The sequence below is a fragment of the Mus caroli genome, unplaced genomic scaffold (assembly GCF_978045245.1).
Source record: "Mus caroli unplaced genomic scaffold, Mus_caroli_1 scaffold_2, whole genome shotgun sequence".
In the NCBI taxonomy this organism is placed as follows: Eukaryota; Metazoa; Chordata; class Mammalia; order Rodentia; family Muridae; genus Mus; species Mus caroli.
Window position 1 is genome coordinate 69,277,199 of NW_028227257.1, and position 60,948 is coordinate 69,338,146.

General features: G+C 35.7%; 4 protein-coding genes and 1 pseudogene across 4 annotated transcripts; 1 reads left to right on the plus strand and 4 right to left on the minus strand.

Annotated features, from left to right (window-relative positions):
• Window positions 1-11,571: 11,571 nt before the first annotated feature.
• Window positions 11,572-12,489, plus strand: LOC147005851 (olfactory receptor 4K5-like). The gene has a single exon (XM_085829555.1). The coding sequence runs from the start codon at window positions 11,572-11,574 to the stop codon at window positions 12,487-12,489; it is 918 nt and encodes a 305-aa protein (XP_085685681.1).
• Window positions 12,490-18,436: 5,947 nt separating this feature from the next.
• On the minus strand, window positions 18,437-19,354 carry LOC110289805 (olfactory receptor 4K3-like). Its single transcript, XM_021156189.2, has one exon. It carries the CDS (start codon window positions 19,352-19,354, stop codon window positions 18,437-18,439), a length of 918 nt encoding a protein of 305 aa, XP_021011848.2.
• Window positions 19,355-31,309: 11,955 nt separating this feature from the next.
• Window positions 31,310-32,227, minus strand: LOC147005852 (olfactory receptor 4K3-like). The gene has a single exon (XM_085829561.1). The coding sequence runs from the start codon at window positions 32,225-32,227 to the stop codon at window positions 31,310-31,312; it is 918 nt and encodes a 305-aa protein (XP_085685687.1).
• Window positions 32,228-43,377: 11,150 nt separating this feature from the next.
• Window positions 43,378-44,319, minus strand: LOC147005853 (olfactory receptor 4F21-like). Its single transcript, XM_085829563.1, has one exon. It carries the CDS (start codon window positions 44,317-44,319, stop codon window positions 43,378-43,380), a length of 942 nt encoding a protein of 313 aa, XP_085685689.1.
• A 13,479-nt stretch (window positions 44,320-57,798) lies between these two features.
• LOC147005854 (olfactory receptor 4F15-like) lies at window positions 57,799-58,737 on the minus strand (annotated as a pseudogene).
• Between the last annotated feature and the right edge of the window lie 2,211 nt (window positions 58,738-60,948).

The window sequence follows — 60,948 nt, forward strand, 5'->3', positions numbered from 1 at the left end:
GAAGAAACAACTGGAGTAGCCATTCTAATATCTGTTAAGATTGACTTCCAACCCAAAGTCATCAAAAAAGACAGGGAGGGGCACTTCATACTCATCAAAGGTAAAATCCTCCAAGAGGAACTATCAATTCTGAATATCTATGCTCCAAATACAAAGGCAGCCACATTCATTAAAGAAACTTTAGTAAATCTCAAAGCACACATTACACCTCATACAATAATAGTGCGAGACTTCAACACACCACTTTCAGCAACGGACAGATCGTGGAAACAGAAACTAAACAGGGACACAGTGAAACTAACAGAAATTATGAATCAAATGGATCTGGCAGATATCTACAGAACATTCTATCCTAAAACAAAAGGATATACCTTCTTTTCAGCACCTCATGGTACCTTCTCCAAAATTGACCACATAATTGGTCACAAAACAGGCCTCAACAGATACAAAAATATTAAAATTGTCCCATGCATCCTATCAGATCACCATGGACTAAGGCTGATCTTCAATAACAAAATAAATAATAGAAAGCCAACCTTCACGTGGAAACTGAACAACACTCTTCTCAATGATACCTTGGTCAAGGAAGGAATAAAGAAAGAAATTAAGGACTTTTTAGAGTTCAATGAAAATGAAGCCACAACATACCCAAACTTATGGGACGCAATGAAAGCATTTCTAAGAGGAAAACTCATAGCTCTGAGTGCCTCCAAAAGGAAACTAGAGAGAGCACACATTAGCAGCTTGACAACATACCTAAAAGCACTAGAACAAAAGGAAGCAAATTCACCCAAGAGGAGTAGAGGGCAGGAAATAATCAAACTCAGGGGCGAAATCAACCAAGTGGAAACAAGAAGAACTATTCAAAGAATCAACCAATCAAGGAGCTGGTTCTTTGAGAAAATCAACAAGATAGATAAACACTTAGCCAGACTCACTAGAGGGCACAGGGAAAGCATCCTAATTAACAAAATCAGAAATGAAAAAGGAGACATAACAACAGATCCTGAAGACATCCAAAACACCATCAGATCCTTCTACCAAAGGCTATACTCAACAAAACTGGAGAACCTGGATGAAATGGAGAAGTTTCTAGACAGATACCAGGTACCAAAGTTGAATCAAGATCAGGTTAATGATCTAAACAGCCCTATATCCCCCAAAGAAATAGAAGCAGTCATTAATAGTTTCCCAACAAAAAAAAAAGCCCAGGACCAGATGGGTTTAGTGCAGAGTTCTATCAGACCTTCAAAGAAGATCTAATCCCAGTTCTTCACAAACTATTCCACAAAATAGAAACAGAAGGTACTCTACCCAAATCATTCTATGAAGCCACAATTACTCTGATACATAAACCACAAAAAGACCCAACAAACATAGAAAATTTCAGACCAATATCCCTTATGAATATTGATGCAAAAATCCTCAATAAAGTTCTTGCTAACCGAATCCAAGAACACATAAAAACAATCATCCATCCTGACCAAGTAGGTTTCATCCCAGGGATGCAGGGATGGTTCAATATACGGAAATCCATCAATGTAATCCAGTATATAAACAAACTCAAAGACAAAAACCACATGGTCATCTTGTTAGATGCGGAAAAAGCATTTGACAAGATCCAACACCCATTCATGATAAAAGTCTTGGAAAGATCAGGAATTCAAGGCCCATACCTAAACATGATAAAAGCAATCTACAGCAAACCAGTGGCCAACATCAAAGTAAATGGTGAGAAGCTTGAAGCAATCCCTCTAAAATCAGGGACTAGACAAGGCTGTCCACTTTCTCCATACCTATTCAATATTGTACTTGAAGTCCTAGCCAGAGCAATTCGACAACAAAAGGAGATCAAAGGGATACAAATTGGAAAAGATAAAGTCAAAATATCACTTTTTGCAGATGATATGATAGTATATATTAGTGACCCTAAAAATTCCACCAGAGAACTCCTAAGCCTGATAAACAGCTTCGGTGAAGTAGCTGGATATAAAATTAACTCAAACAAATCAATGGCCTTTCTCTACACAAAGAATAAACAGGCTGAGAAAGAAATTAGGGAAACAACACCCTTCTCAATAGTCACAAATAATATAAAATATCTTGGCGTGACACTAACTAAGGAAGTGAAAGATCTGTATAATAAAAACTTCAAGTCTCTGAAGAAAGAAATTATAGAAGATCTCAGAAGATGGAAAGATCTCCCATGCTCATGGATTGGCAGGATCAACATTGTAAAAATGGCTATCTTGCCAAAAGCAATCTACAGATTCAATGCAATTCCCATCAAAATTCCAAATCAATTCTTCAACGAATTAGAAAGTGCAATCTGCAAATTCATCTGGAATAACAAAAAAACTAGGATAGCAAAAACTCTTCTCAAGGATAAAATAACCTCTGGTGGAATCAGCATGCCGAACCAAAAGCTTTACTACAGAGCAATTGTGATAAAAACTGCATGGTACTGGTATAGTGACAGACAAATAGACCAATGGAATAGAATTGAAGACCCAGAAATGAACCCACACACCTACAGTCACTTGATCTTCGACAAGGGAGCTAAAAACATCCAGTGGAAGAAAGACAGCATTTTCAACAAATGGTGCTGGTACAACTGGTTGTTAACATGTAGAAGAATGCGAATTGATCTATTCCTATCTCCTTGTACTAAGGTCAAGTCTAAGTGGATCAAGGAACTTCACATAAAACCAGAGACACTGAAACTTATAGAGGAGAAAGTGGGGAAAAGCCTTGAAGATATGGGCACAGGGGAAAAATTCTTGAATAGAACAGTAATGGCTTGTGCTGTAAGATTGAGAATTGACAAGTGGGACCTCATGAAACTGCAAATCTTCTGCAAGGCTAAAGACACCATCAATAAGACAAAAAAAAACCACCAACAGATTGGGAAAGGATCTTCACCTATCCTAAATCAGATAAGGGACTAATATCCAATATATATAAAGAACTCAAGAAGGTGGACTCCAGAAAGTCAAATAACACCATTGAAAAATGGGGCTCAGAACTGAACAAAGAATTCTCACCTGAGGAATACTGAATGGCAGAGAAGCACCTGAAAAAATGTTCAACATCCTTAATCATCAGGGAAATGCAAATCAAAACAACCCTGAGATTTCACCTCACACCAGTCAGAATGGCTAAGATCAAAAATTCAGGTGACAGCAGATGCTGGCGAGGATGTGGAGAAAGAGGAACACTCCTCCATTCTTGGTGGCATTGCAAGCTGGTAAAACCACTCTGGAAATCATTCTGGTGGTTCCTCAGAAAATTGGACATAGTACTACTGGAGGATCCAGCAATACCTCTCCTGAGCATATATCCAGAAGATGTCCCAACCGGTAAAAAGGACACATGCTCCACTATGTTCATAGCAGCCAGAAGCTGGAAAGAACCCAGATGTCCCTCAACAGAGGAATGGATACAGAAATTATGGTACATTTACACAATGGAGTACTACTCAGCTATTAAAAAGAATGAATTTATGAAATTCCTAGCCAAATGGATGGACCTGGAGGGCATCATCTTGAGTGAAGTAACACAATCACAAAAGAACTCACACAATATGTATTCACTGATAAGTGGATATTAGCCCAAAACTTAGGATACCCAAGATATAAGATACAATTTACTAAAAGCATGAAACTCAAGAAGAATGAAGACCAAAGTGTGGACACTGTGCCCCTTCTTAGAATTCGGAACAAAACACCCAGGGAAGGAGTCACAGAGACAAAGTTCGTAGCTGTGATGAAAGGATGGACCATTTAGAGACTGCCATATCCAGGGATCCTTCCATAAGCAGCTTCTAAACGCTGACCCCATTGCATACACTAGCAAGATTTTGCTGAAAGGACCCAAATATAGCTGTCTCTTGTGAGATGATGCAGGGGCCTAGCAAACACAGGAGTAGATGTTCACAGTCAGCTATTGGTTGTATCACAGGGCTCCCAATGGAGAAGCTAGAGAAAGTACCCAAGGAGCTAAAGGGATCTGCAACCCTACTGTCGGAACAACATGATGTACTAACCAGAACCCCGGAGCTCTTGTCTCTAGCTGCATATGTATCGAAAGATGGCCAAGTCGGCCATCATTGGAAAGAGAGGCCCATTGGACTTGCAAACTTTATATGCCCCAATATAGGGGAATGCCAGGGCCAAAAGAATGGGAATGGGTGGGTAGGGAATTGGGGGGCGCTATGGGGGACTTTTGGTATAGCATTGGAAATGTAACTGAGGAAAATATGTAATAAAAATATTAAAAGTTAAAAAAAAACAGAGAAATAACTAACATAAAAAAAGAAACTTTAGTAAATCTCAAAGCACACATTGCACCTCATACAATAATAGTGCGAGACTTCAACACACCACTTTCACCAATGGACAGATCATGGAATCAGAAACTAAACAGGGACACACTGAAACTAACAGAAGTTATGAATCAAATGGATCTGGCAGATATCTACAGAACATTCTATCCTAAAACAAAAGGATATACCTTCTTCTCAGCACCTCATGGTACCTTCTCCTAAATTGACCACATAACTAGTATCAAAACAGGCCTCAACAGATACAAAAATATTAAAATTGTCCCATGAATCCTATCAGATCACCATGGACTAAGGCTGATCTTCAATAACAAAATAAATAATAGAAAGCCAACCTTCACGTGGAAACTGAACAACACTCTTCTTAATGATACCTTGGTCAAGGAAGGAATAAAGAAAGAAATTAAGGACTTTTTAGAGTTCAATGAAAATGAAGCTACAACATACCCAAACTCATGCGACACAATGAAAGCATTTCTAAGAGGGAAACGCATAGCTCTGAGTGCCTCCAAAAATACACTAGAGAGAGCACACACTAGCAGCTTGACAACACACCTAAAAGCACTAGAACAAAAGAAGCAAATTCACCCAGGAGGAGTAGACTGCAGGAAATAATCAAACTCAGGGGTGAAATCAACCAAGTGGAAACAAGAAGAACTATTCAAAGAATCAAACAATCAAGGAGATGATTCCTTTAGAATATCAACAAGATAGATAAACCCTTAGCCAGACTCACTAGAGGGCACAGGGAAAGCATTCTAATTAACAAAATCAGAAATGATAAAGGAGACATAACAACAGATCCTGAAGACATCCAAAACACCATCAGATCCTTCTACAAAAAGCTATACTCAACAAAGCTGGAGACCCTGGATGAAATGGAGAAGTTTCTAGACAGATACCAGGTACCAAAGTTGAATCAAGATCAGGTTAATGATCTAAACAGCCCTATATCCCCCAAAGAAATAGAAGCAGTCATTAATAGTTTCCCAACAAAAAAAAAGCCCAGGACCAGATGGGTTTAGTGCAGAGTTCTATCAGACCTTCAAAGAAGATCTAATCCCTTTTCTTCACAAACTATTCCACAAAATAGAAACAGAAGGTACTCTACCCAACTCATTCTATGAAGCCACAATTATTCTGATACCTAAACCACAAAAAGACCCAACAAAGATAGAAAATTTCAGACCAATATCCCTTATGAATATTGATGCAAAAATCCTCAATAAAGTTCTTGCTAACCGAATCCAAGAACACATCAAAACAATCATCCATCCTGACCACGTAGGTTTCATCTCAGGGATGCAGGGATGGTTCAAATACAGAAATCCATCAACGTAATCCAGTATATAAACAAATTCAAAGACAAAAACCACATGGTCATCTCGTTAGATGTGGAAAAAGCATTTGACAAGATCCAACACCCATTCATGATAAAAGGCTTGGAAAGATCAGGAATTCAAGGCCCATACCTAAAGATGATAAAAGCAATCTACAGCAAACCAGTAGCCAACATCAAAGTAAATGGTGAGAAGCTTGAAGCAATCCCTCTAAAATCAGGGACTAGACAAGGCTGTCCACTTTCTCCATACCTATTCAACATCATACTTGAAGTCCTAACCAGAGCAATTCGACAACAAAAGGAGATCAAAGGGATACAAATTGGAAAAGATAAAGTCAAAATATCACTTTTTGCAGATGATATGATAGTATATATTAGTGACCCTAAAAATTCCACCAGAGAACACCTAAACCTGATAAACAGCTTCGGTGAAGTAGCTGGATATAAAATTAACTCAACAAATCAATGGCTTTTCTCTACACAAAGAATAAACAGGCTGAGAAAGAAATCAGAGAAACAACACCCTTCTCAATAGTCACAAATATTATAAAATATCTTGGCGTGACAGAGAAATAGACCAATGGAATAGAATTGAAGACCCAGAAATGAACCCACACACCTACTGTCACTTGATATTCGACAAGGGAGCTAAAACCATCCAGTGGAAGAAAGACAGCATTTTCAGCAAATGGTGCTTTCACAACTGTTTGTTATAATGTAGAAGAATGCGAATCGATCCATTCCTATCTCCCTGTACTAAGGTCAAGTCTAAGTGGATCAAGGAACTTCACATAAAACCAGAGACACTGAAACGTATAGAGGAGAAAGTTGGGAAAAGCCTCAAAGATATGGGCACAGGGGAAAAATTCCTGAATAGAACAGCAGTGGCTTGTGCTGTAAGATCCCAAATTGACAAGTGGGATCTCATGAAACTGCAAAGTTTCTGCAAGGCAAAAGACACCATCAATAAGACAAAAAAAAAAAAAAAAAAAAAAAAAAAACACCAACAGATTGGGAAAGGATCTTTACCTATCCTAAATCAGATAAGGGACTAATATCCAATATATATAAAGAACTCAAGAAGGTGGACTCCAGAAAATCAAATAACCCCATGAAAAAATGGGGCTCAGAACTGAACAAAGAATTATCACCTGAGGAATACTGAATGGCAGAGAAGCACCTGAAAAAATATTCAACATCCTTAATCATCAGGGAAATGCAAATCAAAACAACCCTGAGATTCCACCTCACACCAGTCAGAATGGCTAATATCAAAAATTCTCGTGACAGCAGATGCTGGCGAGGATGTGGAGAAAGAGGAACACTCCTCCATTCTTGGTGGCATTGCAAGCTTGTACAACCACTCTGGAAATCAGTCTGGTGGTTCCTCTGAAAATTGGATATAGTACTACCGGAGGATCCAGCAATACCTCTCCTGGGCATATATCCAGAAGATGTCCCAACCTGTAAGAAGGACAGATGCTCCACTATGTTCATAGCAGCCTTATTTATAATAGCCAGAAGCTGGAAAGAACCCAGATGTCCCTCAACAGAGGAATGGATACAGAAATTATGGTACTTTTACACAATGGAGTACTACTCAGCTATTAAAAAGAATGAATTTATGAAATTCCTAGCCAAATGGATGGTCCTGGAGGGCATCATCTTGAGTGAGGTAACACAATCACAAAGGAACTCACACAATATGCATTCACTGATAAGTGGATATTATCCCAAAACTTAGGATACCCAAGATACAAGATACAATTTGCTAAACACATGAAACTCAAGAAGAATGAAGACCAAAGTCTGGACACTAGGTCCCTTCTTAGAATTGGGAACAAAACACCCATGGAAGGAGTTACAGAGACAAAGTTTGGAGTTCTGATGAAAGGATGGACCATCTAGAGACTGCCATATCCAGGGATCCATCCCATAATCAGCTTCCAAACGCTGACACCATTGCATACACTAGCAAGATTTTGCTGAAAGGACCCAGATATAGCTGTCTCTTGTGAGACTATGCCAGGGCCTAGCAAACACAGAAGTGGATGCTCACAGTCAGCTATTGGATGGATCACAGAGCTCCCAATGGAGAAGCTAGAGAAAGTACCCAAGGATTTAAAGGGATATGCAACCCTATAGGGGAACAACATGTTGAACTAACCTGTACCCCGTAGCTCTTGTCTCTAGCTGTATATGTATCGAAAGATTGCCTAGTCAGCCATCACTGAAAAGAGAGGCCCATTGGACTTGCAAACTTTATATGCCCCAATACAGGGGAATTCCAGGGCCAAAAGAATGGGAATGGGTGGGTAGGGAAGTGGGTGGGTATGGGGGACTTTTGGGATAGCATTGGCAATGTAATTGAGGAAAATACGTAATAAAAATACTAAAAATTTAAAAAAAATAAGTAATACTAAAAGATGACAATTAGAACCACCCCCATCAGCAGAAGGCTTTACACTAAGCAGGATTCTGATTTGAGGCTTTGTATGTTTCAGACCTAGCTAGCATGAGGTACCCTATCTCACTTCATTCCCATCGTACTTTCAATTACTGAGCACAGAGCCTAAAACTTATTCTGCTCTATTCTACCTCAACATGTTACCTGGATGTGATTTATTTATTTTTAATTATAAAAACTTTATGTAAAGAACTTGCAATTAAAAAAAACATTACACAGTGAAGAAAATTAAAATAAAAGATAATAAACGGAAAGTTTTAGAACTGCAATCATCAGTAGGGGAGTGGGTAAAGAAATAAAAAAAATTAGAGTTTATTATAAATTTTCAGGCTTTTGTGCTTAATTATTCTAGAGAGTTGCTGTACAGAATGAAAAGTCTACTTAATATAGTCGTATTATGGGATAAAAAGTTGAAAAGGTTTTTTAGATGCTTTTATTGCACATAGTGTAATAATATAAAAATAATAAAAATAGTGAAGTTCCAACTTCACTATTTGTATGTATATCAAAAGCTAATGGTGTTCACTGTTATTTTCTCCATAAAATGGATTAAAATACAAATAGTACAAACCATAAGACTCTTTGCATGAGTTATGGGCATGAAATGGGTTGAAAACAAAGTAACAGAGGACAATCAGCAGGAAACAAATGGTTCTTTTGCCATTTACAGGTGTTGAGATGCTTGTCTAAATGTATATGTGAACTGTAAAACTACAGGCAAGATTTTTCTCTTTAAAAATAAATACTTTTTTTGTTTATGGGTGTGCCCATTGGCATATTTTTAGGCATGTCTATATATGTATAGTAACACATGCCACAGCACAGGTGTGGAGGTCATATGACAACTTGAAGGAGATGGTCTCTCTTTCCATGAGGGTGACAGGAACTGGCTCAGGTAATCAGGTTTGGCAGCTAATGACTTTACCTGCTATAGAAACTCACTGGTACATGTGATTCATTGTATAACATGTATATTTTCAAAGCATGCAAAATACTAATACAAAAAATTATAACAATATTTATAAAGTGAACAGAATTGTTTTCTTTATTATTGAGTTCTTATATTAAAATCAGTAGACATTAGAGACTACAGATCCCCATGGATTATAAAAGCAAAAGTCTTTCCAACTGCTTAATCTTGTTTAATGTGAGAATGGGAATGTTTCCAAGGCAGCCATAACTGCTGTCAGTGTATATAAGCCACACTGAGGTGAAACACTTAACAAAATTGGTCACAGCAGGAACGACAATGAAATACCTTCCGATTCAAGGGAGAATTAGAGGAGACATCAATCAAAAGAAAGGAACTGTTTACAAGGTGATCCCTGTAGCATGAGTACATCATAAAATAATTGCTACATTTCATTTTCATTGCAACTACTCATTTAAGGTTTGTTCCTTTGCGTTAGTAGCACAATTATTGTTTTATCCCCTTGATGACTTTACAGTGGGTCTTGCATTTGTAATTGTGTTTGATGAAAAACTTGTACAAAAAAGTATCATTGTACAAGTTTTCCCTTTCAACAAATCCTTGAGACTACTGGACATTTAAAGCAATTTTACATGCTTACATCTAATGAGTTCTTATTGTACTCTTATAAGTTCTAAGTCTCTTAGCTTGGAAAAGTACTGTGTTCATGGGACAATAAACTTGATCCAATGTTTAATGATTATTGGATTCTTTATTATCTCAAAATACAGGCAATATTCTAGGAAAGTAGTTAATAGAGGTAAGAGAGAGGTGAAAGTAGATGTGCTTAGAATAGTCATAATTCACTAATAACTTACAAAAATCAATAAAAGCCATGATTTAAATGCCACAGATATTCAAGAGTTAAGTACACTGAATTTTGAACACAAAGAAATTACACAAACTCTGTATTTGTATTTCATCTTTAAATAGTAAAGTACCCATTTTTGCAAATATCATTAATTTGTTTTGACTTCTCAAAATCAAGCTTCTTGTCAGTTATCCACTACTCTGGAAGTAATGTTGGAGGCTTTAGAGACAAGTATGTGTTTGCACTCCATTATTGTTACTTTATTGAAGAGATTTGCACAAGAAAATCAATAACCAGTATTTTCAACAGAATGCCTTTAAAGTATTTAATAGAAATATTTCACAATATCTGCTAATAGTTTGATGTTTTAATCTTCCAATATCAAATCTAAAAGTAATAAAGAGAAAGAATAGGAATTTTGATGAGGAATAAGTAAAGGGAGAAGAAAGAAAGAAAGAAAGAAAGAAAGAAAGAAAGAAAGAAAGAAAGAAAGAAAGAAAGAAAGAAGGAAAGAAGAAAGAAAGAAAGAAAGAAAGAAAGAAAGAAAGAAAGAAAGAAAGAAAGAAAGAAAGAAAGAAAGAAAGAAAGAAAAGAAAAGAAGAAAGGAAGGAAGGAAGGAAGGAGGAGGACAAAAGGAAGAAAGGAAGGAAGGAAGGAGGGAAGAATGAAAGAAGGAAAGAAAGGAGGACAAAAGGAAGGAATAAAGAGAGGAAGAAAAGATTGAGAGGCAGAGTAAGAAGGTTTCTTGAAACCGTTGAACTGTTGTATGAAATCTAACCATTTGGAGTTAAAGCCTATAAGAATGGACAAAGAAACGCTTCTATTGATAAGACCAAAGTTCAAGAAACGATAATGCTGACAATGTACCTTCAGCACCCCTGTTCTCAATTTATTTTACCAACAGATTTTTCTCAACATGCTTATATATTGGTTTATTCTGTGTGCTGATACACAGCCAAAAATAGAACTGAGACTGGAATTTTGAGTTTTTGTTTGAAATGTATCAATAGTTGGTCAGTCTAAAATTACAATGGCCAAGAAGCTATAACTTTTTCTCAGATACTCATTGAAGAAAATTATCTTTGAATCTGTACACAAAATGTTGACTTAATACTTAAAATATAAGGATAATATTTTCTACTAATATTTTAAACAATATACATACTGTCTTTCAGATATACGAAGTTGTTGACCACCATACAACAATAATTGAAGCGTCTCTGCTAAGACACAATGTACAAACATAAGAAAGAAATAATTTAAATGTGGGCTGGATAAGTTGCTAAGATTTTAATTTGTATTATTTTTGTTTCCTTAACTCTTACCAAAACATTATTGTTTCTATTTCAGGAGACTTTGGTTCAACTCTCTCTCTGTCTCTCTCTGTGTCTCTTTGTGTGTCTCTCTCTTGCTCTGTCTCTGTTTCTCTCTGTCTTTTTTCCTCTCTCTCTGTCTCTTTGTCTATCTGTCTGTCTCTCTCTGTCTCTCTCTCTGTATCTCTGTCTCTCTGTCTCTGTCTCTCTGTCTCTGTCTCTCTCTGTCTCTCTCTGTCTCTGTCTCTGTCTCTGTCTCTGTCTCTCTCTCTCTCTTTCTCTTTCTCATCTGTCTCTTTCTGCAGGTCCTTAGTGTTGTTTATTTAATGGAAGACTCTAATCATACTGTGGCTTCTGAGTTTATTTTTCAGGGATTGTGTTCCTCAAGGCAACTTGAGATCTTCCTCTTACTACCATTTTCCATCCTCTACCTGATGGCTGTGGTAGGCAACCTCTTTGTTGTGATATTGATCATCATTGATCATCATCTCCATTCTCCCATGTACTTCCTGTTAGCTAACCTATCATTTATTGACTTTTGCCTTTCCTCGGTAACCACCCCCAAACTGATAACTGACCTCCTAAAAGATAACAAGACCATTTCTTTCGGGGGCTGCATGAGCCAGATCGTCTGTGTACATTTCTTTGCAGGAGGTGAGATGGTGCTTCTTGTAACAATGGCCTATGACCGGTATGTGGCCATCTGCAGGCCACTCCACTACAGCAGCATCATGGACAGACAGAAGTGCATCTGGCTCATTGTGATATCATGGATTGTTGGATTTGTGCATGCCATTAGTCAGATGCTCTTGATTTTGGATCTACCTTTCTGTGGACCTAGAGTGATAGACAGCTTTTTCTGTGATATTCCTTTGGTGATGAAATTAGCCTGCATGAATACTGATACTCTGGAAATCCTAATAAATGTTGACAGTGGCATTTTAGCAACAACTTGTTTCATCCTCTTGCTTATATCTTATACTTATATTCTATTAACTGTTCAACATCACTCTAAAGATGGCTCATCAAAGGCCCTATCTACGTGCACATCCCATATCATAGTGGTTCTGCTGTTCTTTGGGCCAATCATTTTCATCTATCTGTGGCCAGTTAGCATCACCTGGGTTGACAAGTTTCTTGCTGTATTTTACTCAGTCATCACACCTGTCCTTAATCCAGCCATCTACACACTGAGAAATAAAGATATTAAAAATGCCGTAAAGAAGCTCATAAGTCACAAGTGAATTCAGACATCTACACACTGAGAGATGAAGATATTAAAAATGCTAAAAAGAAGCTGATAAGTCACAAATGAATTCAGAATAATTTTTGAGTTCTCATATTATCAGAAATTTTCTTTTTTCATATCCCTTTAGCCATATATTGACTTCAAATTGAAACCCCTATTTTTTTTCTCAAAGCTATTGGTAGGTAGGTATTTGTATATAGTTATGAAAATAATTATTTGAAAGTATATTAAGAAGTCTAACTTTAAGAATTTTATCAGTTCAAAACAGTGATACTTTAGCATAATAAACCTTTTTGTGTTTGAAGATTAGATGATAAAATTGATATAAATATGATACTCAGCATATTTTACTGAATATTACCAGTGTCTCTAAACCTGTGCAATCACTAGGCTAATATTAATCAGTAGCTTATTAATCAATATATTACCATTAATAGAGTTTTATTTGTGTTACTTATTCAATCTTACCTTTAAAAATATATATAATATTATGTGTCAATCCAAATTCTAATTTGCTAGAGAAAATAATAAACCAACTTGCAAGTCTGTGTCCTATTAGAAATCAAAATGCTAAATAAATGAAATTGTTATTCTGGTTGTCTCATCTCTAAACAATATATATAAATTCTTAAGTATAGAATACAGAAAATTACATATTAGTAAACCTTAGTCAAAACACTAGGACTCTTAAGAGAGTCATTGTGTGCAATGTGAAGAAGCAGAAAGCTAGTGGAACTACTGAGTTAAGAGTTAACTTGATTCTTTCTGGCCACTGCCTGACAGCTTTGCCCATGTCGTTTATCATTCCTGCTTTACAGGAATATGCAAGTAGATGACCTCAGAGCTCTGAGATCTGGTCTAGTAAGCCAAAAGTTAAAGTTTAAATAATGAGAAATTTTCAATTATTATTATTTTGGCCACAGAGCTGGGAATAGGGGAAGCTTGAAACATTGGGGAACCATTGTAATTCTGGATTCTTTGTAGGATGTGGTTATTCTTTTGAATTTGATTTGGCAATGAATATACAATGTCTTTTTTTTTCTCTATCTGCTTTTGGAGTATCAATAAAAGACTGGGGCAAGAGAAAGGAGAGAGAGCATGTGAAGAGGGAGCAAATGAGGAGCAAGTAGAGAGCAAGTAAGGAGAGAGTGAGGTGTGCGTGAGGTGTGCATGAGATGAATGTAGAGTGAGTAGAACATGAGAATGTGCGGAGTGAGTGAAGAGAGAACCTGATATGTGTGTGTGGAGAGTGTGTGTAAGGTGTATGTGATGAATATTGAGTGAGTGAACGGGAAATACACAGATGTGTGTAGGAGTGTGGGATTTGAGAAAAGAAAAGAACAGAGGAGAGAAGCAGAGTATTCAAGAGAATGCAGAGTATGTGCAGCCTCAATATATGAGAGAAAGAGAGAGGTAGAGAGAGAGAGAGAGAGAGAGAGAGAGAGAGAGAGAGAGAGAGAGAGAGAGAGAGAGCAACTTTAAGCCTTGAAAAATTGTCAGTTTGTACCTGGAAAGTAGTCTGTATCTGTTTATTATGTGACTTCCAAATATCCCTGCTTCCAGTTGAGAACTCTGATCTATGTTGAGGCTGGACCCTGAAAATAAAGAAGCTTGCTGTCAAGCCTGAGGGTCTGTTGTAATTACCCAAAACCCATATAGTAGTAAGAAAAATGCAACTTCCACAACTTGGTTTTGTTGGTTGTGAAAATTGAGAGGTTTCTTTATGTCTCTGAAGGACTTTAGAATTTTAAACTGTGAAAGATTATGTAGTCTGAATTTGGACTAAGTGTCATTTGCAGTATAATACTGCCAGAGACTATCACACCCAGCTGCTGGAATGTGGTTTGAATAAAAATGTTCACCATACTCTCATAGATTTTAATATTTGGTTTGTAGTTAGTGGAACCATTAAGAAAGGATGGGTAGATATGGTATAGTTGGAGGAGGTATGTCATTAGGGGTAGATTTTGAGTGTTCAAAGGTCTATGTCATTTCCAGTTCATTCTCTCTCTCTCTCTCTCTCTCTCTCTCTCTCTCTCTCTCTCTCTCTCTCTCTCTCTCTCTCATTCTCCTAGATCTAAATCAGATTGGAGTAAAATTAACCTCCTATGGATCATAAATTTTACCTTGTGTTATGAAATACCCATTTCTATATGCAAGAAGATAAGCAGGCAGAACTCAAAGCAAACCATAAAAGAAGTCCAAAATGAGTTTCTTTTTTGCTTAATAAGTTGTTTTGGAAGACTGTGACAAACCACTTAAGTATACAATATAAATGTATAGTTAATAGTAAATCATAGTATTAGATTTATATTTGGCAAAGTGTTTATTAGCAATTCTCACATTTTCTTAATTTTTACGGTGGATTGCAATTAGGTGTTATCAATGATTTTAATAATTCAAAAATTCAATGATCATCAGATCTCCAAGTTAAGAAAATATCACAGTCATATAGTTGCTGTTCATCAAATGGAACAATTAATTTACTAGTTATTCCATCATGAATCTGCTCATCATTGATTCTTAGAAAAGCAATATTCACAGCAGATTTAATGTCTATAGAAGTCTAACAATAAAATATATTAAATATTTTATTAGATTAAATATAATATTTTAATAGATTAATGCTATTCCCACCCATATTAATATCTTGTATAACTTTATATAAGAATCATTTGAACCTGTGGGCCCTTAGTTTTCATGTTGAGTTGAGAGGACTGTGACAGGATGACTCTATGACAGATTTAATGAGATTAGACCTAGATCAGTTTCCTAACCTGGGCAAATCCAGCCAAGTCACTTACTAGAAAAAAAACCTCAGGCATCTGACAGCCAATCAGAAACTGCTCTGCCATCAAAAGCTATCCTGCCTCCTGGCCTGAGGCTAGGGCAATGAATTAACAATAGTTTCTAGCCCTTTAACCTCAGCAATGGTTCTGGAATATCCCCAGAGCCCTAGCATATCCCAAAGACCCCCAGACTCCTAGAGATGGAGCCAACCATTTAAGATAAATCTCACCTATCCCTCCATGGCATTCCCTAATGTGCTTTAAATTAGGCCTGTAAGCTCACCTTGGTTTCTACAACTTGGTAAATGGTAGACCCCTGCATGCTGAACCTCTGCAGAGTAAAACACACTTTGTGTTTCCATACGATTTGAGTCTGCACTGTTATTCTTTGGCAGATCATGGGCCCTTACAGAGTGATAAATTGAAAAAAGAGAAAAACTCCCTGTGTTCCTCATTCCTCAGAGATACTGAGAGTAGAAACTATAACTGCATAGGTAAAAAGACCATCATTCTCTAGTCTTCTAGCATTAGATCATAGCATGCTCACCGTGATCTGGATTTCCATTCTTCATAATGTAACTTTTCATCTTTATATTTATACTGTAGCTCACCTACTTAAATAATTTTCAATTAAGTTTACATGAAGCCTTTATAATATTTATTTATAATATTTCACTAATATTTCAAAGTAATAGGAATAGTATTTTGATACTTCTTGTTCATTTCCAAAAGAAAATAAGACCGTAAGTTTTAAAGCAATGTCTGTATCATGACTAACTCATTATAATTCGATTACTGTTTTCAATCTATAAAGCCCTAGGACTCTTTCTTATATACGAAGTATTTTTATGATGGATAAAGCATATTTAATATTTATGCCAGAATTTTATATTGTCTTGGATACAAAAGAAAATCCTTCATTATATACTACAAATTACTATGCCTTGACTTCAGTACATCTTATTTTAATGAGAAATACTATTTTTAAGTATGGCAAGTCATATTGGGAAGAATAAACTGGCCTAACAATTTAACAGGGGATGTTTCTGATTCTGTTGCCTGCCTTTGGATCTCTTTCTCAAAATTGGGCTGCCTTTTCTCACCTTAGTAGGAGAGTATGTGCTTAGTTCTGCTGTGACTTCATGAACCAAATTGGGTTGGTACCTATCGGGGGGCATCCCTTCTCTTAGGAAAAGGGGTTGGAGAAATAGGAGAGGAGATATGAGGATGGGGCTAGTAGGGGAAGACAGAGGGGAGATGTGATCTGGCTGTAAAGTGAGTAAATAACTTAATGAGAAAAATAAGAAGTCATATGAATAAGAGTACATTCTACATTGTAATTGAATGTTTAATAAGAAGTTCTCAAGGTGTTCTGTTATTTTTGTATTCCTGTATACAGGTAAAACCATGTAGTGTGCAGGTTTCACACCACTTATAAAATAATTGTGATTTGAGCCATGATGAAGGGGACAGAAAGAATACAAGAGCTTAAAAAATAGTAAGAAGAGCTGTGAAATGCTTTTTTTTTTTTTTTTTTTTGGCATCACACCAATTCATTCATGATTTCAAGGCTGACTACTATGGGGTCCACGCAGGTAAGTAGTAAGTCAGTAGTCAACTGAAGGTCAGTGAGTAGTCTACGTAGTCCTAAACCTCATTGCTGAACTGTGAGCTTCTGATGATGTCGGGACAATCCAGGTATTGTTTTGGTTGTGACTCATTAATAAGATCACCAATCCAAAGCGATAGTTACAAACCAATGAGCATATAGAATGCTTTTGTCACTCACCAGTGTTAATAAATAAAACAAAATAAAGGAAAAAAAAACCGTAAATGTAGAAAAAAATCACTGGCATGTGGGGAGAGTGTGATGTGAGTGGGTAGGGGGAAGGAGGTAAGAGATTATAATCAGATGTTATCAAGTTTTGCAGATAGTGTCAAAGAACATATTTAATAAAATGATATGGTGACTTGAAATGGTTAAGAGTAAAATCCATCAGCACAGTTGAGTAACATTTTTCTGAATAAGACACTAAAAACCTCTACCATCTGTAACATCTAGGTGCACGACCAGACATGAGCTATGCTTACCTGTAATCAATTGATTTCTAAAAAACATGCTGCAGACATTTGAATGTCTTATTAAATAATTTGTAACATCCTATTTAACTTATTGGAATTTACGTACAGATTGACTATAACCACTACCTTATAAATATTAGGAGAGATATCCAGTAAATTATAACTTACATTTCTCTTTTGGAATAAACTACATTTCAGAATATTACAAACATGTTTACATTTAATTTTATCCCACACATGATATACATTATCAAATAGTAGATAACATGAATAATGGTAGATAAACATTATATGATCTTGAAAATATCATACAATACATAATACATATGCATATTATATTATAGTTCAGGATCATATAATGTTTCCCTAAGTGGCCTTTATAGTTATGTTATTTCATCATATAAAGTAAGATTATGACCACACAAATGAATTGATGGTAGTATATTCAAATCCTATGAATGCCCTTTTTTTTCAGTAAAAAGTAAAGAGAAATTCTAAATTTATCTGAGTAGTAAAAACATAAAACCGTGTACAGATAAAACTACTAGCATTATGGTTATATTTGTTAACATTTTGATTTCTAAGTGGATGCAGGATTTGAAAGTTTTTCCATAATTTTCTGTAGCAAATTAGAATTAGGATTGGCACATAAAGATATATATGTTATAAAAATAATATTAAATAAGTATTTCAAGTAACATACTGTTGATAGTAATCTAGCAATTAATAATCTAGTGATTAATAATAACTGTGATTTTATCATTATGGCGATATTGGTAATGTTCAGTAATTCTTGGTACTATCACACTTACATCATTTTTATTATCTTCTAATTTCATATGCAAAAACGTTTATTATGTTGAAGTATCATTTTTTATAATTCGTGAAACTATAAGTGTTAGTCTTTTAAATGTACTTTCACAATAATATTTTTCATAACCATACATCAACAGTTAAGAATAGCTTGCAGAAATGAAATTATACGATTCAATTTCAAGTCAAGATGAGTCTAAAGGGGTACAGAAAAACAAAATTTCTGATTTCATGAAAAGTATAAAAATCATTCTGGATTCACATGTGATTTGTCAGTTTCTTTATAGCATTTTTAATATCTTTATTTCTCAGTGTATAGATGGCTGGATTCAGGAGAGGTGTGATGACTGTATAAAACACAGCAAGAAACTTGTCCACCCAAGTGATGTTTACTGGCCAAAGATAGATAAAAATGATGGGCCCAAAGAACAGCAGAACAACTATGATATGGGATGTGCATGTGGATAGTGCTTTTGATGAGCCATCTTTAGAGCGATGTTGAACAGTTAATAGAATATAAGTATAAGATATCAGCAAGAGAGTGAAACAAGAAGTTGCTAACATGCCACTGTCAGCATTTATTAAGATTTCCAGAGTATCAGTATTCATGCAGGCTAATTTCATCACCAAAGGAATATCACAGAAAAAGCTGTCTATCACTCTAGGTCCACAGAAAGGTAAGTCCAAAATCAAGAGCATCTGACTAATGGCATGCACAAATCCAACAATCCATGATATCACAACAAGCCAGATGCACTTCTGTCTGTCCATGATGCTGCTGTAGTGGAGTGGCCGGCAGATGGCCACATACCGGTCATAGGCCATTGTTACAAGAAGCACCATCTCACTTCCTCCAAAGAAATGCACACAGAGGATCTGACTCATGCAGCCCCCAAAGGAAATGGTTTTATTTTCTTTTAGGAGATCTATGGTCAGTTTGGGTGTATTTACTGACGAAAGGCAGAAGTCAACAAATGATAGATTAGCTAACAGAAAGTACATGGGAGAATGGAGATGATGATCAATGATGATCAATACCACTACAAAGAGGTTGCCTACCAAAGTCATCAGATAGAGGACAGAAAATGGTAGTAAGAGGAAGATCTCAAGTTGCCTTGAGGAACACAGTCCCTGAAAAATAAACTCAGAAACCACAGTTTGATTGGAGTCTTCCATTAAATAATAACACTAACGACTTTCAGAAAGAGACAGATGTGTGTGTGTGAGTGTGTGTGTGTGTGTGTGTGTGTGTGTATGAGAGAGAGAGAGAGAGAGAGAGAGAGAGAGAGAGAGAGAGAGGCTGAGCAGAGATGGAGAGAGACAGCGAGGCACACAGAGACAGAGAGGTGAACCAAGAAGTTCTGAAAGAGAAATAATAGCTTTTTTTTTTTTTTTTTTTTTTTTTTGCTAAGAGTCAAGGAAGCAGAAATAATGCAAATCGAATTCTTAGCAACTTATCCATCCGAAGTTTAAAGTATTTCTTTTTGTGTGTGTTTGTATATTATGTCTTAGCTCAGAAGCCTCCTTAATGTAGAATCATGGGTCAACATTCTCACACATCTGAAAGACAATAAGTATAGTTTCAAATTTAATATACTGTTTAAAATATTAGTGGCAAATATTATCCTTATATTTTTAAGTCATAAATCTTCATTGCTACATGAAATAAGAGATATCTAATTCCACAAACATCTGAGATATAGTTAGAGTCAAAAGTGACCATCATAATTCCAGAATGAAAATCTATTGACATATATCAAACATAAATTCAAAATTCCAGTTATAGATGTATTTTTGGCTACATATCAATACACAGAATAAACTGATTTCCTCTAATGTGTTGAGGATATTTGTTGGTCTAATAAATTGAGAACACAGGTGCTGAAGGTACATTTTCAGCATTTTCTTTTCTTGAACTTTGGACTTATACATAGAAGTGTATATTTGAATTACATTAATTTCTAGGCCTGGGGGATGTTACTTTTTGTCTTGTACAAACTGGCTTTCAACATTTAATGATTAGGTTTCATATTCTAGCTTGGACACAAATTTCATGAAAGCTTCTTAAGCTTTCAATCTTTTCTTTTTTTCTGTTTCTCCTTTCTTCCTTTATTTATTCTTCATCTTTATTCCTGTACTTTTTACTTATTATTTTTCGGATCAAAATTGGAAGATTAAAACATTAATCTATTAACAGGTATTGTATAGTTTCTCTTGGAAGTACTTTAAAAACATATTTTATTGAAAATAATTTTTATTGATTTTCTGTGCAAATCGCTTCAGTAAAGTAGTAATGATGGAATGCAAACACACACTTCTCTGTAAAGCCTCCAATATTACTTCCAGAGTATAGATAACTGACAGGGATCTTCATTTTGAGAAGTCAAAGCACATTAATGATATTTGCAAAAATGGGTACTTTACTCTTTAAAGATGAAATATATACAGAGTGCTTATTGTTTATGAAATTTCATTGTGTTCAAAATACAGTGTAGCTTAACTCTTGAATATCTGTGGCATTTTCATCATAGTTTGTATTGATTTTGTGAGTTACCAATGAATTATGATTATTCTAAATACATCTACTTTTATCTACCTGTAATCTTTATTAATTACTTTCCTAGTTTATTGCCTGTATTTTGAGATAATACAGAATTCAATAATACAAAGATAAGCAGATAACATTAGAATAAGTTTAGTGTCCTGTGAATAATACTTCTCTAATCTGAGAGACTCAGGACTTGTAAGAGTACAATAAGAAATCATAAGACGTGAGCATGTAAAATTGCTTCAAGTGTCCAGTAGTCTCAAGGATTTGTTATAAAGGAAAACTTGTACAATATCTTTGTGAAGCACAACTACCAATACGTAACCCACTGTAAGCCAATCAAGAAGGTAAAAATGAAATTATGATACTAAAATAAATGAACAGACCTTAAATGAGTAGTTGCAATGAAATACAACAGGCATTTTATGATGTACTCACATTAAAGGAACCAGCTTGTCAATAGTTTCTTCATCTTGACTCAAGTTTCCTCTAATTCTCCCCTGAACCTGAGGCTATTTCATTGTCATTCCTGCTGTGACCAGTTTTGACAAGAGTTTTTTACCTTAAAGTGGCTTATATACGCTGACAACAGTTATGTCTGCCTTGGAAAGTTTCCCATTCTCATATTAAACAGAACCAAGCAGTTGGAAAGGTGTTTGCTTTCATAGTCCTTGGGGGATCCTTAGCCTCCAACTTTTGAATTTTATTCAAGAACTCAATAATAAGGAAAATAAATTCCTTTCATACTTAAAATGTTTAGTAATGTTTGCATTAGTATTTTACATGATTTGAAAACATCCATGTTCTAAGATGAATCATATGGACTAGTGCTATCTGCTAGTTGCTATAGCAGATAAAGTCAGTAGCTGTCAAACCTGATGACCTGACCTACTTGTTATCACATGGTAGAAGGAGAGACATCTTGCTTCAAGTTCCTTCTGACCTTCATATATGTGCTATTTCAAGGGTGGGAGTAGAAATGCCTACATAAATGTGTACACACACACACACACACTGAAATATTTATTTATTTTTTGGGGGGAGGGAATACATCATTTTCATAATTTTTATGGTAGTATAAAAATGGTAAAAGACATTTATTTTTTAAAGAAAGAGAATCTTTAGTTTTACAGCTCACATGATCTCAACACCTACAAATGACAATAGCACCATTTTTTAATTCCCGGTTTTTAAAAATTATCTATTATTCATTATCATTTATTTACTTAATTATTAGCCCATAGCTATGGCTCATAGAAATAATTTTAATATAGTTTCTACAATTTGTGTTTTTTAATATTCCTTTTATGGAGAATACTAACAGTGATCACCATTATGTTTTGATTTACACAACTATAGTGAATTGCATTTTAGTACTTTACATAGACATGAAGAATGCATTAAAAGCATCTAAAATCTTAAACTTTTCACTTGGTAACACTACTTTATTAGTTATTCTCATTTTGTACAGTAGTTATCCAGACTAATCACATAAATCTGATTTTTTATAAACCCTAACCAAATTTCTTGCATGCAGTCTTCTACTGATAATCACATTGCTTTTACTTTCTGTTTATTTTCAATAGTCTGCATATAACTGAGAGCATACATTTGTGCTTGTGTGTGTGTGTGTGTGTGTGTGTGTATGTATGTATGTTTCTTCTTGTAGCATCATGCCCTCCACATTCAATATTAGCATTACATTCTTCTGTTTCCATTGATTATAATCCAATTTCAAAAGAAAAGTTGGCCCTGAGAAAACATTATTGACCAAGAACTGTAAGGTCCAAGAAATTCAAATTCAGAAATCACAGAGTAATTTATTTAGTTCATTGGCTTGAACAGAGGAGTGGATTCCAAACCACCTGTTGATAGACAATGAGGAAAGTCCCACCCCATGATAGTAAGGTTTATCCCTGCGGATCCTAACACTTTGTTCTTAAATGAAAACATGAAAGCTAGAGATAAGTGGATTGAGTGAATATAAGAAAGTGATGTATGGTGAGCATGAGATAACATGAGAAGAGATGGGAAATAGCAGAGTAAAGTTCGTGTCATTACTAGTAATATGCACAATAGTGAGGCAGGAGTCTCTTAGGTTCAAGGCATTCCTAACCTACAAAATGACCCATTTAGAGTAAATCCTTGAATAGTAAAGAAAGAAAGAAAACTAACACATCATATTGAGGAAATAAAAATGAGCTGTGTTGTTCCAGGAATAGATATTTTGTGTTTTGTTTTATTCACTTTGACCCTCAAAGACATATTTATTTCTCCCATGCCTTCTCTTCTATGAGTTCTTCTAAATAAGTGACAATCATTTCTGTTATATTTCACATTAATGATTTATTTGACAAACTGAACATTGTGCCTGTTTTATCTAGTGTGTGTTTTTGTTTGTTCATGTTTTTGTTTGTTTGCTTTTGCACAAGTCACAGTGCAGGTCAGATACATATATTGATATCATTCACAACATTTAAACATTAACTCAATGTTATAGACATGGGATTATTATTAGTGCATTGCTTACTGTAAGGAGAGTATATGTAGAAAAGTAAAATATAACCAATGCTAATGCCAACACATAACTTATACTAAAATATTTTTCCGTAAGAGACAATATGCCTAGCATATTATCTCACTTAAACATCTCAAAATTACCAGTGCTGAACTTTTATATTCATTTTACACATGAAGACACTAGATTTTTGAGAGGTTAATTGTCAGAGTTAATCTTGTATTCATAGCTAAAAATATAGTAATTCATACTCCTAATTATCAAACTATGTTCTCAAATGGGCAGTCCATTAAATATATGCTATAAATTTTCCAAAGAGATGCAGAAACTACATTTTATATAATTTCTACTTTTCTTAAACTTTTAGTATAATGACTTTTTTGTTGTTTTCCTTTTGGTTATTGTTGTTTTGCTTTAAATCTAAATAATTTGTGTACTGCCAAGTGTGAGGTGCCAACACTTGTAGATCATGAATTTAAGGTCATTTTAGGCCAAATAGTGAGTTGGAGGCCAGCCTTGGTGAGAGGAAAGCCTGCTATAGCAGTATCTGCAGAACAGTGCCTTGTTCAGCTATCATTAGATAAGCTTCTCTTAAAGCAAATTGGAGTAATAAGAGAGTAACACAACTGGACAACTCACAGAAAGGTTGAAACATTGGAACACTAAGTTCTAAATGGGAGGTCTTCATCAACCTCCTTTCTTCATGACTTGGGAACCTATGTGGAAGTGAAGGCAAAACAATTTAAGAACCAAAGAGATGGGTTGTACCAAGGAAATGGTGTTTTCTAAATATAACAGAGCTGATGAACTATGAACTTGTGGCAGCACACATGGCACCTACACATTTTTAATCTGCAAGGAGTTCTTATAATGCATGGAGTAAGTGGGTAGGAGCTCACATTTCTAACCAAGAAATTCATTCCAATGTAAGTCTGTTCAGAAAGAAAAAAATAATTTTTCCCCAAAGAAGTCTAATTGTGTATATATTATCCATAGTAAAGTGTGGACTCAGTGTCCAGTCATAGATAGCAAACACAAAATGAATTAATGGTGTGCTTGTAGACTTTTTGTCTCATATTTCTTTGGTAATTATTTTTCTTACTTATTTCATTTGTTTATTTATATTTGTTGTAAACTATATTTCTTGATTTTTGTTTTTATAATTTGCATTCATATTTCTTTTTCATTTCTATTTTATTTTTTTCCTGAGATTTCTTTTCCTTTTTTTCTTTGTGTGTGTGTGTGTGTTTGCCTCTTTGTTTTCTAAAGCAAGAGATAAATGATAAATCTGTAATTGGTTTATTGGGGAAGGTGGAAAAGATCTGGGAAGAGTTAGAGTAAAAGAAACCATAATCAGAGTAAATTGAATTATAAAATAATATTAAAATTAAAGAAAAAAACATTTGCAAGCAAGCAAACAAATAATTCAGACCATTAATATTTCTACATGTTCCAATCAGTCCTTTTGCTTCTACTTCTCTTCTCATTGTTAAATTTATCATCATTATCCTTTTTTCTGTCAAGTATATTTTTCTTTCTATAGACATTATTAGAGAGAAAAATAATTCAAATTCTCCATATTCTATGCAAGAGACACTTTAAATCTTACTTTTATTGATGTCATTGTGGAGTTTAATGTTCTTTATCATCGTCTTATTCCTATACATTTCTACCTCTGGCATCTGGCATCTACAATTGGCTATTGCTTTTTTATCATCACAGAAATTCTATTTCCTCAGAATGTGAGAAGAATCATGCTATATATGCATTAAAACAAACTTAATTTTATATCGGGAGCAGGTATTCTTGTTTTCTAAACTAGTTTCTATGCATTTCATATACTTGCATTCAAATAGTTATTAAATAGTCACATATTGATATCCACTCTCAGTTTTTATTTCTCCTAGTCATAGTTTCTTAACTGACAAATGTTCATAATATAATTACCTCTTTTTCTCATGTTTGGTCATTGATTATGAGGTTTTTAGAGCTGTCTACCTAAAGATCATTAATAATGTTACTTTTCTATTTAATTCTTGAGTGTGTCTATAAATTTTTTGAAATTCTGTAGTATATTCTATAAAGCAACAGAGTATTTCATAGTCTAAGAAAATGAATTACTAACTATGAATTTCATATTAATTATTAATTTTCTAACTGAGTAACATAAAAAATAAAAATAAAAAGGACCTTTTGGAGGTATGGACTAACAGTTTATTGTCAAACATAAGGATCTAATCCAGGCAACCCTGCTTGAGAGAACGTAACAAAACTTCAACTATAAATTGTCTAACTACACAACTTCTTCCAAAATTAAGACAAAGGAGGGATAAAGGATAACAAGACAAAAGATAAAAATGCAAAGCCTATAAGAGACTATAAGGTATGGAAAATAATATCAAACATATATGATATATACATCCTCTTGAAAATCTACATTTTAATATATTTGAAGCCATGAATAAAATAAGAAATCGATCATCATAATTAAGGTATGTCAGTTACGAAACTATTAACTCCAAAGGTTTAATCCATCAATTAATGTCAGAATTTCCAGAAAGCAGTAGATATGTGGTGAAATAATTCAACATGAACAGCATGAAATTTGCAGAAATAGATGCTGAGTGGCAGAGCAAACTACAGGTTATCTAGTTTAGAGTGTGCCACCATCCTTCATGCCTCTGTCTATGGAATGCAGGGATTAAACTTGTGTACCACCATGCCTAGATCTAAACGTTTCTTAATTCCTTTTCACAAGATTTACTCTTTTATAATATTCAGTCACCATTATGACTACTGGCACCCAGGTAAAATGGATATTACCCACAGTAATACAACCTGTTACTACGACTTGGGGTAGTGGCCGATATCTTCTTCATTATTGATTTTCTATAAGAACTGTCATCCATGAGTATTGCTTTTTCAAGAGTCACTTTTTCTCAGATGCAAAATACAATAATAGGCAAATTGACCATGCTACTCAGTGAGCAGTAACAATACCACCATGCAAATATTTTATTAACATTAAGATGTTTGGTGAATTGTTTGACTTATTAAAGTTACTGGTGATATATATTTGTTATCAATGAAAATATATTAATACTTGATGCACAGCTAAAATAAGAAATAAGTCTAAGAATGAATTGTTAACTATTCATTTAATAACATTGTATACCTAAGTGGTTTTCAGTGTCTTCCAAAACCATTACTAAGCATCATTTTGCAGATCCATGAAGGTGTTTTGCATATCTTATCAAAGAAAAGTTATTTAGTATAGTATATATTTTAAAATTGATTTACTTATTTACATTCCAAATGTTGTCACTTTCCTAGTCCCTCCTCCAAGAGTTCTTTCGCACATCTGCCCTCCCCATTACCTCTGAGAGGGTGCTCAGAACAACACAGAACAGCAAACAATCAATCAAACCACAAGATGAAAACAAGAACTTAACATGAAACAGTCAGTTTTGAAGGACATGGACAGATTGGTGTGCCAAGGACAGACAATAGACAGAGAGGGAAGTGAACTAGATGTTCCCTTGATCCAAGCATTCCTCTACTAGGAGCCAGAAAGGAGGCAGGACATCTCCTGACCTTGTCTTGTCCCTAGGAGAGCTCTGACTCAGCTTACATTCATATTCCTTCCCTTTTACAAGGCACCCCCAGATAGTTGGAGAGGACTGCTTTTCTTAAACCCATTCTCTCATGACTCAGTTTTAACCTATCTCTATTAAGGGTTCAAAGACTAAAAGCACCTATGAGAATTACCTTCGCTTCACTAGATTATAGCATAGCTCTAAGCACATACACAAAACACATTTTACCATTTCCTTGTCCTTCTACAAGATTTATTCTCTGCTGGCCCAAATCTTGGAAAGTGCTACCTACGTGCTCCCATCTTTTAAGAACAGTGGTACCTTCAAGAGGAAAACATAGGCAAATCTCTTTAACAAAATCAAAAATGCAAGCAAATCGTGTATTTTAACTTTTATCTCTCATGACTTTAAAACCCTTTCAACACTTCCACAAATATTCATGGCTACTCAACATCTGTCTCATGATCATCACGAACTTACCAGGATCTCTAGTTGTGGCGGCAGGTTCCCATGCAAGATGTTTCTACACAAAATTTGTTGGCTGACCAAAAACAGAGTGGTGATCTTCAGTGGGCCCTTTGTACTCCAGTCTCACACTGGGCGCCAGCTGCCCAGACCTGCAGGACTTAAGCAACAGGGGTCTTGGGGAAGGGAACAGTAATGACAAATTTGGGATCAGGAGATTTGAAGGAAGGAGACAAGACAAAAGTTCTGTTCAAGTCTCATTTACTCTTGGGAAACAGAGGGCTTATAAAGCTGAAACCACAAGTGGTATTTGCCCAGCTATGTAGGCCAAACCAGTATTATCGCTTGGTTACACATTAATGTAAATGGAATATCCCCATTGTGAAATGTCCGGAAAGGAATATCCTTATTTTAAAAGGTCCAGAAAGATACTGGCCCAGGGACTAGATGAGGCTGAGATGCCAGGGGCTTTTGGGCCCCAAAAGAAAATGAGAGAAACTATGTCAACATGAGGCAACTAGGACTATAATATATATCATATATACGTATATATACATGTAATGATAAATATATATATATATCATATATATTAATTTGTCCTACTTAAAATGTTTAATTTTTATTTACTTAACATTCCTATAAAATCTTCCCCTTCTTCCTCTCTTCCCAGGCCCTCACTCTCATCTCCTATCCCCCATCCTCCTGTTTTCCCTTTCTACTCAGAGAAGGAGAGAGCTATCTTGGATATCAACCTGCCTTAGCATAACAAATTTCAATAGGACTAAGTCTTTCACCTATTGAAATTAGTCAAGAGAGTTCAGTTAGGAAAAAGTGATTCAAAGGAGGGCAATAGAGTCTGGGACAGACTTGCTTCTACTGTTAGGTGTCCCACATGAAGAACACGGTGTACACTTGTTACTTATGTGCCAAAGTAAGGGTCAGGAAATCACTGAAGGAAGACTCCAGACTCAGATAGTATGCAAAGACACAGAGCATGTATTCTGCAGAAACATCTATCATGCAAAGATTACCTTTGTTCAGAATGACAACATCCACAGAGACATTGGAATACCTTTTATAACAGAACTGCTTAATTGTTTCTGAGATAGCAACAGACTTCTAAACCTTAGGACACATTCCAAGGTGTTACAGAAATCATTAACTGAGGAAGATATACACCACAGTACCATAGGTGCAAAAACAGGAGATAAGATATTGACTGAGTTAGTCTAAACAAAACTTCAAGAACAGCTTAGATACAGTCTTCAACTTTTCATGACCCTGTAAGCTTGTGACAAATAGTTAATGTTCAGCCAGATATTTGCTCTCAGTGTATATGCACGTAGGCATGCTCTGTTATAACCTCGTATTCAATTAATAATCAGAATGTGCAAACTTGCAGTGAGCTTTTTAACATGGGAATACATGCTCTGAGAGTCTAGCAAGTACTGAGAACAAAGGGTAGAGATAAGTCCTCCTCCCTTTTTCTCCTTATTGCTTTAGCCTCCTGCTCTGTCACTTTGAGATGCTAACCAGGGGCTGCAGCTTTTAGCCTTAAAGGGACTCAGTCAGGTGAATTAGCTGCAAGAACAAGTACTCAAACTATACACAAGCAAGTGGCTTGTAGCTTAATTTCTGGGTGGAGATAAAATTGGGTATGAAAAGTAAACTCCTCACCAAAGCTTTGGTTTGTCTCATACATGTTCTCCATTTGGTGGCTCAATCTCTGTGGGCCACTATGGGCTCAGGTTAGTTGATTCTGTAGGTTTTCTTGTGGTTTTGTCCTTGTCCTTTTTTAAGCCTTTAATCCTTTCTCCCCATCTTCAGTGGGATTCCCTAAACTCCACCTAATGTTTGGCTGTGGGTTTCTGCATTTGTTTCCATTAATTGCTGGGTGAGGCCTCTCAGATGTCAGTTATGCAAGGTCCCTCGTATAGCACAATATCATTTATAGTGGGCTCTTTCTCATGGCATGGGTCTCAAGGTAAGCCAGTCCTTGGTTGCTCTGTCCCTCAATTTCTTCCCCATCATTACCCCTCCATATCTCGTAGGCAGGATAAATTGTGGGCCAAAGGTTTTGTGACTGGGTTAGTGCCTTACTCTCTCCACTGGAAGTCTTTTCTGGTTGTAGGATATGGTGGTTTTTAGTTCCATATCCCCCATTGCTATCAGTCTTAGCTATGGTCACCCTAATAGATTACTGTGAGTTTCAATTGTTCACGGTTTCTAGATCATACGAGAAATACATCTCTCCATTGCCTTTGCTAGTACTTGTTCCCCACTCTTGACCCCTCCTGCTTCCCTCCCCCCAACTTCAAAACCCAATTCCCTCACTCTACTTGCCCCTAATGTCTCTTTCCCATTCTCCATGAGATTCAAGTGTCACCCATTGGGCCCTCCTAGTTACTTAGTGACTCCATGATTAGAAACAGCATCAGTCCAGGAGTTGAGGGTGTGGCTATTTCTCGGCAAAATGATAAACACTGGGACCTTCAGGACAGCCCTTCAGTGTATGGTAAAGAGTTCTACATGCATGAGTCAAAAATATATAATTTCTCAATTATGAAAAAAATAGGGATACAATATGAATTATATGAGGTATTTCATGAATCTCAAGCTGTACTGTGAGACAACTTGCTAGAAAATTATTAGGGAAGGAGATAAAGAGATTAAGGGAATGGTGATTGCCAGAGAACCCACCCTGCTAAGCTTTTTCATTTATGTTTACAAAGGCAAATAGATTGCGAGTTCAGTATCAGCCAAGACTTGAACAAGATTTGGCTCAAGCGTGGTGGCAATGGTAATTTCAGGGCAGGGTTCCACCCAGCTAGCTGAGCATTTGTGCTTTACAGAGGCAGGCAAATTTCTGAATTCTTTTGCAATGTTAAAAGAAAATAAGTGCTTGCTGTCATCCAAGAATCAAAGGGTTAGGGGGCGTCGCAGAATATAGATTCCAAGAGGAAATCTGGAGTAAATGACTGGATTGATATGTAAAATAAAAGATCTTATGGCCTGTGCCAAAAAATAGCACAGTATTCCTTGATCATGTCTTTTTTTGGTTCAACTTTTCATAATAAACATACACACAGACACACTGACACACAGACACACAGACACACACACACAGACACACACATATACACACACACGCACACACACAGAAGGATGTGGACAGAATAACGAGCAAGCAGAATATAGAAAGAGAACTCTCCAGGGAGAAAGCAGAAAATGGAGAGAAGCAGAGTGGAAAAGCTATATCAAGCAGCACATAGGTTGTCAACTAGGATGCATGATTTGACTTTGAGTACTTCCCACTGTTACCCTGTACTCTTTCACTCAGAGCCCATCATCAAACCAAGGCTGGTCCTTGGCATTGTCTCCAGTTTCTGACTATTAATAATAAAGCTGCTACGAATATAGTTGAGCAAGTGTCTGTATGGTATGGTGGAGCATCATTTGGATATATGCTCCAGGAGTGATAGAGCTAGGTCTTGATGTAGAATTAGTCTCATTTTCTGAGAAAATGCCAAATTGATTTCCAAAATAGTTGTACAAGTTTTCATTTCCACCCGAAAGGAAGTGCTACCATTGCTCCACATCCTCACCAGCACGTTCTGTTGGTTGATGTGTTTTTTGAAATTATAATATTGCTAAGTAATTCAAAGAGAACTTTGTAAATAATAATCTAGTTAAAAAATGGTACAGTGTTTTAACCACAGGTAGTGTGTAGTCAATTGAAGTGATTATAATTCTTATATCATTATCATAGTGTTCTAATCTTCAGACACAAATATGTATACAATACAAGTTATTAGTCTTTTTAATTGGTATCAAGATAAATATCCAAATTCTGGATGTATTTTTATAATAGTGATTTTCATAAACTATCATGCAACTAATAACTTACAGAAATTTGTCATATATACAGTTTAGTACTGAGGTCAAAATATAGCTAAACTGGTATGAACACAATGATGTTTCACATCTAAATATTATTCCCAAATTCACATGTGATTTATCAGCTTCTTTATGGCATTTTTAATATCTTTATTCCTCAGTGTATAGATTGCTGGATTCAGGAGAGGTGTGATGACGGTGTAAAACACAGCTAGAAACTTGTCCATCCAAGTGATGCTGACTGGCCACAGATAGATGAAAATGCAGGGTCCAAAGAACAGCACAACCACTATAATATGGGAAGTACATGTAGAGAGTGCCTTTGATGAGCCATCTTTAGAGTGAAGCTGAACAGTTAGTAAAGTATAAGTGTAAGAGAGCAATAAAAGTATGAAACAAGTTGTTGCTAAGACACCACTATCAGCATTTATCACTATTCCCAGAGTATCAGTATTCATGCAGGCTAATTTCATCACCAAAGGAATATCACAGAAAAAGCTGTCTATCGCTCTAGGTCCACAGAAAGGCAGATCCAAAATCAGTATCAGTTGACTCATGGCATGTATAAAGCCAATGGTCCATGATATCACAACGAGCCAGATGCACTTCTGTCTGTCCATGATGCTGCTGTAGTGGAATGGCCTGCAGATGGCCACATACCAGTCATAGGCCATTGTTACAAGAAGCACCATCTCACCTCCTCCAAAGAAGTGCACACAGAGGATCTGGCTCATGCAGCCCCCGAAGGAAATGGTCTTGTTATCTTTTAGGAGGTCAGTTATCAGTTTGGGGGTGGTTACCGAGGAAAGGCAGAAGTCAATAAATGATAGGTTAGCTAACAGGAAGTACATGGGAGAATGGAGATGATGATCAATGATGATCAATATCGCTGCAAAGAGGTTGCCTACCACAGTCATCACGTAGAGGGTGGAAAATGGCAGCAGGAGCAAGATCTGTAGTTCCTTTGAAGCACAAAGTCCCTGAAAAATAAACTCAGACACCACAGTCTGGTTTGCTTCTTCCATTTACTACAAGGTGTTCTAATGGGTTGAGAGACACAAAGCTGAACTAACAATTCCTGAAATAGAAACAATAACTTCATGATCAGAGTTAAGTCAGCAGAAAAATATTTAAATTGAAATCTTATTATTATATGGCACTCAGATTTTAAATAAGTTTGAAAATAATTATTTATAAGTACTTATATATTTATTAATATATAAGTATTTATATTTGTGTCTCATCAGGAAAGTTTCCTAAAAATTGTAGAAAGATTGTTCCAAAGCTGCACATCTAACAGATGATATTTACAGGTAGCAAAATGAGCATATTGTTTAAAATAGTAGTAGCAAATATTATCTTTTAATTTTTCCATTTTTAAAAATCTGCTCTTTTTGAAATAGTTTTCTTCAATGAATATCTGAAACTTTGTTAGAGTTTGTTTACTTGACCACCATAATCCCATAATACCAATCTATTGGTATATTTCAAACATAAAAACACAATTCCTAAGCACAAGCTTATCATTGACTGTGTTTGAACAGACAGAATCAAACAAATCAAATTTCTAGTAGACAAATCAAGTCTACTGTAAATTATGCAAAATTTGTTTGTCAAATAAATTGATAAAGGTATTAAAGACACATTGTTAGCATTATATCTTTCCTTAAATTTTTGACTTATACATTCAAGTGTATTTTTCAACAGTTATATTTTCCGAGGCCTGAAGGATGCTACTCATTTTCATACGCTAGAAGAATTTCAACACTAAATAGTGAGATTTCATATACTGTTCTGTATAATTGTTTAATGAAAGCTGAATTCCCTGTCTCTACCTTTTTTGTGTTCTTCCTACTCTCTCATTGTATGACAATGGAATTTTAAGATAGCTTATATAGAATTGGTGTATTTGCAGTCAATTATTATGATTCAATTCCCACACAATTTTGTCTTCTTCCCATTTCTTTTACATGCTTCTTTACTGCATTGACTGTAGAATGCAAAAATTCCAAATATAATCAGATAATTTTAGAGTAAGGTAAATGTCCTGTCATAGGTATAAGTTTTCAAGGGATAGACTTGTAACTTGTTTTTTTACAGAAAAGGGCTTATTTTATGTGAACAGATAAAACTACTTTAAATTTCCAGAAATCTCAACATTTTTTGGATAGGTAAACTTATATAATATCTTGGAAAAATAGAACAATCAAAACTGCAGATGCAAGACTCTCTGAGTATCACTAGTGTAAGGAAAGGTGATGTTAACAGAGAAAACAACTTTTAAGTGAGTATTTGCCATGGAAAATGACAGTAAAACAATCTCTTCAGGACTTACTTACAGTGCAGAAATCACCATCTCACGCAGGTCCTCTCAAGATGGTAATGATCCATCTAATGGTCCTCTAATCTGAAACTGTACATCGTAATAATGTCATTTCTGCTGTGACCATTGTTGGCAAGTAGTTTACATCAGTGTGGTTTTATATAAACTTACAAAAGTCACATCTGCCTCAGAAGCTTTCATGCTCTGCACCTTAAATGGACTCAAGTCCCTGGGGATCCTGGACTGAAGACATCTCTCAATACTTCATCATTTTGAACACTAGATTCTTGTTAAATAGTAAAATGCAAGATGAGAAAGTTTAAACAAAATATGATGTATGTTGGCTTAAGTGTGGAGAAACAGAACTCTTGTATATTATTGTTGGCAATGTATAGTGGTATAGTAACTAAAAGTGATGAAAGATTGTTCTTTAAAATTAAAAATCAAACTACTTTAAGCCCACCACCCCATCACTTGAGATACATCTGAAATGAAAACTGTACTTGAACAGTGCATATCCATGTACTTTGATCTATTACTTGCAGCATATTTTATCTACTGAAGTATCTATAACAGAGGAACCAATAAAGAAATTGACATATCTATATCATAAATATATATGATATATCTTTATATATATTCAAATATGTGTACCGATGCACTCATTATAAAATATTATTATTGGATTACTACTACTACTATTACAATAATATTGAATACATAGGTGTTATTTATGATATGTAGTTGGATCTTAAAGATATTTTGTCACAGAAGAATAAATGCTGTATAGCTTCTACTTACATGAGAAATTTAACAAATGGACCTCAGAAGTAGAGAATACAGTAATAGTCTCTAGGGGCAAGAGAAGAAAGAAAGGATGTATTTAGGAAAGATTTGGTTATTTTACAAGAATTAATCCAAGAGATGTGTTTTATAGCATAATGCCAAAGGGTAGATGCTAAGGGGGATGAAGTGCTTCCTATTCAACCCTGAGTAGCTGAATTCACATTCCAGACCATACGTGAAGCCAGATGTGGTAGCACACATCTATAGTGGCACCATTTCTATTGCAAAATAGGAGTTGGGAAGAGGAGGGTGTTTTGGAAAATAGAAATCTCTGTCTCTGTATCCAACTGCACCTCTCTGTCTCTCTTCAATTTACTTTACATTTTATATGTGTAATGGCAATGTACAGTTTACGGGGTGAATAATGGGCCAGTGAGACATGTAACATCACTTGTTGCCAAGCCTGGTAAACTGAAGCTTAACTAGGTCCTGTATGGTGGAAGGGAAAAACTGACTTCTTCATGTAGTCTTCTAGCCTTTACACATGTGCTGTTGCATGAATACATATAAACACATACACATACATGCCTACATTCATGCACAAAACCACATAAATATAATAATTATTGAAAGATAACACTCATGCTGCTTGTAGTTGTATGGCTGCACATATACATTTATACAACTATTATGACATCTGATAATGACAACAGAGCCATTTTTTTCTCCCAGACTCTCTTTATGGTCAACTCATGCCATACCTATACCTCAGGCATACAATATTATGTCAGTTTGTATAATTTTGCTTTTATTTTTAAACCCACTTCTGAACATACTTAAGGTGAACACTATTACATTTTGATATACATACATACATAGTATAAAATTGCATATTAGTAGTCAACTTAGAGGTTGTATGGGCATTAAAATTTAACATTTAAACATTTCTTTCACTTTCCTTAATTTAATACCTCCCTTTTAACTATAATTTTAACTTAGTATTTAATATTTTGGAGTTATTAGCCATATTTAACTGTGGAATTATATATCATCTCCAATTTTCTCTCCAATCTAATATTGACTACAGTTTTAATACTTTTCCATTAATTCAATTTTTAAAGCCTTTGCATGTAAGTGAGAGCATGCCTGATATGCTTTTTTCTTTGTGTCTGGCTTTCATTTAGTGTAATGTTCTACACATTCACCAAGGGCATTTTATTCTTCCTTTAAAAGGTGAGCAGCATGGCACAATACTTTCCCCATATATACTGTGTACTCCACATGTTATTTATTTTGTATATAGTAGTATGTATGTCTTCCATCATATCTGTATCACATATGCCTTTACATAGCAATCATTTTAGGAATATTTTTGTTTGTTTGTTTGTTTTTGGAGACAGGGTTTCTCTGTGTAGTACTGGCTGTCCTGGAACTCACTCTGTAGACCAGGCTGGCCTCGAACTCAGAAATCCGCCTGCCTCTGCCTCCCAAGTGCTGGGATTAAAGGCGTGGGCCACCACGCCCGGCTCATTTTAGGAATATTGACACAGGAATTTTCTTTCCAAGTTGCCCAAAGTTAAATTAAACTCACTAAGTAGCCCAAGTTCAAGTTTACTTGAAACACATGATGATCATGCTTCAGTTTCCAGAGCATTGAAATCATAGGAATGTACCACCTACTTCTGCATATCTAAGTTCACTTAAAATATTTATTTCATTTTATGTGTATGAGTAGGTTTTTTTCTTGCATGTATATATGTTTACCACGTGTGTACTAATGCCTAAAATGACCTGAGGAAGACATGAGATCCCCTGAACTGGAGTTATGGATACTTCTGAGTATCCTGTAGGTGTTGCCAGGTCTTCTGCAATAGCAACAAGTGCTCTTAACTCTTGATCCATCTATAGAACTTTATAAATTAGTTCTCGAGGACACTTCTATTGATTCCATGACACAGCTCTTGTGAATATTATTTTAATAAATAAATATGAGATTGTACATCTGTGAGATGTATGTTTCATTTTTTAATGTTTATTTAACATATGATTTTTGAGTCATATAGTAATTCTACTTTTGCATATCCATATATATGGTACATGTGAATGTATATATGTATTAATATGTGTGGGCACAGATGTATGTGCAGGCACACATTTTTGTATGAGAACCACTGTGCAGGCATGAATTCAAAATGGTATTGGTCACTTCCTGTCATAGAAATTGAGGCAGAGTCTCTTGCTGAGCCTCGTGCTCACTGTTTCTGCTAGTCTGACTACACAGCTTCCTCTGGGTATTCTCTCCCTTCACTTTCTGCATGTACTGTCCCATCTGAATTTTATGTGGATTTGGGAAGCTTGCCTTCTCTTATATGCAGCAAGCACTTTATCTGTTTTGCCATTTCTCCAGTACTGGTAGTTCCTACTGTAATGTTGGAGAAACTCCCACATTATCATCTATACTGGCTTTACAAGTTTGTATTCATATCAATAACTGAGTCAGAAGGAAGGACCATGCAGAGACTGCCCCATCCAGGACCCATACCATAATCAACCACCAAACGCAGACACTATTGCATATGCCAGCAAGGTTTTGCCTACAGGACCCTGATATAGCTGTCTCTTATGAGGCTATACCAGTGCCTGGCAGATACAGAAGTGGATGCTCACAGTCATCTATTGGATGGATCACAGAACCCTCAATTGAGGAGCTAGAGAAAGTACCCAAGGAGCTGAAGGGGTCTGCAATCCTATAGGTGGAACAACAATATGAACTAACCAGTATCCCCTGAGCTCATGTCTCTAGCTGCATATTTAGTAGAAGATGGCCTAGTCGGCCATGATTGGGAGTAGAGGCCCTTGGTCTTGCAAAGTTAATATGCCCTAATACAGGTGAATGTCAGGTCCAGGAAGCAGGAGTGAATGGGTTGGGGAGAAGGGTAGGTGGAAGGTATAAGGGACTTTCGGGATAGCATTTGAATTGTAAATGAAGAAAATATCTAATAAAAATTTGTTTGAATAAAAATAGAAAAAAAAGTCAAGATAATGAGAAAAAAGAATTTCTTTTCTATATTTTTCCAATAAATGATATATATCCTTTTTGATAATAAGTATATGAGATGTTATAAGATTCCATGGCATCACAGGTTTGGCTTATGTTTTCATAGTCACATATTATTTTCACTTTTGATTACAAAGTTCTTCTTTCTGCCCGTTGGATTAATCAATGCTGTTGTTTGAGAAATTTTCTTGTTTTAAGTTTATTCCATCTTATGCATGGCTATTTTTCTATTTTTCAGTTCTGGTTATCTTTTAGGTTTTATCTAATCTATAGCTGTTAGGAATTAAACAGGGTAAACACGCCGGTGCTTGTCAAAAAAAAAACACATTTCTTTTATTTGGTAAATGCTTAATAGTGTACTTGCTGTATAAAATAGTTAATTGCATATTTGACATTATTGGTATGGTAAAGAATGATGTCTAATTATGAGGAGAATAGCCTATATCAAATTGGAAAGTTTTCTAAGGGCATTTATTACACTGTGTGAAAGTGCCTTAAATGTGATGTCTAATTCATAAGAATGTATGTAGTATTTATACACAAAACACATCTCTATCTTAATATCATGAGGAAATAGTTTATTCTAAATACAAATATGAGAGACCATAACCCAGGACCATAGCTTATTGCCTAAAGCCATGTTCCAATGTGATAACATTTTCATGAAGTGATTATAATACCAGAAGAATAGACAGTCATATCATCAGGGTATAAGGAAAATGCATTAGTGGGAACTTTGTGGGTCATATTGCTACCAAAATGGTTAATATGTTATCTGATGACATGTATTTTACTTTTTGTGTTAGTGAAAGCTAGGGGTCTTTTTGTGTATTTTAAAGAACATTTAACTAATACTCACATGGCTGGATTTTTTTGTTGTTGCTGATGTTTTTTAACTTTGAACTATTCACATTTCATGGATTGTTAAACTTTCTTTTTTTAAAAAAAAGCTTTTTTTTAATTAGGTATTTTCTTCATTTACATTTCCAAAGCTATCCTAAAAGTCCCCCATACCATCCCCGCCTCACACACTCCCACTTCTTGGTCCTGGTGTTCCCCTGTACTGAGGCATATAAAGTTTGCATGACCAATGAGCCTCTCTTTCCAATGATTGCCCTCTAGGCCAACTTCTGATACATATGCAGCTAGAGACACAAGCTCTGGGGGGGTACTGGTTAGTTCATATTGTTGTTCCACCCATAGGGTTGCAAACCCCTTTAGCTCCTAGGGTACTTTGTCTAGCTCCTCCATTGGGGGCTTTCTTAAAGGCTTATTGGAAAGCTAGCAAACACTGAGATTATACTGCCTGACAATTCAAGTATTTTAGCTTTAGAAAACAAGTTCTTGTTCAAAGTAGTAAGCAGAATATTCAATGAGATGGCTAAGAAGTCTTATGTCCTCTTTACAAATTTGTGTTACAGGATAGTCCTAAGTCTTGTGATTGCTTCCGGAGAACACTCAGTAGCCATCTACAGAGCAAGAACTCCCAACCTCACCTACAAGTGACTGAACAGGTCATTTCCTTGAAATCACACTCCAGTGGTCTAAGTGGGTAGGCTGCAGCCTCAAGAGGCTGTTTTCCAATTTCTCATAAATAGTTACATAATGAAGAAACTGGCAAGAACAGTCTTCTTAATGTTTAAAAGGTAGAGAAAAGGGTTTTCCCTGGCAGCAAGGTGGAATTTCTCCTCTATGTCATAGGAGGTATTTTTTTTTTTTTTTTTTTTGGTACACAGCACATAAAAAAATAGGATTTAGAACTGAAATGGTAAAACAGAAAATCTGTCCACCAACAGTCAGACCTGACACTGACAAAGACACAGCCTGTACAGTGTGGCTCTCTGAGGTGGACAGGGCATGACTGGGAATGTGGAAAAGTGAGATATAGTGTGGGAAGGTCCAGGCTTAGCATCTTCTAGATGCATCCTGACCACAGAGAATGCGTACTTCATTCAGGCAAATATAAAACACAACTTTAGATTTTCAAACTGGAGGTAAACACCACAATTCACATTATACACACAACAGGCAAGTTTCTAAAATGTTAAAGCATAAATGAAGTTTAAGGCATGGTTGGAACCAACTACAAACACAGAGGAGAACAGAGAACCCTTCATGGGTCTCCCTGTGACAAGCAGACTTCATAGTGACTCCCATACTCGGAGTATGAGCCCACTATGAAGTCCAGTACTCAATGTGGATTTTGAGACTTAGTTTTTTTTATCTCTGTGTCATTACTGATGCCATATCCTTAGAGAATCTTTAATATAGGAATGGCGATTTCCTTTTCTGGGAATTTTAGTGAAGAATAGTGATACAGCCAAACTGGCAGGTGGCATGTTTGAAACCTGGAAATGAAGAGATTTCCAGATGTTAGAATAGGCAGGCTGTAGGCACAAGGCACAAATCACATATTAATTAAGAATGCTATTTTATGGTTCAGACTGCTTCTTTCACTTTAGAAATCTGTAGTATGCACTGAGTCTCCAAGCAGACACAGATAATAATTGCTAACCCAGAAACAATTTCCAATTAGTAACAACTTGTAAATAAAACAATTAGCTTTTTCTAAGGGAGGATCCCTGGAGAAACCACTACTTTTAAGGGTTAAAGTCATTTATATACCATGACTTCTAGTTTGCGCTTTTATGAGAATCCTTGCTCTTTGTATTTATGTTTTCTATGTCTTTTCTTTCTGTCTTGACCTATTCTAACTTGTATATTTTTACTTCATCTTATTTTATTATGTTATTATCCATTAGCACCCTGTTTGTTTTCTAATGAGACACAGAAAGGGGATGGATCTTGGTAGGATGGGAGATGGAGAAGAACTCAGGGTAGTAGAGGGAAAGGAAAGCATAATCAGAACATATGGTATACAAAATTCAATAAAAGAGAAAAGAAGAATGTATACACTGCTTTACCCAGGAAGATGAAAGCCTCTTTCTTCACACTCCTACTCTACTGTTGAAAGACCCACAACGTGAGGACTCCCTCACGTTCTGACTCAGGAGAGGCGACACCCCAAAATCACCCACAAGAAACGATCTTGCTGCAACTGCAAGAGGATTTTTATTCGAGAGCGTTCTCGGGCCCATGGTCATATACCACGCAGGGGTAGAGGACCATGGCACCCCGAGTAGCTGAGTAAGGGGGTATTTAAAGGAAGAAACCACAATTCATGGAGGTGGGGAGGGCGTTGTTGGAAAATACCAAAAATACCAGTTAAGAGTCACAAGGAAGTATAAAGTCACAAGTGTCAGGTTATCTCTCAAGACAGTTTCTAAGAGCCCCTAACAATCTAAGAGCCCCTAAAGATAGCACATTTGCATTGCAGGTTCCAGTAATGGTCAGGGTGCCATTCTTTGAATTGAACCCAGGAAGCGGGTAGGTGGAGGAATGTCGCTATCTGTTTTATGACCAGTACCTGGAGCACTAAGCCACAAAGGCTACACTCCCAAGCCTGGGCCCAAAAGCCTCGAATTTTGTTTTTACTTTGCTATACTTTTTTAATACTTCTTCACTGTCTGTTGTGTTGATGTTTTTTTATCCATTCAAACGTGCTCCATGTCAGTGCTTTTTCCTCAAATATTTCTCTCCCCTTGTGCCTCCTTATATTCCATGGATCATATTTTTTATATGTGCATTCAAACTTCAATTTGGATCTTTTTCAATCTTTAATTTCAAGCTCAGATGTCAATTCTTGACCCAGCAACAGTTAGATTACTTGTGTTTATAGAGGATGGTATCTAACTCTAGTACTTAGAATACTTATGCTGGCCATTTCCTTGCTCAGCCATGTTCATGAATTGGAAGACCACCATCAGTTGATAGTTTCTAAGGACTCACATGAAGTAGAGAATTGGAGGTTTTGATGATGATAGAATTCTTAATGCAGATGAATCAGTTAGTGTCATGTAATTAAATTAGAAAAACTTAACATAGTTTTGTAAGTTACCCTGATTTTAGATGATGACCTTAAATTTACTTGATGTTTAGCTAATTTTAATATAGTTATCATCAAGTCTGCCTGACTGCTTTTCTAGTATTTCTAAAGTGCACATAGGAAATTTTTTAGGAGATGTATTAGGCATGGCAAGAAAATAATATGAATTTTCAAAATGAAGAACTACTCTAGATACCTTATCTTACACTTGAAATGATTCTAAATTGCAGCATCTCTATAGTAACCTTTAGGGTAAATCCAGTAGAAACTAGAGATATGTTACTTTCCAATGATGACTCTGAAATTTCTCCACTGAATACGTTTATTCACATTCAATTTTAAAGTCTGTGTTGTTTTGAGAGAACACAACCCAAATACCTGGAGACACTAGTGCTAAATACAGAACAACTTATTGCGATGATTCATTTATTCACCCAAACAAATCTGGAGTTCATTTCTGAACACAAAAGACTGATATTATGTCTTCGTTGTGTCCAAATTATTACCAAGTTAAAATAGAAAACAAATTTATTCATCCATAATGCTTTTTCTTAAAAGTCTGTTTCTCATGCCACACCTCACGGGTGGCCTCACCTAGACAGCTTTTGGAAACTGGATTGGAGATAGCCCCACTCTGTTTCTGGTAAGATACTGTCTCAGTTTCAGTGGTTGCCTACACTTATAAACTAGTGCCATGTATTCCTCAAAATGCCAAGATTACAAACTCTGCAAGTTTCACAGGCCTTTGAATCCTTCCAGCGTTTAGAGAAGCAGGCACCTAACCGAACCAGCTGCTAGAGAACAGTGGATGCTTAGAGGGAAAACTGATTGAACTTTCAGAATTCTGCCAACGGAAACAACAATGGACAATGGCAATTGGGACTGAGATTTCCTGCTTGCTTCTAGCTGCAGAACCCATCTCAGGACTGACCCTGTCCCGTGTGCACATCCGGGATGGAGCTCTGGTCCCTGTGCTCAAGGAGCTTCCTGGTGGGGCCACTGGTACAGCCACCATGAGGAAAGGGGATTCGTGATAGCTCTCAGAGAAGAGAGAAGGCTGTCCTGGGCATTTTAAAACATGTGGCATTTTTTTATTGAGGTGGGGTACTCTGGCTCACCTGAAGCTCTTTATGTAGTTGAAGAACTCACAAAAAACTTTGTTTCTGTCCCTGTCTCCCAAATTCTGAGATTAAAGGCATGTGGCTGGCTTAATGAACTGGTTGTGTGTATATATATGTAAGTGAATATCTTTCATGAGCCACATGTGGTGTTGCATGTCTTGATATCCCAGCACTTGGGAGGCAGAGGCAGTCAGATCTCTCAACACAAGAACAGCTTGGTCTACAGAGAATTACAGGGCAACCAGGGTTATACATGGAAATGAAGTCTCAAAAAAACATCATTCCAAGATTGTAGTGTTCATCAGTGTAACTATTCAAGTGTACAATGTAACAGGATTGTTTCCCATTTGTCTGGATAAAGGCCCAGCTTCCACTGGTTGACACTGACGTCATAAAGTGGACACTACTTTTTATATGTGCTCTGTAAGAGGTTTTGTAATACTTTTTTTTGAGATTATGATTTTTTCACTTATTGAATAATGTCAAATTTGATGTATTTTACAGTCTATGCATTTTAAGTTAAGCTGTCTGCAGTGTGGTTTGAGACATGGATGTTTATACTGTAAGCAATGGAAGATACTAGGCTTTGTCACCTGCTGCTGTATTTGGAAACAAAGACAAATGTTGCCTGAAGAAGTAATTATAATTAGAAGTAGGCTATTGATGTGTTCATTGATATTTTTGAGGTAAACTTGTTTGCTTTTGTGTGTAATACCTGAAAGCTTTTTTAAGAAAATGTATTTTCCTGGAAAAAAAAAGTACAAATTTGTGTATTCTACTTTCTCAAGGGAACAAAATCAAGGCCTTATTAGTTTGTGGGAATGCATATAGGTTGTGAGGTCAATAAGGTGGAGTTGGCAAGGTTATATAGAATGTGCCTCAGTGGAACCTTCTTATATACATTGTGATGTACATTTTTAGAGCACTCATACTAAACATAGTCAGCAAAATCTGCTACAAACAGCCCTTTTGCTTAATCTTCCAATTGCTATTCTTATATCTTTGTTTCTGAATGTATAGATGACAGGATTAAGAGCAGGAGTGATAGCAAAGTCAGCAATGAACAGGTATTTATCAATCGATGATGTGGGGAAAGGCCACACATAGAGAAACATGCATGGAGTAAAAAACAGAACAACCACAGTGATGTGAGCTGACAGAGTGACAAGCGCCTTTGACAAGTCCCCCGAAGACCTTTGCCAGACTGTGACCAAAATGAAGACATAGGAGAGAAGAAGCAAGAAGAAGTTCGCCATGCTCATGAAGCCACTGTTGGCAGCAACAACAAACTCAAACTTGTCTCCATCAGTGCACGCCAGTTGTATGATCCAAGGGAAGTCACAGTAAAAGCTGTCCACTTTGTTAGGACCACAAAAAGGCCGGGTCACAACAAAAGAGAACTGTGACATGGCATGGACTACTCCAGTGACCCACCCAGCAATTACAAATGAAATGCATATTCTAGGGCTCATGATGCTCAAGTAGCGCAGAGGTTTACAGATGGCCGTGTACCTGTCAAATGCCATGGCTATGAGCAGCACCATCTCCACTCCTCCCATAATGTGGATAAAACAGATCTGAGTCATGCAATTGTGGAAGGAAATTACTTTGTGCTCTTTCAGAAGATCTGAGATCATCTTAGGAACTGTAGTGGAGGAAACCCACACATCATTCAAAGACAGGTTGGCCAACAGGAAGTACATAGGTGAATGTAAGTGAGAGTCAGCAATTACTAAAATGACAATGAAGAGATTTCCCAAAATGATTCCGATGTAGAGCATAGAGAATGTTACCATGAGAAAAACTTTAGTTTCCCAAGAACTAGAGAGTCCTAGAAGCACAAACTCAGAAACTCTGGAGTCATTTAGTTGATCCATCGGCATGAGCAGTTTCAATTCACTTGATGTGAGGAAATGATGAAAAATTGTAGCCGAAGGTATAATATTTTACATATTTTACACAATTTTATAATTATGAAGCTCCTTTGTTCTCTTAATTTCAAAATAAAGAGAAAAACACCGTCTGAGTTGGCTAGCAAGAGTAAAGTAACTTAAAAATGTTAAAGTTATGAGGAATATAAATCTAAAGAAAAAGAAACATGAATATTGTAGAGAGAGGACAATGACGTTCTTTCTTCTTATTTTGTGACCAGATATCTTCTTGTAGTAGATTTGCCTTTTGGTATTTCCACTAACTTTCTCTGAACTCTCTTCTAGATGTTTTCAATGCCTTATCAGTACAGGTGACAGAAAATATTCATAGAGTATGCTTTTGACTACTTTGCAAATTATTCTTTCATGAATATATTATTCATGAAATTATTATTTCACTGGAGAAATGGGGGTTTATGCTCAACATTATTTTTAAAACACACTCCATCAGTAGACCCTTCATTAGTAGAATTTTGTAAAATTACTTAAATATTTTGGTTGAGCTGTATTAGTTGTACTCATTCCTGGGTATACTGGTTTTTGAATACATGCTGCAGGTGGTATGCACAGATATAAAGAAGCCATTTTTAAATTCCCACTTCTGTGCTTGCAACCACTGTTGATCCCTGTTGTAAAGTCATATCGACTTTTTAGCATTTTATGCCTACAATGAAACATTGAACATATCTTCTGTCTCTGACATTTCCTTTAATTCAGCGTTTTGCACTTTTATCTGTTATGCTATAAAATGATACAACTCATTTCTTTGTATGACTATCATATAATTGTGGGTTGATTAAGTCCACATGTAAGCTACTATAAATAGCATTCATAAATATAAACAAACATGTATTTCTTACATATCCTGAATTTGCCTTCTTATAATACAATCCAAGGAAAATAGTGGATAAATAAAGACCAAATTTTTTACAAACTTGCTGAGGGCCTCTATGATTCAATACAACTGCTATATTAACATTCTCCCCAACAATGCATACAATTGGACTTTTACCCTACTCTTAATGAATATTCGTTACTTTTGGAGTTTGATGATAGATCTTCTAATGGATGGAACTGTCTACAAGCCCACTACTCAGTGTGCATGCTGAGCAACTTCATCAACGCCTGCAACATTCTTTTTCAAGATTTCTTCTAGTGATGTGACAAAAGTAAACTCCCCTTTTTAAGATTTGTTACAAACTAGGTTTTCTGTAGATTACAACTAAATGCATTCTGACCTTTTCTTGGCCAATTTTCTCCAAAATTTTCTGCAACATCTTTCATACTTTTTAATAAGCCAACGCTTAATATTTGGCATGACCTACTAGCACTAAACTGCTTCTGTTTATTTTTGTTAGCATCATGATAGTTTAAATAGTATCGACCCACTACATTATTTGCCTGTAGCTTCATTGTTGATCTACAAGTAAAATGTCCAAAGTTCAATATGATTTACTCATGAAAAAAACCTTTCTTAAGTTTCCAGTTCATCTGCAAAATCTGAATTCATAATCAATAGTTTAACCAAAGCTGTTATTATCGTTATCATTTTCAGGGTCACATAAAAGGGACATACCACAGATTTTGGCTCATGATATGTACTTCTATATTGGCAGGTTTTACTTTTAAGCCATTTCAGTTGTTGACCTTTTGTACCTGCTGTTGCTGCTTTTGGTTTCCTTTCTTCATAGTTGTCCATAATGAATACAAAGAGTGATTACATTGTTTTCCCCATGTTCTGGTTAATTGTAATGTGTTTGCAATTAATATCAAATAGAACTGCTGAAAGTGCTTGATGACTCAAGGCCCAGAGCATATCACATAAAACCCTGAAAAGACATTAGCACAATGTGATTTAATACATTATTTATAGATTATTAGAAATTTTATTAAGTAATAAATCAACAATTCAGTAATTATAAGTTTTGCAGACATCATATTGAACACAGTGCCTTGTATAAGTTAGGCAAGGGTTCCACAATGGCTGTATCCTGCCCATCCATGAACTCATTATTTAGTTAATTTGCTAAGCAATTGCTACCATAAAAATCCAGATATTATTTATAAAATAATATAACAGGAGTATTGACTATTATAATTGTGTTGCGGCCAGCCAGCAGCTCGCAATGAGAAGGGTTCGACTGAGGTGGCCACTCGAGCTGAAAAGAGAGGAACTAGATGGGGCGAAAGAAGAAATGGAGCAAAGTCTCTGATCAAAGCTCAATTTTACTTGTTCAGACACTCAGTTATAAAGGAAGGGGGAAGGGGACCCGATTCCCGCCAAATAACTCGGGGTCCAGTATCAGGGTGAACACGTGTGTGGCTCCAAACAGCAAAACAGCACGGTCCAGCAGTGGCCGTGGCAGAACGAATGAGCAGAAAACTTCACCCCTGAGCAAGTAGGATCCAGGCTGGGGGTGGGGAGACTACAAATTGAATTCAATAAATTAGGATTATACACAAAATAATAATGATTAATAAAAGGTAGAAACTCTGAGCACTATGGACTAGTAATCTTTGATGCATAAAGATAATTTAATTCAGCAATAATTAGAGAAACAAAGAAAGAATCATTTGAAGGTCACAGAATAATTTGCCTCAACAAATTACTGTCAAGTAAAGGAAATATTTAACTATCACTTTTATTTAAAAACACATACAACATAATTAAAATACAGTAAAAGGATAATATTTATTAAAAATAAATGACAGTTTACTCATTCACTTGAAAAATTTGAACTTCTGAATCATATAAGAACTAAATAAAATATGAGGTCTAACGCTGCCAATGGGTAAAATGAATGATTGTCATAAAATAATAATTACCTCCAAAGTAATCTATGGGACCATTAACAGGGGTGTGTATGCTATTCTTGGATGCCTTTTGTTATCTTAAAAGAAGATTCAGTTTCCATGTGAGGCATAGAGATCTTGAAATTATATTAATTAAACTGTGATAAATTAACCTAAAATTAAAATGAAAAGTGGAATAAGCACTTTAAAAGTTAGATGACTATGAGATTATTTAAATATGTTGTGATTATTACAGATATCTTGGAATATGAATGAATAATAAAAATCATAGCTCTCACTGGTTATTAAATGCAGGTCAATTATGAGACTGTGGACTTCTGAGAATCTTACCAGTTATCTATAATAAAATATCTCTGAGAAATCAGAAGTCTCAAGATTATAATATTTTCCAGAATAGACATATGTTAATATTAAGAATTGTGTATGTGTGTGTTTCTGTCTGTGTTTGTTTATTTGAGTGTATGTATGCTACATGTATCCAGAAGTACATAGAAGCCAGAAGGGTCTTCTTCAAGAGCAGTACTATTCCTGACCACTGAGTCATCTCTTCAGCTTCAGAAATTAGTTTTAAATTTTTAAGTTAAGTCTTTTTTTTTTAAAGTCAGAAGAAACCAGTTCCAGCTTGTTTTATGGTTCTTCCTGAGAGTATGATAACCCTGTGGCTTCTGTTGGGCTGAAATACTCTCAGCCTCAGTGAGGGGATTGTGAGTCACAGTGAAGCCACAAGGGAAAGGGGATCTATGGAAAACAAACTTTCGAAACTCTGACCCTGCTGTTTTATTTTGTGTATCTATATTAAAGGAAATGAGATTGCAAATGTCAGAAAAGATGTTTTACTTTATTTTACATTAATATTTATTTCTTAAAATATAAAGTAAATGAAAATACACTAATTATTCAAGAACATAGAAGATAATATTTATTATAGAAATATTTATTATAGAAATAGGTTTATACATTGTGAAATGCATCATAATTAGAAAAAATGCTTCATTATAGAGTTAGGGAGGAGACCTCGTATTTTATTATGGAGGGCAACTGTATTGTACCCAAATACATATTTAGGATTCATCTAAAATTTGTACCAATTCTAGGCATATAGTTAATTCTAACTAATTGTATCTTACCTCTTTATCATGAAATTTATTTGGTATACTAAGAAGAATTATTGCTTATAACTTAAAAACAAATTAGATGAAAATTAGTGCTGAAAAATTTTCATATGAGCAATTTCATCACAGACCAGTCTACATCCTCCATCTTCACTTACTTGCTGTGCCTACAGTAGGTTACTGACACCTGTTTTCTCATCTGCACAGACAGTTACTAAGAGTTGATACCTCATATTTACTTTGAGAACAAAGCAAGTTGAAACAGAATCATTAGATGTTTTACAATTCAGCAAGTATAAAGAAGTGTCCAGAAGGTGACTTTAGTGCTAATTGGAAAGAGACCTAGAATGTGTATAGTTGCAGCCTCTCAAGTCCAGAAATGGATAAAGCAGCATGTTTTACCATGTTTGAGTTGGGTGTCATACCAAGACATACTAGGTCTTTCATCATTATTGTAATTTTCAGAGAGTAAAGATTTGAATCACTTCAAAGAACATTTTAGCAAAGAGAATTATGATGTCCAGAATGTAAAAAAATAATAATATTACAGATATTTGGCAGAATGAAAGTAATTCATGAAATAAAATGTGTAAAAGGAAAGGAGTATGGGAGAATAAACAGGAAAGTAACAAGGGGTGAGGCTAATTAAGGAAGCATATCATTAAAATGTATTGATCTTCTACCATGTGTGCAAGCTCAGGTTCTATCCTCAACATCAAGTGAAGAGAAACAGAGATTAACTTATTTTAATTCATTACTACTACTCATGAACATAGTTATAAATACCTCTTATTTTGTGAATGAAACCAACCATCAGGTCTAGAGCAAAGTACAAATATTCATTCATCCTTTTTCTTTATTCATTTTTGACTCTAGATTATACACTAGAAATACAAGCTATATTTCCCCTTATAATTAATTTAGGACAAATAATTAGTTCTCTTTTTATTCTAAAACTCAGGGAAATATAAATACATATAAAATAATATGTATTTTAATATCAGTGGGTACTAGATAAATCATCTCTAGACTTCAAATTGTTCTTTTAAAATATTCTTCCCCTATTTATTTAAGTAAACATCTTTATTTTCATCCTAGTAGATTGTAAGTCTTGCTTTTCTTATTCATATTAGTAGAAAGTGGAAGATCTATAATATATAGTAAGGATTGTCTGGCTTCTAGTAGAAACTTTGACTTGGAGAAAACTAAGTCAGAAGGATGAGAGAAAACTCTTCATCCTGAAGGTACACACATGTGTGGTACAAGTACACACACACACACACACAAACACATACACACAAACACATACACACAAACAAACAAACATACATACATGCATATATACATGATTAACAAAGTCACGCTATTATTTTAAAAATTTCAAACGTTTTTGTCATCATAGTGCAGTTTATGTTACTCTGTTGATGTCAACAGCTGAACATATCTGAATTTACTACTTAAGTGCTAAAAGAAGAAATATTTAAAATTATTTAGATAATATCAATATCAAATTGTATAAGAAGGCCATTGTACTCCAGATTGCATTCATGACTGTATCACTCATGCATTCCTCTGTGTGTGTGTGTGTGTGTGTGTATGACTGTATCACTCATGTATTCCTGTTTGTGTGTAAAACTGTAGCAAATAAGATATCACTGGGATAGAAAATGTATAATATTTGATCAGTACTTATATGAATTACAAATTTAGAACTGTAAGATCCATATTTAGAAATATAAAATGCCACAGGGTAAAATTCTGAAATTAGCTGATTAGACAGAAGTTGATATCCCTGAATCAAAAACTTTCTCAAATACTTACCTATATGAACTGCTTTTGAAACCAGTTATTTTGTAGCTAATGGAAGTTGTTTTACTTGTACCTTTGCCCTAAGATGATGGTGAACTCATTTTCTACACTGACTGACTTCAATAGGAATTTGTTCTCAGTGTTAAATGCTGTGCAGCAATGCCTTCTTGTAGACAATCTTTGCAGTTGTGTGTTTTAAATAGAACTCCAACTTGGAAAGGCTTTCTTTAGCATTTTCCTGGGGGAATTTCATAACTACCTACTTTCTCTAAATTTAGCCTTCTAGTGATTCTTAATCTTCATCTAAGTTAAATTTCATTTAGGTTAGAAAAATGCAATAAATAAGAAAAGGTTGGTATAAAATGTGTTTTTAACAACTCCTGCAAAGTGACAGGATGCAAAACTAAGTAAAAAAAAAAAAAAAAAAAAAAAACAAACAAACAAAACAAAACAACCAGAGTAGCTCTCTTTTATTCAAATGATAAACATGCTGAGAAAGAAATTAGGTAAACAATATGGTGCTTAGAGTTCTACCTAGAGCAATAAGACTAGTAAAGGAGATAAAAGGGATACAAATTGGAAAAATAAGTCAATTAATGTATTAACAGATGATATGTTAGTACATATAAGTGACCTCAAAACAACTACCAGAGAAGTCCTACAGCTGATAAACATCTTCAGCAGAGGGTCTGGATACAAAATTAACTTAAAGAAATCAGTAGCCCTCCTTTATTCAAATAATAAACAGGCCAAGAATGAAATCAGTGAAACGACATCCTTCACAATAGCCACAAATAATATAAAATATCTTGTTATGTCTTTATCCAAGTTAGACCTGTATGTCATACAAGGGAAAGACCTATATGAAAGAATTTCAAGTCTCTGAGGAATGAAATTAAAGATGATATCAAAGATAAAAAGATCTCTCATCTCCTGGATTGGTAGGAAATAAAAAGTAAACATAGTAAAATCAGTCATTCCACCAAAAGCAATCTATAGATTTAGCATAATTCCCATCAGATTTCCAAAACAATGTTTTTACAGACCTTGAAAGATGAACAATATTCATCTTCATGTGAAAAAAAAAAAAAAACAGAAAACCTAGTATAGGCAAAATGATTATGTACAATGGAAGAACTTATGAAGATATCACTATCTTTGACTTCAAGTTGTATCACAGAGAAAAAGTAATAAATAGGATGTGGTACTAGCATAAAAACAGATAGGATGATGAGTGAATTTGAATAACAAAACCCAGAAATAAATCTACTTATTGGTACTTGATTTTTGATAAGTCAAATCCATGTAATGGGGAAAAAAAGAGGCATCTTCAACAAATGTTGCTGTTCTAACTGGATGTCAGCATGTAGAAGAAATCAAATAGATTCATATTTATACCCTGCAGAAAACTCAATTCTAAATGAATTAAAGACCTCAACATAAAATAAGATACACTAAATCTGATATAAGAGAAAGTGGGGAATAGCCTTGAATGCATTGGCATTAGAGACAACTTCCTGAACAGAACATCAACATTTCAGTCACTAATATCAGCAATTAATAAATGGGACCTCAGGAAATTAGGAAATGGAGAAAATTTTTTACCTTTTCCACATCTGAAAGAACATTGAAACTCAAAATATATAAGAACTTAATAAATTAGATATAAACAAGTGAAATAACACAACTAAAAATGGGGTACAGATCTGGAAAAAGATTTCTCAACAGAGGAATCTCTAAATGCTGAGAATCAATTAAAGAAATATTCAGTGTCCTTACTTATCAGGGAAAGTCAAAGCAAAAAGACTCTGAGCTTCTATCTTTTCTTTGTCATTAAGCATTTATTTATTTATTTATTTATTTAATCATTTTATTCATTTACATTTCAAATGATACCCCCTTCCTGGTTTCCTCTCTACAAAACCCCCATCCTACCTCCTTTCTTCCCACTCCCCTTTGCCTCTATGAGGATCCTCCTTTACTCACTCACCCACTCCCGCCTCACCACTCTAGCATCTCCCTATGCTAGGACATCAATCCTCCACAGGACCAAGGACATCCCCTCCCATTCATGCCAGATAAGGCCATGCTATGTTACATATATATCTGGAGTCATGGATCCTTCCATGAATACTCTTTGGTTGGTGGCTTATCCCCAGGAAGCTCTGGGTGATCTGGTTAGTTGATATTGTTCTTCCTATCAGTTGCAATCCCCTTCAGCTCCTTCAGTCCTTTATCTAGCTCTTCCACTGGTGTCCCTGGGCTCAGTCCAATGGTTGACTATCAGTATCTGCATCTGTATTGGTCAGGTGCTGGTAGAGCCCCTCAGAGGACAGCCATACCAGGTTGCTGTCAGCAAGCACTTCGTGGCATCATCAACAGTGTCAGTGTTTGGTGTTTGCAGATGAGATGGATTCCTAGTTGGGGAGGTCTCTGGATGACCTTTCCTTCAGTCTCTGTTCCATTTTTTTTTGTTCCTGTCTTTCCTTTGGATAGGAACAACACTGGGTTAAAAATTTTGAGATGACTTCTATCTCATAACTGTTAGAATGGCTAAAATAAAATCTCAAGAAATAGCTCATGTTGATGAGGATGTAGAGCAAGGGGAACACTCCTCCATTGCTGGTGGGAGTGAAAACTTGTGAAAACCACTTGGGTAATCACTTTGGCTGTTTCTCAGGAAAATTGGAATATATCTACCTCAAGACCCAGATACATATGCCACTCTCAGGCACATACCCAAGATATGTTCCACTATGCCACAAGGAAACTTGTTCAACTGTATTCCTAGCAGCTTTACTCATAACAGCCAGAATCTGTGAACAACACAGATGTCCCGCAAACAAAGAATGGATGAAAAAAATGTAGCTTATTACACAATGGAAAATTCCTCATCTATCAACAAAATATTTGTTTTTGAATTTGCAGGCTGGGATGGGACCAGAAAATATCATTGTGAGTGAAGTAACTCAGACAAAGAAAGGCAAACATGGTCTATACTTATTTGTAAGTGCATATTAGTCATAAAGTACAGAATAGTCATGCTATAAATGATAGACCCAAAGTAGTTAAGTAACAAGGAGGGCACAAGTGGAGACTCATGAATGTCGTGGAGAAAGGGAAATATATTAGACTTAGGAGGTGGATGAGGGAAAGCACAGGGTGTGTGAGGAGTTGAGGGTAGGAACATGAGGGGTAAGGGAGGATAAAGGGTGGGAGTACTTGGAGAGACAACTGGCTTTCCTGTGTGTGGAGCTTTTTCTGGGACAAGCTAGAAACCTTAGAAAATGAAAACTCCTAGGAATTTATGCAGGTGACCCTAGATAAGACTCCTAGCAATGATAGATATGAAGCCTAAACTGGCTATCTCCTGAAATCAGGCAATACTTCCAATAAAGGGATTTGAAAAACAACCCACTCATAAAATCTTAGACCCACAATTTGTCTTCCTTATCAGATGTGCATGGGTAAAAATGGATTTGATGAAAGGGCCAACTGATGACTAGCCCATTGTGAGACCCATGCAATGAAAGGGAGCCCACCACTGATAAATCATACTCTGCTATATTTGCTGAGAGGATCTTAGTCACCCAGCAACTGATTGAAATAGGTGTAGAGACCCAAAATAGAACATAAAGTAGAGTTTGGGGAATTCTGTGGAAGACAGAGAAGAATTGAAGGAGCCAGTAGAGTCAAGGACACATATACGAAACCTACAGAATCAACTAACAAAGGCCCATAGTGCCTCATAAAGACTGAATTACCAATCAGAGAGCGAGCATGTATGAGACAGACTTAGGAACACTGCCCTTATAACACCTTTGTATCAGGGCCTTCCTGTAAGACTCCCAAAGGAGGAGCAGGGACAGTCTCTGTGACCACATTGTCTGCCTTTGTATCCCTTATTTATTTTCTCTCTCTCTCTCTCTCTCTCTCTCTCTCTCTCTCTCTCTCTCTCTCTCTCTCTCTCTCTCTCTCTCTCCCCCCTCTTTTTAAATATTTTCTTAATTTACATTTCAAATGTTATCTCCTTATCTGGTACAACCCTGTGAAACTCCCTATGCCACCACCTCCTCTGCTTCTATGAGGGTGTACCCCCACCCACCCACTCTCACCTCTCTGCTTTCATACCCTACACTGGAGCATCGAGCCTTCACAGGACCAAGGGCCTCTTCTCCCATTGATGCCCGACAAGGCCATCCTCTGCTACATATGTGGCTGCAGCGATAGGTCCCTCCGTGTGTACTCTTTGGCTAGTGATTTAGTGCCTGAGAGTTCTGGTGGTGGGGGTGGGGTGGAGTGTGGGGGGGAGAGATCTCTGGATGTTTGATATTGTTGTTCTTCCTATGGGGTTGCAAACCCCTTCAGTTACTTCATCCTTTCCCTAACTCCTCCATTAGGGTCCCTGTGCTCACTCCAATGGTTGGCTGTGAGTATCTACCTTTGTATTTGTCAGGTCTGGCAGAGACCCTCAAGAGATTCCTGTTAGCAAGTACTTCTTGTCACCAGAGGTAGTGTCTGGGTCTTGTGTCTGTACATAGGATGGATCCCTAGGTGGGGCAGTCTCCAGATGGCCTTACATCAGTCTCTGCTCCACACTTTGTCTCCATATTTGCTCTCCTGTGCATTTTATTCCCCTTTCTAAAAAGGACCGAAACACCCACATTTTGGTCTTCCTTCTTCTTGAGCTTCATGTATCGCGCTTTATTCTTTTTTTTTTTTTAGCTCTTGAATATTCATTTTTTTTAATTACGTATTTTCCTCAATTACATTTCCAATGCTATCCCAAAAGTCCCCCATACCCACCCCCTACTTCCCTACCCACCCATTCCCATTCTTTTGGCCCTGGCATAAGACATGCTTAGACTTACTACAACTTGATATGCCACAGCTGGTTGTTATGTATGCGAGGACTTCCCATTTTGAGGAGAAGGGGAGGAGTTGATGAGGTGAAGGTGACATGAGAGGGAGGGACTGGGAAGAGATGAGGGAGGGGAAGCTGTGATAGGGATGTAAAGAAAACAAACAACTTAATTAATAAAACTAAAAATATTCATAATACAAAAAAACACCCCGTTTTTATTCTGTGATGAGAATACACTATTTTCTCGGTGTATAGTGTTGCAAATTGAACTCATAGGTAAACTTCAGTCCTAACATATGATCATGAGTTCAAAACAGATAGTCAATGACATCTATTTTAGGTGTCTATATTTTAGGACATACTATGTACATGACTTAAATACATTTTGACCTTCTGTTCTTTGTGATTCAGGTAAACAAGTAGGTCTCATTGTTCCCAGAATTTAATTTAGTTATTGTGAACTGATTAAGAATTAATTGATTGTGAAGGTAGCTGTAAGTATATTGTTAAGTGATGAAATGATAATGGAAAAATAATTCATCATTTATATCAAAGACTGTATGTATAGCATAATTTAAATAAGTAAAGTCAATTAACTAGATGTATTTTAGCAATTAGTGGAGATGTCCACTTATTGTGTCCATCTTTTTCCAATATTATTTACTGTAGTATTTAATGTTACACAACTGATTTTGTCTTCACTGGAAAATAATACTATGCAGGTATGAACATAGAATGGCCCACACAGTGTTATAGAGAACATAGCCTGAGAGCTGACATTACCAGACTTTAAGCTCTGTTTGAGAAGAAGTGATACCACCTTCTCATTTAAACTTTAGAATGTATGTATTCCCATGAAACGGACTTCAAATCTAGTCAAAATAGGGTTGGTTATCGTCATACCAGACATGCCACTACTGTACTTCTGGGCATGTCTTCCCTGTCAATTCTTAAAAATATATATATATTCATTTGCATGTATGTGATTCTATATTTGTGCACATGCATGCCAACACTCACTGAGGTCAAAGAACCAATAGAATACTATGAGCAAGAGTTACAGGCAGTTACGAGCCATTTGATTCTAGGAATTGAATTGCTGTCTTCTCTAAAAGCAGCAAGTCTTCTTTATCAATGAATCAGGTCTCTATCCCCCAGATAGCCAATTTTAAAAGTCAGAGTGAAAATAGATGAAGTAAAACTAGCAAACATTAAAACAAAGTTAATATTTGAAAATTAAATTTATGAATTAAAAAATCTATAGGCACACACAATATAAGATTAATCTGTCTTCATCAGAGAAGCTTTTTATTGTCATTTGTGGTGGGCCTGATAGTTGGGGAATGTTAACACAGAAACTCATAACTGGGAATTAGTGATAGGTGAGTGCTCAATCCTTCTATCCCTCTTCAGTACTCAGGGAACCAAAGTGAGAAAATGAGTGGCACAAAGAATTAGGTCAGAGGATTGGGAGATGTGCAGCAAACAGACATCTTGTGAACATGACACAGCTGTTGCACACATGAGCTTACTTCACTGTGGTTATCTGCACAAGAACTGCAAAGAATTGAGGTCAGCAATACCAGGGATGGGGGTATAGGGTTTCACAGGGGGACTGTTGGAGATTAGTGGTTTCTGGAGAAGAAGATGTAATCTTCAGTGTGTGGATAATAAATCTGAGTTATGAAAAATTTATCTGTATTATTTTAAGGAAAGAAATAAAAGTCCTTCCTATGAGAGTCATTTAACCAAGAGCGCGTCCAGACATGAATTCTCTACTCCATGTTTCTTGTCTTCTGTCCTTTGTTGTGTGAATCTGAATCTATGCCTGTCTAATTACCTTGTAGTCTGTTCCTATGTCTGTTTGTGTACTCCTATGTGTATCTGTCTGTCTTATGAGCTGTGTGTGAGTGATCTAATTGCCACATCCAACAAAGAACTTCACCATGTATTTATGAACAGCATAGAAAGCATCACATGGTAAGGGAATAGAATACATTAAAAAAAAAAAAAGAGTTTTATGAGAGGTTAAGTCACTGTCTCAAACTGATCCCATCTCACCCAGAAAAAAACAATCATCACTTAAGTATCAAACAATAATGATAAATGACTGCTTTCATCCTTGTGGTTGATTTTAGGCAGTTACTTTCACTTCTGTATTTGATGTTTCATGCAATTATCTGGATCAGAGGAATGGAAGAACATATAATTTGAGATTGTAGCTTAGGTTGTAATAGTTGTTTACATGTAAGGTCCAAGGAGCTTAAGGTTGATGGTTACAATGTTCTCTTAAAGACAGTTTTAACACAGTAGACTAGAGACTTTAAGTGACTTCAAGGTGTATTATTAGCTTTGGCTGTGAGGGCCAGGAAAAGCGCCAATGTCTTAGAATATAATTATTTTTACAATTTATTTGCATGTTACATTTCTTTCAATTCCTCAGTATAATGTGAAAAAAATGCTCAAATTATCCTGAATCAGCATAGAAAATTAATATGATTTACTTACCAAAATGTAAGTGTGATGAGATAAATATTTCTTTTTTCTTAAGAAATATAGAAAGATATCAACATATAAAACAATATACAAATGTATACTGTAGATGGACATTTATTGTTTTCTTTTTAGCTTTTCTGTAGATAATAAAAGTATAGTTAGCACATAATGCATATTAAACTCTACTTAAACATGCTATTATCGTTGGTTTACTTAAAATAAACTATTCAGTATCTATAAGATGCTGGATATAGGATAATAAACTGCCTCAGCATAGCAGTATTCAGTTATGATGATAGGAGAACAATCAGAAGATGTATTTTGTGTTTCTGTAGATTAGGACGATTTCCTCAGATTGAATAGCTGAGTAATCAGACTTCTCATTGCCACCTTCATGTCTTTGTTCCTCAGTGTGTAAATGGCAGGGTTCAGGATGGGTGTAACCATGAAGTCCAGAATGGCAAGGAATTTATCCACTGGCACAGTGGGAAATGGCCACATGTACACAAAGATGCATGGTCCAAAGAATAAAACTACCACAGAGATGTGAACAGAAAGCGTAGGAAGGGCCTTGGACAAATCACCCGATGACGAATGTTTTCTTACAATGAACAGGATAACAATGTAAGAGATTTTCAATAAGAAAAAGGTGCCCATGGAAATAAACCCACTGTTGGCAGTAACCATGAACTGCATTTTCTTGGGGTCTATGCAGGCCAGTTTGATAAACTGAGGAAGATCACAATAAAAACTATCTATCTCATTAGGACCACAGAAATTCAATGATAATAAAAGCTAATTGGGTCACTGAATGTAAAAAGCCAATAACCCAAGCACCAGATAGAAGCATGAGGCACATCCTTGGCCTCATGATGGTCAGGTAGTGGAGGGGCTTACATATGGCCACATATCTGTCCCAGGCCATAGCTACCAACAGTACCATCTCAGTTGCCCCAAGAACATGAAGAACAAATATCTGGAAGAAACAACCCTGGAATGATATGGCATTGTGCCCAGAAGACAGATCAGAAATCATCTTGGGTACAATTAAGGTAGTAAGACATAAATCAATAAATGCAAGATTTCCCAAAAGAAAGTACATAGGAGAATGTAAATGTGGGTCAAAGGCTAGAGTAAACACAACAAGGTATTGCCCAGCACGATGACCACATAAAATACCATAGAGAAGTCAAGGAGGAAAGGTCGGATTTTTCTAGATGATGAAAGTCCCAGAAACACAAATTCAGACACTTTGGTATAATTTTTCTTAAACATTTACTTCTTTTTCTTCTGTTACCTAAGTGAATGATAATAAAAGAATTTCAAAAGTAATTTAATATAAGTAAGTAGTTTAAAAACGAATTCAGAAAGTTTTCTAGTTGAATTAAAACAAAATATTTTTTTTTATTATCTCTAGAAAGCATTGAATATTCCTTAACAGATTTGTCTGTCCAACTAATAGTCTGTAGTTATCTACTATATGCCTGGAAATAAGTCAGATTTTTGGTGAAAAATGGATTGTTCATCAGGAACTAAACAATATGCAACATCTACTATTATAATACATTTAAACAAAGGTACAATGTAGTATCTCAACTACATGGGTCATTACAGTGGTGTTCACTCTTTTAATAGTCCGGCTACTACTGAAGAGAATGACAAGAATTTCAATTTTACTGATAACATTGTTTTCATGGGAAGAAAAATATAATCATAATTAATTCAGAATATCTGCATTCATGAGATGGTCAAAATTTTAACACATAGAGTCTTCTTTCAACAATAGCACAGTTTATATTTAGAACTCACAACAGGATGAACACATACAGCTAACCTGTCAAATAGCTTGTATGTCCATCCTCATTAGTCATTCCTTTCCTATTTTCCAATCAAGATGGGAAGAAAAGGAGGGATTATGAAAGAAAATAGATTAGCAAATGATTTCCTCTATTTTTTTTTAAGGTTTCAAGACAAAATCTCTTTCTGTATATTGGGTACTACAAATTTATAGATTTTAAAATGTATTATTACAGAAGTTTTACATATGTGACACATATATTCACACCCAGAATATAGTGGAAATGTATCAATAGTGATATCACTACATATAATATGAGCTTATATACACAATGAAATAATATGAACCTTAAAACTCACTTGAATAGTCCAGAGAGATTCTACTTAACTGAAAAACAAAAGAAAGTGTGAAATTGGTAACATGTTTATTTGTGGACGTGTTTGAATTTAAACATCATTCAAGAAGAAACACAAATCATACCAGCAATGTGAAGCCTCAAAGGTAGGATTCTATGTCACTTTCACTTCTTAAAGTCTATATTCCTGTATTGTTTAAATGGTTTGAAAGAAATTGTACCAATGTTAATTAAATGTGGGTTTGTAAATACAGAATATTAGGTATATAAAGAACTTCAATGGAGTGATGTCAGATTTACCCAAACTATCATTTAAAGTTATAATAAGAGTTTAAACTTTGAGAAATCACATCTTCTCCTAAATGTATGTTAAACTACAGAGAATGTTCTCAAAAACAGATTCATCAAAAATGTAAAAACTCACCTGTATGAAGAGTCCATCACTTTCCAAACAGATCAGTTATTTGATTGATCCTAGAATAGGATAGATAATGAAAGACAAAGAAGAAACAAGGGAAAATGGGCATGGTTACAAAGAGGAAATAGTACGGAAGATAGAATAAATAAGACAATGCTATAAAGGTGACAATGGATGGAATTAAAATAATGTTTAAAGGCCAGACATCTTGCTTCATTCAGACTGACCTCCCACAAAGACTAAGTCAGAAAAATCAGCCTCAGCTACCCAACAAGCAAAACTAGGTAATCAATGACAGCACACAAATGGAGTATTTCCTGAGTCTTCTTGTACCTACTCACTGTGTGAGCCCCAAACCAGCCACGTATTCAGAATATCTCTGTGTAGCAAGCAAACCCGTAAACTCTGGCTATTGGCCTTTTTTTCTGTGTTCATTTGCCATTTTTCATAAATAAGATCATCTCATTGCCAACATCTTCATTAGCTTCTAAAAGTTATCACCAAACCACAAAATTGTTTTGTGAATCAAGATGAAATCTAGGCCTATATAGAGAAATATAACTTCTAAATTTGCTTTGGGAAATCCAGTATAAATAAATGTTCATTATGTGTATATGAAAAAAAAATAGCAAAGAAAATAGGGAACTTTGAATGTAACTGTGCATTTGCTATACAAGGAAAATAACTGCTAACTTTAATGTACTACTAATGTCTACTTACCTAGCATCTTCAAATACTAGAAAGCAGTATTTACACTATTACTCTATGTTTCAGAAAGTGTATTCCTCTTGGATGCTCTGTATTTAGTGCTTCTTACCAATGCTCTAACTACCTACCCCCTGACAACAGTGTTTGGTGACCACCTGATGGCTGGTGATCTGTTTCCAGACCATTTACCATGGGAATTGTGTTTCT

Excerpts from the sequence above, each read along its gene's own strand:
- LOC110289805 (XM_021156189.2), bottom strand. The coding sequence starts at position 19,354 with ATGGAAGACTCCAATCAAACTGTGGTTTCTGAGTTTATTTTTCAGGGA.
- LOC147005853 (XM_085829563.1), bottom strand. The coding sequence starts at position 44,319 with ATGCCGATGGATCAACTAAATGACTCCAGAGTTTCTGAGTTTGTGCTT.
- LOC147005851 (XM_085829555.1), top strand. The coding sequence starts at position 11,572 with ATGGAAGACTCTAATCATACTGTGGCTTCTGAGTTTATTTTTCAGGGA.
- LOC147005852 (XM_085829561.1), bottom strand. The coding sequence starts at position 32,227 with ATGGAAGAAGCAAACCAGACTGTGGTGTCTGAGTTTATTTTTCAGGGA.